At 40.3% G+C, this 67489-nt stretch overlaps 1 protein-coding gene across 1 annotated transcript; it reads left to right on the top strand.

Annotated features, from left to right (window-relative positions):
- Positions 1–34827: 34827 nt before the first annotated feature.
- KIAA0922 (KIAA0922 ortholog) lies at positions 34828–67455 on the top strand (the record flags this gene model as incomplete). Its single annotated transcript, XM_010009920.1, has 22 exons — positions 34828–34886; positions 35809–35932; positions 37001–37117; positions 39174–39284; positions 45802–45879; positions 47778–47931; positions 50782–50840; positions 51181–51289; positions 52215–52317; positions 52951–53104; positions 53757–53927; positions 54228–54297; positions 56316–56433; positions 57172–57307; positions 58250–58359; positions 59824–59896; positions 62002–62144; positions 62776–62918; positions 63264–63450; positions 64355–64540; positions 66154–66303; positions 66839–67455. Coding segments are annotated over exons 1-22 (3172 nt in total), but the record flags the coding sequence as incomplete, so codon positions are not given.
- Positions 67456–67489: the final 34 nt, after the last annotated feature.

The following is a 67489-nucleotide window of genomic DNA, read 5'->3' as shown; positions in this document are numbered from 1 at the left end:
GGCCTCGCCTGCTGTCACGCCACAGCCCCGTCCCCGCGGCTTCCCCCTCCCCGCGCCCTGCCGTTACCGGGCTGCGAATGACGGTGGGTTCTGAGGCTTTATTCTCCCCCCTTCCCCAGTGTTCTTTCTCCTCCTCGCCCCGTTTCCTCTCTCTCCCTCCCTTTTTTAATGAATGCATTACTGCACAGTAAATACTGGATGTGCCTATGATGAATACCATGTATTTTGTATTTCTATCTCGGACCTGCTCAGGTGAAGCCATTTTTTCTCCCCTCAGATGACACATCATTTCTGATGTCGTTCCCCTCTCGTCCTAGCTCATTCTTGTTTTGTTTAGCTGCTGGTGTTGAGCGCTAATGAGGTTTGCTAAATTCTGTGCCGGCAAGAGGAGCCGAGATGGTAAAATGCAGGGGTGGGCTAGTGAGCGAGGAGGGGTGCTGTGCGGGATGGAGGCAGTGGTCTGGAGTTGTTGGCATTTGAGGCAGTCATTTAACTTGCACTGATGGACTCTGCCATATGTTGAGCTGTGCCTTCCTAGACTTCAAGGCACCAGGCTCATAAATGGGAAGAAGCAGTCCTTGGGGACATCATCTTATGTGAGGGAGGGAAAAGAGGGTAATTTATTTCTCTTTAGCCATTATATCATTCTCTGTTTAGTGCTCAGCCGCTGATACCTATTAACAGAGGGAAAAAGAGCAGAAGTGTTTTTTCCTCAGCTAGCTAATGATTGATGCTGCTTACCAGGGCCCAGCATTTTGTATTGTGGCATTATGAAAGTATCACCTATTGTATATGCAAATGGTTATATGCATATATATACATGCGCATATATGTGTTATGCTGTTCAGAATTTGCCTAGTGCAGATACGGTAGTAGCTAAGGGAAGGTGCAGCCTCTGTGCCCAGGGATGCTGAAAGAACTCAGCCTTTTGCGTGTGCATTCTTTACCTTGAAGACATTAAGATGCATTAGATGTAGAACCATGTAATGCAGTCGTTTATAGTCACTTCTCATAGCGAAGCTCCAACTGACTGATGATGACGTGATGTTTACTTCCTGAGGAGATTAGGTTCACTAGGAAAACACTTTGTTCTTGAGCATCCTCATAAAAATGAGCTGTGGTGTGGCTGAAGGAAAACCAGGCACGAATGGCCCATGAACTTGGTGTGATTGAGTGTATAATCCTGCCGAGTCCTTGGAGCCATGAAAGGCAAAGCTGAGGCTGCTGCTCTGCTCCTCTGTCATTTCTGTAGATGCTGTGGTAGGTATGCAGGGAAGAAAGCGGGTCTTCTGGTTTCAGTTGTGACAGAGTGAGAATCGCGATAGGCTCATCGAAATAGAAGGTGGACTTTAAAGGCCAGATGAACCATTTCCTGAGCGCTGGTGGTGCATCAGCTATTTTGCATGCCTTTCGCCTCTGAGCTTGGGGACCAGAGCACCATCTAATGCATCCGCAACTGCTCAAACTGAAACAGAAGGGCCTGGGTTCCTCAAACACAGTTTTAAGACCAAAGCTTGGTTCCAGGCCCAACCCTCATGCCCTAATTTCTGTTCCCTTGTGAGCTTGGGGTCTGTGGTTGAGTTTGAAGATGCCTTTTACAGTTGTTAGGGAGGAGGAAAGGAGACCTCCCTCTGCTTCTGCAGATGTGGCAAGGGACCCTTTAACACCGCTTCCATGGAATGTTTCCATAGCATTGCTCTGTGATGGCTGGTTGTGGCTCTTCTCTGAGTACCCAAGGAGTCGAGGGTTACCCACCGTGCCATGATCCCCTCTGGTGTCTGCAAGGTCCTGAAGGCAGTTCAGCATTCTCACCCTGCTGGGCGACTGTTCTGGGTTGGTGAGGCGCATCGGCAGAGACGATGGAGACTAGGAAGATCACTTCATCTGTTAACATCTGACTGCCCTTTCTTTTTTAGAAGGATGCTTAAACTGGCAAGACGGTTATTGCTTGTCCGTCTCCAGTAAAGAAAAATAGTCTGGCTTACTGCTACAAGGAGGCTGTCCATGTTCTGTTCCTTGCAAAACCAGACTTCGTGGCTTAAATCCTCACAGAGGGTTGTTGCCTGGTGTTCGTGTACCACAGCAGTGGTGATGTGATGGTGAGGGTCTAATAAGAAGAACTTCTTCTTTTTGAGTGGAAAATAAATATTGTTTGATAGGGAATATATGAAGGTTGCTTCATTCATGTATTTAAAGATGGGTCTTGGGGAAGACTTTGGGAACGGGAAGTGCTGTGGTTCCTCGATCTGGTTCTTCCTGTTCCCTTTTGGAGGAGGGCATGAGGGAGTGCGGCATAGCAGAGCAAGGACTTTGCATACAGAAGTGAAAAATCTAGGGAAGGAACTGTGCATTCTCCTCTCCCAAAGCATCTCCCCCTCGCCTGTGTGTTGCAGGCTCCAAGCAGGGATATGCCCTGTCTGCCCAGCTGTTTTGCCCATTTCTGGCGGGTTACCAATGCTGTCTGGTGGATATTTTCCCTTTCTGTAGTGGCTTTGCACTATTATCTTGTTTTCCATGCATCATCAGCTGCCTGTGACAGAGCAGTTTTTAGCATTCCTTGCTGCCTGCAGAATTTGAGGGTGAAAGTTGGACGGGTTGGTAGCCCATTCAGCCGTCAGGTTGCCGTCGTGTGCTTTTGTTCCAAGAGCATCTACTGAATAAAGACATCGTGTTAAGCGAGGGAGGGGAAGCAAAGCATTTTAATATCTGTAGTTGCTTTCGAGGCCTCTCACAGCATCGCTTTGTCTACGTGAACTGCATGAATTTGCATGCTGGAGCGCAGCCGCCCAGGGCCCCCGCGCCTCCTCCCCAGTTGGTCCTTCTACCTTCTGTTTCCTCTTGCTTCCCTTTCATTGTTTGTGCTCCTCGTGTGCCCCCTCCCAGCTTCCCTCTCACATGTGTTTGTGCTTTTTCTTACTCCCTTATGCTTGTGATCCTTTGAGTTTGGCTTCCTCTGAAGCCTTCAGAGCTGTTTGGGGATAGCTCACCTACCACTCTTGCTCCACAGCTGAGCCTGAAGGGTGTGCGTGGGCTTGCGTGCTGGAGCTGAGGAGCAGCTGCCCGTATCTAGCGTGCTGACAGTCTTCCACCGGTCTGCAGCTTCCTCCAGCATTTCAATGTTTCTTCCTGCGTTCCCTTTTTGCTTTGAGACAGGCTGGGTTTCCCAGTCGGATGTGGTATCTGTATTCCTTTGTGCCCAGGTCCTTTCTTGTTGAAGGTGGTGTGAAGTGTGGGGTACCACCTCGCTCTTCATCCCCTTGAACTCATTTTTATAGCAGATGTCACTGTGGTGGGTGACTGGATTTTTGGTTTGTTTTTCTTGCCATCACTTGTCCTCACTGTGGAAGATGTATGGTCTTGCCTGCCCTGGTGGTTGGGAGATGCATGGAAAACCAGTGGGATTTCAACACAGAAAATCTCAAGTGTGAGTGGCTTGATTAGAGCAGTTGTGGTTTTTATTCAGGCTCCTTATAATTTTGTGGTTTTGCTTGTTTGTAACTTATTAATAGTTACTGAAGTAAAGCGCTTGGGAGAAAAGCTCCTTTGTGTAGGACTTGACACCCAAGCCCTTCACCATTAAGGCTGAAAAAGCTCCAAATACAAACAGCCATGTTGGAGCACTTCAGTGCAGAGCTGAAGGGCAGTTAGTTAGTTACATTTTCTTTGCTGGAGAGGAACAAGCTCAATGAAAAGCACAGTCTTACTGTACAGGTACAGGGCCTGCTGCCTCCACTGCCATGAGGACGTGAAAGGAGAAGCACTGTGTGGGTGATTGGTGTGAATATCTGAAGGCAGGGGCAGGCGGGTTGGGTACCTGCAGAGCAGGGCATGCAGTGCTTTCAGCTCCTTCGGTTTTGAGGGAGGAACTACTTTAAAATTAAATGAAGGTTAAATTGTAGGTCTTGATGTCACAATTGAAAATGATAGTAAGTCATCAAAGGCAACATAGACCAAACTCTTTTTTTGTGTCAGTGCCATGCCTGTCTGCTGTGATGGGTTTTCTACCATCCTTGCATGCTGCATGTAGGAGATGAGTGAGATGCTTCATTAGAGGAACGCCTTGTGTATGTTTCAGTTTGCTTGCAGATACTTAGGAGATTACAGTGACAGATTATTTCAGTTTACTGTGATAATGTTTAGGGTGCTTAAATTTTGGAGCAAGAGAAAGATGCCACAATATTTACTGTATTGTTACAGATGCTGGGCGAATGCAGAGCTGCTGCCTGGATTTTCACTTTAAAGATTCTGCTTAGTTCTGAAAGATTATTGTTTTTAGTTTTCCCATGTAGTAGCAACTCATCTTCAGTTCCTGTTCTTCAGTGCAGCTCGGGGGCTAATAAGGTTAATTGTTCTGCTGGTTTTGAAAGCTGATGAAGACCTTAATCTTGCTTATGTATCTGAGATATGCAGCACTGCAGTATGTCATTAACAGAGGCGCATCCCATCAGCTATGCACAAATTAAATGTACGGAGTCACTGACTTCAAAGCAGGGTTTGTCGGAAGGCACACAATTTGTGTGAAAGCCTGAGACAGACTTGGGTGGGAATTGTGTTCCTCTTAGGGCTGTTAAAGGACGACTCTAGCCTCCCAGCTGAGCTTCTGGATAGTGCTGATAGGGCTTGGGGCTGGTTGGCCATGGAGATTATGCTGAGGCTGTCAGCCCAGGCTCTCAAGACTTGTGAGTCATGAGAGGGGCGCTTTCAGGGGTGTTCTAGCACAAAGATAAGCACCTGCCCATAGTCAGGATGAGGTTTGGAGGAAGCGGATTTTTTTTTCCTGTCATGGATAGGCCGCTGGAACCTGCATTTTAGCTTCAGGAGTTGTTCCCTTTCTCCCATCCCCCGTAGTACTTGTCTGGTCCTATGGTAGTTTGAGAAAGCTTGTCATCTTGTTTTTTTAAATCCTCACTGTAAGTATACATATAGCCTGTGGCCTATAGAGGAGAGATGGCAGGAGAAAGCTGGACATGGGGCTCTGTGTGCATGCCCAGCGTCAAGGGTGATTTTTTTTTATTTTTTGATTATTTTTTTCTTACACAATTGAGCTTTTATGCTGTGGCTGCAATATTATTATTGCTTGAGAAAAAGCAAAAAGGAGAAGTGGTAAGATAGCTAGTGATAAGGGTGAGCACCTTGTAATGACAGAGACCCAGGTTTCTGATGCCTGGCAGATGTTAAGCCATTTAAAGGAGTAGTTAAGCCATTTAAAATGAGGATAGCTTGTCAGCTTGTTGTGGCGGAGAAGCTGTTTCTGGAGGGTGTGGATGAGGAGTTCTCGAATTCTGCTTTGTATGTACTGAGGTCCTGAAAGTTCAAAAGGAGCTTTGAGAAGCTGGGTTTGTATTGTGTCCTACTGGTAGAGTCTAACAGTAAGGTTTAGCTGTGTTGTTAGAGGAGATGGTCATGTCATCATGAGGGCCGGGAGCTAGGAGCATTAGGTAAGCAGGTCTGTGCTGAAGAGCCGTGTGATATTGCAGATCCTGGACAATTATCATGGTGTCTCCAAACACTCTTTAAGGGCATGCATACAGAAAGATTGTCAAGTCCTCAGATTAACTCGTACTTCCCTGTCGGTCTAGTTGCAGGTTAGGTTATGCTATGGTGAAGGTTCTGCTGCTGCTGTTGGATGAGCTGCTTGTGGCAAAAAGATTGATGTTTAGATACATCTGGTAGCTTTTGGCAAGAGCTGTCATAATAATAGCCATATTATAATTATTTTAGCTATAGTGTGAATTATTAATAATAATATTAACCACATTTGTTGCCTTAGTATGGTTGCCACTCCCCCCCCACCCCGCGAGGCTCAAGTCTTCAGAAATCCTGCTGTCTGCCCTGTTCAGTAGATGAATAGGGCTGCCTGGTCTGTTTAAGCATCTGAAGCCTGTAGAAAGATGTTCAGTGTTTGTGCAGGTGATTTATTTTTTTTTTTTTTTTTCTTTTTCCAGTATGTAGTGCAAATAGGAGCTAGAGTCAAAGCTCTGGTGACTTGGGGCCTGTTCCGTGATGCACTCACATGGGAAATGTGTAGGAGGGGTGGTGGAAGGCACATTCATTTGATTTTAAAAGTCTTTTTTCCCTGCTGCCCCCCCTACTTTTTCATTGCTAAGGTCGGTAGCTTACACCTTGTGAAACCATCACTTGCAGAAGCAGTAGCTGGGAAAACTTGCCAGCTGTTCCTGGCAGGATAACTGTGACCTCTTCCTGGAAAATGTTAATCTCCCTAAAGTTGTCTCTGGTTTCATCAGTGCCAGTTGGGTGGCTGTAACGTGCTTCATTTTGAATTGTACCTAAATCTTTCCTGGACATCTTGGCTGGTTCAGAGCAGCTACCTGCTTGTTTTAAATGGTTTTCCTGCAGGGAGCTCATTGAACCAACGCTTGAGTTCATTTCTGTAGACAGCTCAAAGTGGTTAGTTGTGAACTGCAAGCTGGCACAGTGTGTTAACTGCATGTCTTGAAAATTGCTTTGGTCCAGCAACTGAGCTAAGCTGTTGTGTTTAAAGCTTCTGCGCTCTCTCATTTCTTTACGTGCTGCTGATCACTGATGAAATCTGGGTTTGGGATCTCGCAGTCCCTGTTGAAACATGGTACCTTGCCATTGCTTTTGGTGTTACCACATGATCTGAGTTTCAGGGCATTCTGCATCCTATTTGCTCAGGTACTCAATAATGAAATTTACTGATGGGGGTAAGTAATCTGAAGGTGGAGGAAATAATATTCCTGTAATTTGAGGACAATTAATGGGTTTAGATTGAAATCGTATATGTGAGCAGAATTTTGTATAGAACCATTTGTATAAGTGGAAAAGTGAGTGCTGGGCAAAAAAATAGTGGAGCAGCCATGTTAAGTCCCCATTTGTCTTGGCAAAATGAGCTGAAACCTCAAATGGGATGGCCAGCATCTACCTTACTTGAATTATCAAGGAATCTCTGTAGGAATCTTAGATTTCTGAGTTTGCTTTGCAAGCAAGTCATGTGAGAGTCCATCTTTGGAGTTAAAAATGGTACATATGTCCTGTGCACCCTGTTGCAGTTCTGAGATTTTTACCTTGTATTTTCTCTGTTTGTCAGGCTGATTTGGAGGAGGATGTGGAAGAGCACCCACAAGAGCAAAGGTAAGCAAAACTCAAATGCAAACACAGAGTAGTGGAATTAGGTTTTTTTTTTTTTTTTTTCTTTAGGAAATACTGAAGTGTAATTGGGCAGACTAATAAAAAATATTTTTTCTGCTGCATATTAAATGGATTTTCATCACTTGTAGCTCACTATTTTCTCAACTAATGTTGATATAAATCTATTGGCAAGACCAGAAAATAGTGTGTAGTGTATGGAAGACTGAAATGTTCTCTTGCATCTCTTTCTCCTTATTCTAAAGTGCATTTGCTTTTACACACAAAAAAAAAACCCAAAACCAAACAACCCAACTGTCTTTATTAATTCTGCTCTATTGTATATTTTGTAATGAATTTCTTTGAACCAGAGGACAATTTTCCATTCCAAAATTTGCAAGCATAAGTAGTCTTGGGAGCGTTAATTTGTACCAAGGCAGGGAGAGGGGTAAAGAAGATTTAAAGCCAAATGCTTATTAGTGTGTTGCTGTGGAACAATTAATATTCTGCCTTATTTCTTGAAATCAGATAAATAATAAAGCTCATAAGAACTATAGCCTCAACTCTGCTGTTCCTGATAATATCAGGCCTCTGCTGTTTTGAAGGGTTGGGTAAATAGCATCACAGATTATTTTTTAAATACGCATTTTGTTTCCTCTGAGCGACCAGATTAAAATGCTTGGACATCTACCAGTGAAACACTTCCTTCCTTTGGTATGTGTTAATGTGGGTACAGCTTTCGGTGCCATGCCAGCCAGAAAGATCACAAGACTTAAAATAAACACATGTAACACCACCGTGCTCTGATGGCTGCAGTTAGCCAGAAATCCTTTCCTCATTTATCTCCCTGCCCTTAGCCTGGCTTTGAGAGCCAGTAGATCTGCAAAAACACAAGCCTTGCTGAGAGCTGGCAGAAGGGTGGTAAGCCTGGGGGTGGGAATTGGATGGTTATGATGGGTTTGGTCTGTCTTGAAGCACTGTAACGCTTCTTCACACAGCTTTTCCTCCCTCTTTCTGCCCCATTGGGAGCCTTCTTGTTTGAACCCAGCATCGCATTAGGGCTCCTGTGCCTCATTGCCATGGGAATGACAAAGATGGTATCAAAACAGGATGGAGAATTACTGATGCCTCTGACAGCTGGTGCTGATGGCTTGTGCTTTTCCTCCTCCCCTTGCAAAAAGAGGGATAAACTGTTCAAAGCTGGCATTTTCCCAGATTTTCAGCTGGGGACTGCAGTAGATTTTGATGTTAAATTTTCACTGTGTGCTCTCTTTATTGGGGTGTAGTGAGAAGACAGCAGTCTCAAATGCTGTGCTGAAAGTGGTTTCTGAGATTTTTCATTAGTAGGCAGAGATGTAGCTTAGGGTAAAAATCTCTACCTGCCCGTTTTTCTCTGTGAGTGGATGGAGTAACAGGCTACTATGGCAATAATAAAAGTATTATTGAAAGATAAATACTTTATGAGACTCAGGAAACAGGAAAAAGTGTTTTGACTTTTTTTGTCATTCAGGTGTGTAAAGATTTTTCTCGTAGTTACTCATTTCCAAAAATGAACTTGTCTTCTGTAAGTAAAGCTTATGAGGTTCAATTACATGGATGGAAACGTCCTTTTATTGTCATACTGAAATGCTTCAGGAAGCTTGCCTAAACAGACACTGGGTTTTGTGCATCTTTTAAACTGTTTTGGTTTGCTGCCGTATATAAACAGCAATCTGTGTGTTGTGTCTGTATACTGAAGGAATTTTATAGTGTATTAGAATAATGGTATAGTTTATGAAGAAGACCTAGCAAAGGTACATTAGAAAGACTAGAATTTATTAGTTTCTTTCCAGATTAACTTTCATTCCCTTGGCTTATATCACTATATGGTGAAATCATGGGGATTTCCTTTTCCTGTAGCAGCAAAAGCTGAGAGCTTGCAGCATCTCTATTTCATTGTCTGCCAGCGTACCCTAGGGAAGTCAGCTAAAGCTACTGAAATCTGATGTGAAGCCCATAGAACCAAAGCACCTTAAAGTAGAGGTATGAAAAGAAGTTAATGGAGATAGAGAAAACAGAATTTTCCCCAGAGCTGAAGAAAGCGTAGTTTGGCATCTTGAGGCATAAAGGAGAATGTCTTCTCCCAAAACATTGTTTTATTCAGTTTTTAACTCTAGGTTAATGGGCTCTCCTGGGAGCTCACTAACCTACTTTAAAACCAAAAAAATAAGTAATGTATTGTTAACAGTCTGTAAACTGACTTCCTGTGCGTGTGCATCACAGGATCTTCCACTTGGGATGGGCTTCTCGGTTTGCTGTTGTTTTTGTGGCAAGTGAACAATGTAGTCTCAATATTTCTGGTTTAGGTTTAGCTTTAACAAATACAGAAGTTTGCATGGAGATAAAAAGACATTGTCAAAATAGCAGGTTTTGTGAAGAGCTGTTTCAGAGGTGAATAAGAAGTGGTTGGTCTGGAGGTCTGTGGTTTGCAGCTGCCTTGGGTTTGAAAAAGGCAATTAGCAACTCCTAATTTCCAGCCTTTTTGCTGGTTGCTTGGATGCTACCACAGATCGCTTTCTGCTCTTTTGTCTCTCTGGATCAGACTCTGAAATAAGAAATGCTGGGCAGTAGATACTTGACTTGTTGGATGCACTGCTTCAGGCCACAGTCTTTGACAGAATTAGAGCCACGTGTATTTGGATTAATCTATTGAAAAAAGCTTACTTTCCTTGAAAAAATGCTTCTTATATTTGAAAATCAGTAGTAAAAAGATGTCTTCCAGAAGAACTGTGGCTCCTGACGTTTTATTAGAAGAAAGTCAATGCCAGGTGTTAACGGAAAGGTTGTTTTGTGGGTTTTTTTTGGTGGGTGTTGGCTTTTTGTGTGGTGGTTGTCTCCCATCCCCCTTCACACTGGTGGCTGTTCACTTGCCACAGCTGGCAGTAGCAAGTTTTGAAGAGTTAGGTGCTTGCTTTTTTATTAAGCATTTGCTAAATCAGCAGAACAAAGCAAATGCAGAAGTCTGGCACAGATAAGGGGACACTACTGTTAGGTGATGTGCACAAATGATGCTATCAACATTTTCAGCTCTCCACTTCAAGGAAGTAGACGCTGGACTACCAAAAGAAATCCTTAGTTTTGAGGTCTTCTGGAGAAAGGACTTTGAGGATCCATTTTCCCAGCTGACATGTTAAAGAGCATTTCCACCAGGACAAACTGCTGTACTAAAGATTAGGAGCATGCATTCTTAATATGTGATGTGCATTAATAGTCCATGAGACAGGAAAGCCTCACAATACTGAGAGTAGGGGGTGTAATTAGTAAGAGGACATTTTCCAGCCCTTACCTGTAACAGTTAGGGCATATTTTGCTTTGAGTAGATAGGTATTAACTGCTAGGAAATTTGTAAGTGTGATGCAGTTAGCTCAGTCAAGCATTTCTGTTGAACTTTTGCCTTTGATCACTGGGAGAGCATTCGACCCTGTGGATATTGGAGCTGCTTGGGGAAGTAGATGGTATCAGCTCCCAATGGGTTCTTGCTAGGGTGATCGTGCAGCCCCGGAGTGGCAGCTGGTGCCTGGCACTTTGACCTCTCCTGGTTACCAAGTGGGATTGATTACTCCTAGTCCTGTGATTTTTGCTGTGTCCCTGAAGCAGTGCTCCAGACATGGAAGAGAAATTGGAAAGGTAGCAAGGGAGTAGCTTACTAGTTGCCTGAGAGACAATAAAGCAGTTAAGGTGCACTGACTGCAAAAATTATTTGGGGGTTTAGCGGATACTTAAAGAGATGTGTTTATAGCATTTGCCTCAGGAAGAATCCAGGGTGCCTGGGGACAATGACCCTGCTTCACATGAGGTCATACCTGGCAATTTCTTACTGGCCAGAACTTTGTCTCATCTCCAGTGGAGACAGATGAGTCTGGTGCTGTGGATGGACTATTAAGACACTTTACAGGGGGACTTATCCTTCAACGAAGCCTGTGGTCTTAGTGCCATAATGAACCCAGGACACATAATTTCTGACAGTCCAGTTCTTTGGTAGTAATGGCACAGGACTGGTGGTACTGGCCTATGTACCAGATAACTAGCTTGGCTAGTGGCTAAGCCAGGAAAAGAAGACTGAAAAAAATAGGTTAGAATCAACTGGATTTTTTTTTCCTTCTGCCTTTTTTTAAGTGAAAATAATAAAAATTGGTTTTGTGCCAGAAAAATTGTCCAAATTATAAGAAAACCAGTGTTTTATGTTGCTTACTTTTTAAACATTCTTGTTAAAGTCAAACTGAGTATCCATTGAAAAAGTGTTCTGAAATTAAGAGCTGAAAAATAGTTTTGAGAGTGTCAGTGAGTGTTTAAACTGTTTGAAAGGAACCATCCTAAACCAGTATTTTCAACCTAAGCTTGTATTCAGTACCACAATCATTTAGATTGTCATTAAATTTACCTCCCCATTACATGAAGACTTCCTAGAATATATGCTTGGTCGTGACTTTAATACTGATATTTGCTTTTATTAAATTGTTAATAGTTTTCATTATTGTTTTCTTCTTTACAAAAGAAGCAGAAATCCTTGTGTGTATTAAAGAAAAAGAGGGGGGGCAAAAAAAAAAAGCTATATTTCATGTGGAAGAAACTTTTTAGGTAACATTAATGCACTTGCATATGGTAACAGATTTCTACAGTATGCATGGAATGGGTGTTTCTACTGGGTTGCACCCAAACCTGCTTCGATATTGGTTAACTTTTGTTTTTAATTGATAAGTCACTGCTGTTGTATCCTACTTACAGTTTCACCAAATCACCAAGGGACTACTAATTTCAAGTTTTTCTGGGTGCCTAAAGAAATGAAATTTATTTTATATAAAGTACTATGGAAGTAAAGGAGTGGAAATGAGGTGTACACACACGTACCTGTTATGCTTGGGTGAAAGTCCCTAAGGAAACACATTTGGGAACACAGAGGGTAATGTGAAGCTAGAATAAAAAAAAAGCTTACAGAAGAAAATTGCTAGAAGGCCAACAAACTTGGGGGGTCTCTTACAGATGAAGAAACAAACTGTTCCGGAAGGAACTGTCAGTGTTACTCTTCCTCCCCTTACTTATGCTTCCACCAGGAACAGCCAGGGTGGCAGGTTGAACTATTGCTGCTTTAATCTATTATCTCTGTTTTATATGTTGTAATTCATTCACTGATGAACTTTGCCTTGCTGAACTTTGTATCAAATGCTGTTAGGGACAGCTATCCCCTTGTGTGCGTTGCTTCTTCCAAAATACTGTTCCTTTTGCAGAATTGCGTTGCGTTGATACAGGTTGTAAAAAACCTGTTTAGTTCTGTTGTTTGTGGTGTTTGGTTTTTGGTCTTTTTTTTTTCCTGGGGCATGGCATGACAGTGCTGTGTGCTAGCAAATGAGTCAAGCTATCCAGTTATTTATTTGTTCCTAAGTTGCTTTCAGCCACTTCTGAAATGAGAGCAGTGGCCTAGGCCGGCTGTACTAAGTTTCACACCAGACTGAGGAGCTAACACCATGGCTTTCTAAGATCTGGAGTTAATGGCAAATCATAGAATGGTTGGAAAGGACCTTAAGATGCCTCACACTGGACCATGTCGCCCAAGGCTCTGTCCAACCTGGCCTTGAACACTGCCAGGGAGTGAGTAGTCCACCACTTTTTTGGGCAACCTGTTCCAGTGCCTCACCACTCTCACTGTGAAGAACTTCTTCCTTATATCTAATCTAAACTTCCCCTGTTTAAACCCATTATCCTGTGTCCTATCACTATAGTTCCTGAATGGGACAGCCCTGCTGTGTTTTGCAAAGAGCTGTCCTACTTCTGTCCTGGGCATAAGTCCTACTGACGTTAACTGAAATATTTTAAAGGTGATGCATGGCCAGATTTAATTACTGATATGCTGTTGCAATCCCACTCGTCAAAATATTGCCTGCTTTCACTGAAGAAGCTCTGATGGTATGTATGCATTTCTCTTGCTGTTGTAAGCCCTCTTGGGCTGGAAGATGCCCATGGTCAGCCCACTGACTGTTTGATCTGTACATTGGCTTGTATGCTGATCTAAACTGGACTTTCTCATTTATGGGTGACAGTTTGACTTTGAGAAATGAAAGTAGTCTTGGTGTGGTAATTGAGAATTGGCACTTGTGCTTTCATATGGCTCACACTGCCTTGAAAAGCCACACAGACTGTCTTTACCCCAGTTTCTATACTGCTACAAATAGCAGCAGTGGCAGTCTCCTCCCAGCTGGGGCTATGAGGTTATTGATTGTGCAAGGACCAGTGTATGCAAAAAAGGTGTATGTGTGGGTATGTGCTACTGGAGTAAACTTTCTCACGTGTAATGACCTGTTTTAAATGAACAAATAAACTGTGCTTTACATTTTGGTGTCCTGTATCTTTCTCTTCTTCTGTTAATTTCTTCACTTTCTTTTCCCACTTTCTGGTTGTGTGGTGGTACTCGTGCCAAGGCTGCCTCCCTGCTCTCTTATCTGCTGCAGTGCAGGAAGAGCTGCAGAGAAGCCCAGCCAAATCTTCTGCTCTACTAACTGTTGGTGAGATAGATGAGCATATTAGTCCCCGAAAGTGTGGGGCTGAGAGGGAGAACATCCTGTTGGGAGTAATGCCTTATCGAATCAATAGCTGTTGGGTAGGAGAAGGGAAAAGCATTTGCATCAGTGTGATGGATAGCCTTGGAGGCTACCGCTGTAGCCTATGCTTTGGGACAAAGTCCACCCAGAATGCATGGCCTTTAGGATTATGACAGTCCTGATCTAAGCAGGTGGGACAAAAGGGCATATGGTGTCTTATTTCCCATTCTGTGTTTCAGTACTGGCTGCAAAGCTACACAGGAGCAGAGACAGATCTCATGGTGACGCAGGCTGTTGGTATCGTCATTCAGCAAACACATGGGGACGATCAGCTCTTACTGCCAAGCAGCCACATGCTGCAAGTGCCCTGCAGGTCCACTGCATAGATGGCATTCTCCTTGTTCATCTTAACCTTCCTTGTTTGAAAAAAGGGGATGTTAGGACATGCTTCGTATGCTTAGAGGAGAGAAAAAGGAAATAAGAAAAGAACGTGGCAAAAGCAGGTGCTGTGGCATGTTTGTCTTTGTCCTAATCCTTGTAAACTTGGTGTCCCCATGCATGCTGCTTCTATAGGTAGTTCAGAATAGGAACTCTCTTCTTATGCTTCTACTTTTACATTTTAATACACTAATAATGAATTTCAGATGCGTGTTAATCTCAGGCTAATCCCTCTGATTTGTGGGCCTGAAAAGATTTAGCTTTATATCTGCAATTTATTATTAATAATTTTTATTTCCTTAATAGCCGCTTCTTAGTCACCCTTAAGAGAGCTTAATTTTCTGTAATTTTAATATTATGCAGTTAAATGATAGACATCTGGAATAATAGACCGATGTCAGCAATCTGAATGGATCTGAATGCCCATAGGCATTTAGCTTCATAGTGTTTCTGTTGCTGCAGATTGGCAAATTATGACAAAATAATAAGCCAAAACCAACCAAACAAACAAAAGCACCCCCCTCAACCCCAAACCAGACCAAACCTGAAAAAACAGCTTGCTCCCTTTCAGGAATTTGCACAGTCCGCTCTGGAATCAAGCCCTGCATGCTGCCTTGATTCTTACAAGCTGGGTGTAAAGTTCCCTGAAATCTGTCTGATACAGTGTGGCAGAGTGTTTTAGGCAATGCTATTACCTGTCTCTTATCTTCCTGGAGACTCAAAGGTAGTGCAAACCTGGCTTATGCTGCTTCGTGTATTTTTATTTGACTAGGAAAGCTGTGCTCAGGGAAAGCCGCGCTCCCACCCTGGCAGTGGCTCTGGGTGCATGACTTGTAGGCAAGTAGGTGAAGGAACCTTTCCAGTAATTTTGGTGTTTGCCATGGTAATGTAAGTAAAAGCATTGACAGGAAAACAAAGCAAATAGCTCATCTGTACCACTTTCATTTCAGTATTGTTATAAATTCAAGCCTAAGTTTTAAAAACCCATGTTAGTTATGTTGTCTTAAAACATTTTTTTATCTGCTTTCTTGAATAGCTGCTTTGGGAAAAGACTTTGTGGTGGTTATTACAGAATGAACAACCTCTTCATCAGGACAGAATAGCCCTGTCTACTTCAGGGAGAGGAAAAGTTTATCAAATATTATACTTGCATCTGACAACAGTTTGTGTTATCTCTGTTGCAGAGTTCTGAGTACTCGCTGCAAATATTTGCTTTATATTTATAGAAGAGTTTGCGTTAATCAAATAGGCTGATTGCTTAGGAGAAGCATGTGGTCAGTATGAATAATTTAGGTGTCTGCTTGTCCTCTCAGGGGTCCACCGTTCTCTGTTATGTCCAGGATGCCACCTGAGATAAGGAAGATAGAGGGTGAAGCTCGCTGTGTTAATAGTCACCTTATCTTCTGCATTTTCTGCCCCCACAGTGGCATGCAAATAAAGCTACTTTATTTTTCTTTTGTGTCTTGGTAACTTACAGAATGTGCAGGTTGAACAAGGACAGCTCGGGGTCCTTTTTGTGTGTGTGTGTACAAAACAGATATAAATGTGAAACAGGGGAATTCCTCAGTCAAAACCAGTCACTGTGAATAAGTTTGGGTTTTTTTCTCAAAAGTATGAGGTAAAGGAGAGAGAAGGGAAAATGTTTTTCAAGAGGAGGTTGAGAAGTAGCCCTGTGGTTTTGTTTTTGGTGAAGCTTTCACCTTCTGATAGCCACTTGTCTGCTTCAAGATGCTGTTGCAGTAGCTAATAAGCTGTAATCAGTGGTTTGCCATTTCACCCACCTGGATACCAGAACTCCACAGATGTCAAAATTAAGAAATTTGAAGTGCAGAATAGTATTTTTTGCCTGATAAAAGCCAAATTCTACCTCAGAACTTCATAAAGATAAACAAAGAAGCTGTAAGGACTTGTAAGTAAAAAGAAGAAAGTAAAGGTAGTGACTCATGTTCAGCTCTGTGGAAAGCAGGGGCTGTGTTGACTGTGGTTCATGGTTCTGTTGTGTTTCAGTTAGAAGTTGGGCTTTCTGAGCTAGGGAAAAAAATGTTTGCTCACAAAAGCAAGGTCCTTAAGGAAATGTGAGACATGCAGAAAACAACTCCTTTTTTTTAAGCCTAGAAACTATTCTTTCAGATGATGGCATGGTGAAGCTGCAGTGTAATGTAGCTGAGCTTGCCTCATAAAAGACCTCAGTTCCCTTGCAGTCCTGAGATTTGAAACTGGTCTGGCCTTTGGAGATGCTTGTATATCAATAGAATGATAATTTGACACATTGAAAATGCTAGCAAGACTTTCAGAAACCTTGAATAATATATGAGATGAAGAAAAAGTGACCTTAGTCAAAAGTGTTCTGACATACCTTCTCACTATATCTTTTGAATTCATAAATCATTATCTATTCCATAATTTCCAGGTTTTTAAACTGCTGTTCATTGTTTTAAAGTTTCTCTCCAGGACCTGGTTATTTTCTGAGAGACTGAAGCATAATTCCATTGTCACATACCTCTGTCTCAAAAATGAAAAAGTTAACTCCAAATTAAATAGGTAATCTCAGTTTTACAAAGTAGAAAAAGGGATAAATGGCCAGATTGTAATCTGCTTATCTTAGTTTCTACTACTGTCTGTCTGCCTTGTTGGTAGCATATACATATTGATTGCCTGAGTGGAAATTTCCCAGCCTTTTTTACTTACGTGTGAATGCATATACATGATCTAGTGGAAAGCTAATAAGATCTCTTGTTTTACTGTTCTTTGTTTTTCTCTGTGCCCTGTGAATGCTGCCATGTTCTTACAGCCCTGTTTCCACTCCTGACTTACTGGAGGGCTTCTCCTGGTCACCTGTGTGGTGGGTATATGCTTGAAAAGAAAGCTTTTGTGAGTCTAAAGAGAGAATGGGATTGTTATACAGACTCTCATATTTCCAGAAGCTCTAGAGACTGGCTTTGAGTTGCTGCAAGTGTTGCCATTAACTCCTGCACAGTTATTAAAGAGCTGACAGTGTTTGGCAAGCAGTGGATCCAAATGTTAGTACTTAATGACTTTTTAAGTGTGTTGGCGCACTGAAGTTTTGACCTTTTCTGTGAAGCTGCTTTGAGTATTTCTGTGATTTCTGGTTATCAAAATGAAGCCAAAAAAACAGAGGCCATCTGGCATCCAGCTTCCTGCTGGTGCTCTTTCCCCTGTGAACACTTCTGAAGAGTTCCTCTGTGGGCAGCACATGGGTTTGGTGGGATCAGGCAACTCTTTGCAGTCCTTTAGCTATAGGTATTTGTTTCTTATCAGTGGGAACAGAAATGGGTTCAGCAGTCATGTATCAAACCGAAATTGGGCTATATGAATACATGTGCATGTGCTTGAGTGCCAACTCCTGGCAATTAAGAAGACCAGTCCATGTTTGGAGCAGGATTTGGGAATACAGTTGGAACAAAGAGGGACTTTGGAGACTTCTTTGGCTGTGAGCCAGCAGTCTCAGTGTGATGTGTTTAGCACTGGAGAGAGAAAAAACAGATGTGTACTTGTTTGTGTGTTATTTACGAGGAGGATCCTTTGTCTGGTTTCCAAGGTCTTGAGGTTCCTGTACATTCTGTTGCCTTTTAACTCCATGGCTGCAGTGTGCTTGGAGGAGAGGAGCAGCTTCCACAGGCCATAGAAAATGCCATGAGGCTCTTGGACTTCCTTGCCACTCTGTGTCAGAGCGCCAGAGCACAGTGCACCAGGTTTTCAAAGCTTTCCTTGGTGGGAATATATAAAAGCCGTTAATTGCTCATCTGTTACAGGCTGGGTGTTTTATAAACAAGTGTGTCCTATGGGTACATTTCACTTTGTCTGAAACCCATCTTCAGCAATGTTGTAGTGTAGCAGTTGTCATTGCACAACAGAGCTCAATCCTTAGAGAGTTTAGGATAAAAGGCAAAACTGGTTGGTTGAATTACACTGAAATATCTGACAGTACAGTAGATTTATTTTCTTTCAGGATAAATTGTAGCGATTCATTAAAAAAAATGGTAGAAAATAAAAGCTGTAATTTTAGAGTTTAATTACTTTTGTGACTGCTGCTACTGAGGCACTGCTTGGGGTATTGAGATGTGCATTGCATGAAATTTCACAGTTGTAGATACTAAATGTTGTCCTGAAAGATTTGGTTGCATTTGCAGGAGATAATGCAGAAATTACAGAGTATAGTTGTTTGCTCTCTGAAATTGAAACATGAAAGATTTTCATTTTAGGACTCATCAAAATTATTAGTAAGTGACTATCATCACCCATAGGACTGGACAGTCATGGTTCAGATGCAGTCTGGGCATTGGGTGCTAGCTCATGGCTGAAGTAATGCTGTAGCAGGTCAGCTCCCACATCATGCACTAATCACAAATCCCAGGCATTTTGGAGTAGTGATGCTTTCAATATTAATGAGTACTGCCCAGTGCCAGGGTTACACCTGTGTCTTGGAATTAAACCTCTGGGTGAAGAGGCTGTGGGGTTTTGCTGTGGGAGGAGGAGGGGTGGTTTTCTTTCCTCCCTTACTAAGTGCCTGCTGTCTGGCAGGATACCCAGTGGTGTTTGTCTTGCAACGAACTACACTGCAAAATTGCACTAAGTGCTGTTTTTTCTCATTTAATCCCCTCTGGGTTTATCACACCCTTGTCCCAGTGCAGCTGTCTCTGGAGAGATGGGAACAAATCACAGGGGATACAGCAGCCCAGAACCATTACCTGATGGGCAGCCAGAGCTTGAGGGGCGAAGCATCTGAGGAGAAGGAGGTGGCAGCAAGATGGTGGCTAAATGGGAAAACCAGTGATGTTGTTGAGGCCATGAGACTATTTTGCAGTGTTGTTGCCCTGTAATTACAACATTGCAGTATCCAACAGTGCCATCATGGCATCTGTGCCTTGCCCATTGGTTGCTTGAAAGCACGTTAGGATAGAGAATATGGCGATGGTCAGATTTGCACCAGTCATGGTAAAAAATGTTTTCCAAAGCAATGGAAGACCTGTAAGGACAGTAGCCAGTCAAAGTTCACCTGCCCTTTGCCCTGAAGCTGGCTGTTGATGACAGGCAGGTTCTATCCCCGCCACCAATATGTGGTCTCATCTGTGGGGGAAGCACTTGGGCAGTAGTGGAGGAGTAAATCTGGGACAGAGCTTTAGATGTTGGAAGGCTGGTCACCTCGAGCTCTGCCTGCAGTGAGAAAGAGGTTTCACCAGAGGATGGTCAAGGGAGTTTAATTTAGCTGCTTTGAATTGCTCTCAGGAGGAGCTTGTTTTTCCAAGTGCTTAGGGAGGGGGAATGACAGGTTTCCTAATTTTGGAGCCCAGAGTGAGAAAGTGCTCACGTCCCCCAGAGCTTTCCTGCCTCCACAGCTTCCCGTTCTTGCTGAGGGCAAGGCAGCAGGTGAAGCTGCAGTAGCTTTTTCAACCCTGCAGCATTTTTGACTTGCTCAATGAGCCTGGCCTGGCTGCTCTGCTCAGGTTTTTGTACTGATTCGGAGGCTTGAGACACCCAGCCTCAGTCTTTGGTGTTCTGGGGCAGTGCCTGTGACTGGCAGCCTGCATGTTGGGTACCACAGCACTTTCTGTTGAAGAAGCAAAGGGCAGCGCAGCAACCCCTAGAACTTTCTTGGGGAGCTGCTGCTTACAGCTGCTATCTACTTTGGTTCACAGGGTGCTCCTGTTCAGCTCCATGGCCTCTTACCAAAGCTCAGAGCAGCTTGCTGGTGAAGGCAAAACCCTACCAGAACAGGATGCCTCCATCCATGCATGGTTGGTGGGGAGAGGCTGGGCAGGCAGCAAATCATGGTGCTGGTGAGACATTTCACCTAAAGCAGTGCCAGAAACCACCGGGATGTGATGCTGAACCTCTCTGGGCTAGAATCTGGCAGTGGGGGAAGGATGGGGTGTCATGGCCAGAGAGACCGGGGAAAGGGGGGGAAGTATGGTAACGAGAGAAAAAATGACTGGAGATTGTGAAGAGGAAGAAAGGAGGGAAAAGAAAAAAAGGTGCCGCTGATAAAAATTCAGAGTGAACAGCGATACTGGTAGGAAGGGAAAAACGAAAGCTTGCTTATTTTAAGTGATAGGCAAAACTGATAAGGGACAACAGCAGATTGCAATCTAACCATGAAAGGAAAGACACACAATAGCAAAAGGGAAGTGAAATGAGAGAAAGGGGGGAGTGACTGATTGCACCTTGTGTAACCACCACCACCTCTTTTATGTAAAATTATTTCAGCGTAAAATCATTTTAAGGGTTTGTGCAAAATGGAATCAAATCTCCCCACTCTGGCTGGCTGAAGTGTGCAACAGTCCTGCTGCACACTCATTTAATGTCAGCTATTGCAGAGGATACAAAGCAGTCAGCAAGTCAGACCTCACTAGTGACCTTGTAGGTCACCTCGTATATTTTGTCTATATACATATTTTTTGTGCTGAATTACATTGTCCTATCGATTGAAGTCGTGGGTTGGCATTTTAAAATTAAGGTCTCTGCCCATCAGTAAGCATGCAAATAGTAAAGACCTGAACACAGAATAAAGAATATGCTAACTATATATAAGCGCATAAGTCATGTAATTGGTGTTGGTTTGGGGTTTCTTTTTAAATGAGACAGAAACAACAAAGAGCACTGTGCTGCCCTTGGGAAGTGAACAGCCCTGGAGTGCTGTAGAGTAAGTTTGTAGTTCCTTTTTGTTTTGTGGATTTAACGTTTCTGTGCCTGCCTGCTAGTCCTGTGTGCCATGTGCATTGCTGGTTTGTGTCTAAATCTTGATTCCTGGCAACAGGAGGAGGGTAGCGAGTTGAAGGGCCTGTGCTTGACCGACTCCTTGACCCGTGCTTTACGTGCTTTGTTGCTATTAACTGCCTTTCTTCAATAGCTATTGTCTGATTTCTGTCTTGGTGTGTCGTGTCTTTTATTCGAGTCCTTTGCTGCAAGCCTGCTGCATACAACCCACGAGGTGCCTGCTGCCTGCTTAGGTATTTTCTGTGGCCTGCTGCTGACCCAGTTTCTGCTGCGTTTAAACTGCCCTTTTGAAAAGGGGGCATTTCTGGCCTTTCTGAGTGTTCCCAGTGTAGCTGGGATAATGTGGCTGATCCCGCAGATGCGAGTAGCTGCTTCAAACAAACACACCCCCAGCCCACGTCCCCATGCTTTCAGTCTTGCTTGGATTTTTTGTTTCACTCCTCCTTGTAAATAAAAACAATTATGAACACTTTCTGGTCACTGAAGTGGTGGGCTGCATTTTGGTGGATGGTTTGTTCTTGGAATAGTTACTGAATGTTTACTGTGAGGGGAGAGCAGTGCCCAGCCATGAAGAGTGTACACTGCCAGATTGTAAGATGGGGACCTCTGCTTATGCTCCCAAACTGAGGAAGCTCGTTTGGGACTTGGAGAACTGCAAGTTGCCCCATCCATGTCTTTTGTGGCTTTGTCATGTGGCTTGGAGGTTAGGTTGTTCTGGGAGCAAGTACTGGACTAGGGACAATGAGACTTGGTTTGAGCACTTGCACCTTGTTATTTTATTTTCTCTCTCTGATGAAATTTTACAAGCTATGGAAAGGTGATGAAAACATGACCTCGTTATAGCTGCAAATCCATGACGTGGTTTGGGGCAGCACCTCGTGCTTGCTTATTCCCTCTGTCTTTTTGCAACGTTTTCTATTTTGAAAGAGCGGTCTGCCTTACAAAGCCTTGTTGCTCTTTTTTTGCTGTGAAATATTTCTGTGGAGTGACATGGAGAAGCCTGTTCAGAGGTTAAATGCACTTGCCAAGCTTGTTCTCATGCACTTCAGTCCCATGTGGGTCTGTACTTCAGAATGCACCCTTAAGGGGCAAAATGGTCCACTCCAGTCCCATTCCCAGGCCCACCTCTGCCCACGAAGCTCCACTGACTTTTTGCAGGTCCCAGCAAGTTCCCACAGGGGACCATGACATTGATTTGCTTATCTTGCAGTGGGGAAGTTGTGGAGAGAGATGCTAAGACCAGTTAAATGTGCCTCTGGGCTGCAGAGAGATCTTTGGCCTGTCCAAAGGATCTTTTCTTGTCACAGGCAGCTTCAGAAATTCCGTGTCAAGCAGGTTAATATCTGGAGTGTGCAGAAGCAAAGTGCATCTTTTCTTGCAGTGAAAGAAGACTTCTGTTTTGAGACTTCTTAATAAACTAAAAATAGCATTACTGGTTCTTTGCCCTTAGTTTCACAGGTGAAAATTCAAAGTTGGTGCTTTGATTAGCTTCTTAGCTTTGAAATAAAGGTGAAATGCAAGAGTCTAGGGGAGGCATTGTCTTAATACAGTACTTGATTGCAAGTACTTTTTCTTAACTGATACAAAATAATCAAAAGCTGACTTACTGCCTTTTTTTTTTTTTTTTTTTTTTAAGTGTTTTTTTCCCCTTTCTTTTCCAATATGTGAGTGAATTCAGAGCAAATGAAAGCCTGCTGAAGGAAACAAATGTTAACTTGTTGGCTGAAGGTGCCCCTTGCTGGAAATCAGAGCTCTAGAGGTTAACTTGGCAGCCGTAACATACCTGAGGTTGTTTTTGGTGGTAGACATTTTGTTAATAAACTGTGAGGCAGAGTGTGTTTCACATGGTTCTGCTTTGTTTAATAGCAGAAGGTTGCAGCGTTTTGTACGTCAGAAGAAATTGGCTCAGAGCATATGCTATGCATTGGCTTCAACAGATCCCAGATGTTTTGTAAGGACCTGGTAATTTCTGCAATAAGCGTTGTAACTATTAATCCTGGTAATGGCAAAGTTTTTGAAATTTTTCCAGTTGGAATTTTCTGGTATATATTTTTTTATATCTGTTTTCTTTAACAACATTATCTAACAAAGTATAAATACACGGTAGTACATAGGAGTAGGTCACAAATACACTGTGAGAGCGCTTCCTTTTATTAATAGCACTAAATTACGGAGCTGTCTTCCCATTTTGCATAGCATGACCCAGGGTGCTGAGTGACACAAGACAGGCGAGTGCAGCAAGCTGCTCTTTTCAGAAGGTGCAGGCAGGGGAATTCAGCGGGCTGTCTGCATGGTGTCCTGCCACCATGTGTGGAAATGATCCGAAGCTGTGGAGGATTCCCCCTTTCTTCTTCTGCCTGCAGGAGGGGATGTATTTGGAAGTATAACTGGGGTTTTGTATGGGGACCTAGAAAATAAAAGCTTTTAGTTTGAGAGTAGGTATATATGACTGTGCAATTTAGGCATATAGGTGACAGTGCAATTAGTTAATAAAAAGTGAATGAACAGTAAAGGTAGTATGCATTTTTTTTATCACTATAGTAATTAAAAAAGGTTCTTCATACGAATAAAGTTCTGTATTTTTCTGGAACAAACACATATGCCATCTAATAAATAATACTGTGCATCACATGTAAAATGGCATTGATCCAATAGATTACTGGGTGCACCAGAACAAAAAGCTTTGCAAGTGACACCAAAATGTTTGGAGGAAGACTGAAAAAGAAATAGTTCATGCATGCCAACTGGGAGTGCTGGAAAACAAGAACAAGGGAGTGATGCCCCTGATTTTGGGCCAAAGCTACTTTTTGGTGTTGCTCTTTGGTTAGTGACTTACCTTTTAACTTTTCCTCTTTAAGATTTGGTAGTGACCCCTGGGGTGTGGGAGAGCAGCTTTGTTCTCCTGCTTTATGCAGGATGACTGCTTCACCCTGCAGCACCATGCTTGAACTACCTTTAAGGAAACTATAGCCTTGCTCCTTCTCATTATGTTTCTTTGCATCCTATTTTGGAGTCATATAATACAGCTTGAGAAAATGCTGTTTAATGAGATGAAAAAATGGGTATTCTTAGAAAGCTAGTAGTTGTAGTTTAAATTCTGGGTAGTTTGCACATGCTAAGGGAAGTGTTGTATGAAGTTTTGTCTGTTAGAGGAGAGAATTAAGTTGTTAATAAGTCTGGCAATCAATGCTAGCAATAGTTTTTTCCCTTATAAAGCTGAAATGTAGTACTGAGAAAGCTGGTGTTGGTGTGGCTCAAGCAAATGCTTGCTAAGAGGATTCTGAAAGAAGTGTGTGTATGTATGTTTTCATGAGGGACTTGCCCAGTGTGTTACCAGCCTAATGCATCTAAGCTATATATTGTAGTGTTTGCTTTTCCACATTTGTAGCATATGAAGCTATGTGGTAAAGTACTATCTAGGTAACTTGCACAGTTTTCCATATTGAACCCATTTTGGTTGTCTGTCTTCATACGCTGGCTTAAACAAGAGATGGTATTGGATGCTCATAGGTAAATTACTATGCTTATAGGTTGATGCTCAAAGGTTATACTTTGTTTTTAAAGATTTGGGCTGAAATTCACGAAGAGAAGAAATGCAAAGTCCAGGCTGATGTTTTCCATTATTGTTTTAAACTTGGATTTTGCAGCTTTGAGACATGAATTTACTGACTTTTCCTTGTCTTCTTTTCAGAGCAGGTGGTATCAAGTGTGTTGTCCAGACTAAGGGGAATAAATTAAAAGCAGAAAATATTATTACTTTTTTTTTTTAAGTCCTAGGTATGAGTTTTCTTGTATTTGCGTAGTTAGCTGTTCAGTTAATGGTCTTCTGTTTTGGGGGGGGAAAAGTAGGAAGGTTTGGTTTTGTTTTTTTTTTAAATACTTAATGAGTTCAGTGTAAAGGTTTCCTATGGGCTGTTAAGATCTTTGCCTTAGCCGTTCTGCAGGCCTATACACTTTCATTATAAAAAATACCCTTAAAAGGCTTGGATTAACATAGAAACAGTAAAAGGCAGCTCTGGTAGGAAGATTATAACTCTTAATTGCTGTAGGAAGATTATCACTCTTTAATTATTAAGCAGGTCAAATTTATCAGCGACCACAGAGCTTTTTCATGCATTTTGCTGAACTGTTATAACTTAAAATGGTTTCTGTCAGGATGGAAATTTTTCACTGTGGCTGTAAGTAGAAAAAGGAAATGGTCGGGTGCAATGATATTTGACAAGAATGTAACTTCCTATTGCCGTGAACTTTGCAGCTTCACTGTGCTTCCTGTCAATGCCTCCCCCCTTCTCTTGAGGCAGGAGCCAGATTCCCCAAATTGGAGAAATACTGCATTACCCCAGCATGTGAAAGTGAAACACTTGAAGGAGGGTTGCTGCTGAATGGACAGAAATTTGCCCTCTGCTCTTCAGCTTGGGGAGCTTTATAAGTAAAATAGTGTGTGCGTGATTAAATGAATTTTTATTTTAATTGGTTAAAACAGAACTGCAGTTGAACTGTTAAAAAGGTGAGGTCTGTTTTCACTTGAAGCTCTTCCTTCTATACTGGTAGTTGTCCTGTAGACACTGCAGGAACAGAAAACTAGTTTATTGTTGTTTTAAAGGGAATTAATTTAGTAGAGGCAGGTGTGATGGAATCAGTGTTTGTTTCTTCTGGAATATCTCTCTCTAACTTTGCTAGATACCTAATTACATTAGTACAGAACTATGCTTAAAACAGCCCTTGCCACTAAAGTCTCCTGCCATTGTTTCACCATTGCAAGGACAGAATTAAATACTACCTAGTAAGTAAAAATAAGCGTGCTAGCCCTAGGTACAAGGTAGGTAGGTATTTGTTCTATCCTCTGCCTTTCTGAAGGTTGTTTTATCCTACTTCTGCTGTGAAATTTGAGTGCTTTCAGTAAAATGTTTTGAAAACTCCGGATAGGGAATGGTCATTTAAATTTCATGGTATTTCAGCACAAGGTTTGCAATTAGTGCTTTGCTGTTAGCTGGAGAAGGCACCATGCTGACACAGTAGAAGACTGTTCTCTGGGTACTTCTTCTCTAGGGTTCATGTTTTCGAAGTGTCTCAAAAAGGCTATGAGCATCACATCTCCAGTTGAAAACATTTCATTTTCAGTTTAGAGACTCTGGGCAGAAGCTTGGGTGAACAGTGTGATCTTTCAGAGGTATGGAGTCTCCTAGCTGCTCTTGAAGTGATTTTGAGTTGTGAGAAATGAGCAGCATTCTTCAGAAAGCAGCCATTTATTTACATATATAAATGAGGCCAGGGTGCATTCAGGTTTGACTGCCTTTTTAAATGCTTGTTAATTAAGTAAGATAGGCAAAAATTAACATCTCGGAAATTATTTGTGATCATAGTGACAGTTTTTGAAGAACAAACCTGGGTTATGCAAGCAGTTTAAAGGGGTTTTGATTTTGTTTGGGTTTTTTGGTTTGGTGTTAGTTGGTTTTTGGGGTTTTTTTTGAGGGTTTGTCAACTACAGGGTAAGCAAATTACTCAAAAAAAAGGGAATTTGGCTTAAAAGCTTTGAGGTTTAAAAAGTAAAAAGATAAAAGTAGCATGAGCTGCTTTGTGTACCTTTGGGATTTGTGTTTTTATTATGTATACTCATGGACTAGAAGCATTCTTTAGAAAGACATGAAATACAGTATTTTCTCATACCCCTGGAAGTCCAGAACCTGGTAATTCAGGATAAAACACTGAGAATGCCAAGGCTTATGATGGAGCCAAAAGTGTGTGTTTGTATTAGCCAAGAGACTCTTAATTTGTTTTGGGAAGAACTTAAAAAAAGAATAGACTTCCCTGTGTCTGTGATTTTAACAGTTTAACAGAAGATTGCTGATTTATTCAAATTGCAGTGTAAAGAAGCTTAAAAAAAGGTAAACTAAAGGTTTTATTTCAGTGCAGTTATTGCTGTCTTAAGTACTTGGAGATTGGCTTCTGAAATATTGCAAAAGAAACGAGCACCTGTTATATTATACGAAACAAAAAGGAAAATGAAGGTGAATGTTCTGCTTGCCAGGATATTTGGAATTTGCTGGCAGTGATAGAACTGCTTCAGAGGAAAGTATGTTTGATGTGCATTTGGAACTGGTGGGTCCTATATACTCATCCAAAACAAATAATTTAGGTATTTCTCAGCCTCACTGAAACGAGATTCCTTTTTTTGTGTGCACAAGTAGTTGCAGGTTCAGCTTAGGCCATGTATGTGCCTGATTTGCATGCCCAATTCACTGATAAATCATTTCTTGTTCCCCAAGGTCTGTGCCTGGGGATTTCTAGGGTACCTTTTCTTCTGCTTAAGCGTAACTGTCTGTCCGAGGTGCCTAAAAAATACAGGGTCCCCCTGGACCATCTCTAGAGAGTGTTGGATGTTGCTTGAAATATGGGCGGCTAAAGGATTTTCGTAGAATCATAGGATGGTTTGAGTTGGAAAGGATCCAGCCCCCCTGCCATGGGCAGGGATGCCTCACACTAGACCATGTTGCCCAAGGCTCTGTCCAGCTTGTCCTTGAACACTGCCAGGGATGGAGCATTTACCACTTCTTTGGATAACCTGTTCCAGCGCCTCACCGCCCTCACAGTAAAGAGCTTCTTCCTTATATCCCACTTGAACTTCCCCTGTTTAAGTTTAAATCTGTAATTCCTTGTCCTACCGCTGCAGTCTCTGACGAAGAGTCTCTCTTCGGCATCCTTGTAGGCCCCCTTCAGATACTGGAAGGCTGCTATTTTGAAAGGTTTTAGAAAGCAACTTCAAATGGACCCAAGTCATTGTGAATTAATTTCTTAATTTAGTACAGATTTCAGTTATTTCAGAAGTTGGGGGCTAATTTATGGGAGGGAGTAATTCCATTCTGCCATTAAGCATGCTTTATTGTGCTGCTGCTGCTGCTGCTGAAATACAAACTGCAGGCACATGTGGAGAAGAAAGCCTTGCCTTCTCACCAGGATGCTTGCTATAGTGCTTTGTGCTGCACTGTTTATCATCTCCGCTAGATTTATTCACGAGTCTTATTCTGGTTCTTATTGTGGTCTGCATTTGACTTCTTCGGGTGTTTTTCAAGGAGACTGTTTGGGTGTGAAGGAAGGGAAAAAAGCCAGGTTTTTCTATGTGTCCTTCCACTTCTATCTCATTGAGAAATGTGACTTTATAAGCACTATACTGTGAGATCCCATGAGTTTGATCATTGCGATTTTGTTGTAGTTTTGTAATAAAGAAAACTGAAGGTACTGCTGGCTTAGGTGACTATTTTGCAGAGGGTTTGTATAAACGTTATTGCAGAGTTTTATAGGAAAAGGGAGCACAGGCAGCGAGAGAAGGGTACCCAGAAAGACAAATAATGTCAGTGGAAACACCAGGGCTAGAGCAGAGGAGTAGAGGGGGCTGCTCAAGTTGCTGGAGGAGAGTGATGATGAGGGGCTGAATGGAAGTAATGGAGAATGGTTTGTGCTTTACACATTGAGCTAGGCTTACCTACCTCTTTATATCAGTACTTTTAAAAGTAAACTAAGTAGCAGCCTTTTGAAACTTTGGTGAGCAGGTCTTGGCTATATGCTGCTTTGCCAGTTTCAGAAGTTTAGAAAAAGAAAATAAAGATTTCTAGACCTCTCTGCCCCTTTAATCATGACTTTGGCCAGAAACCATAGGATTTGTTTTTAAAGAGATTGTCTCATCCATTTCACTGGTTTATTTTGGTTTAGCTCCTCTTTCCTATTTTCCTGTAGCCAAAACATGCAAAGTATCAGGCATGCATGCACATGTTACTTGATGGGTAGCACCATTTTGGCCTTTCCTGCTTTCCAGTCTAGGATTCAGTCCCTGATGTACATAGCATAGCTCAGAGAAAAAGATGACCACCCTTCTTGCAGAAGCAGCACTGTTCTCTGGTAAAGCTGTAAGTGAATTCCTAAGGATGGTTTGCCAATCCCCAAGCATTCAGAAGCAGTGAGTCAGTTCTCTTCCTCTTCCCAAACAGTGCGGTGCTAAAAATAGTGGAGTTTTTTGACTTCTAGGTTTCCAGGGTTTAAAATTCATATTTTTGTTCTTTTACCTGCTGGACATTTTAAAAAATAAAAACATCTACAAAGACTGAGAGGTTCACGTGTTATTGCCTGAGTCTTAGGTTGGTACAGGGCTTCAGGAGAAGTTCCATGAGACTCTGGAGCTGAGGTGGTGAGCATGTCAGGGCTGAGGCTGTGGAGTACTGCACAGGGAGCCACAGCCCTCCAGGGAAACACCACGTATAGCTTGCTTGAGAGCTGTATAGGGGTATTGCAAGGTGAACATATTTTCTGATTTCTGAGGACTCTTTCTGCCTCTAGGAAAAAAGATAAATTTGGTTACAAAAAATCATAGTTTAAAAATACATCTGTTTCTGGTTTTGACAGAGTTGCTGTGATGGTAAACTGAAGTTTTAATTCCGTATTTCCAAACAATTTTATTGTCTCTTCCAAAGCTCCTGTGTGTCTTTTCAGGAGCTGCAGTTTAACCTCCATAATGACTGCTTGGTTCTTTAACTGCCTTTGGTAAATGGGAGGTTGAGAGAAGAGAGGGATGAGGGGATGTGACAAACCAAAGATTTGAATCAGCTCTGCAGAAGACTGGTTCAGCTGCTGTTTCTGTGTCAATTTCCTCTTAATTAACTGTTTTCATGTGTAAAAATTTCTTTCTTTCATTTTTTTTTTTTTTTCCTTGCATGGGCTGTAATCAGAACTATTAAAAGCATTTGGGTTTAGTTGTTCCCATAGTGTGAATCTTATCCTCTTAGTCTGCTTTTTGTTTATGAAGTGTAATCTAGAGGAATGAATCTAAAATTAGTCAGTAAATGAGGGGATTTCAGTTTCATTTCTCTCGTTTCAGTTTACGTATAAAAATTGTATTTTCCTAAACAATACATACATGCTTTCTTATTTCAAAACCTTATCCTGGGGGTTCATTAATATATCTGCACTGAACATAGGAAATGCCAAAATACCAAACATAAGTCAAATTTTACTTTATCAATATACAGAAAAATAAAGCAGTACTGCCTAAGCAGATTCACTCAAAAAAGACCTCTTGTATGTTAGAGAACCCAGACCTTTTTGCCTGCTGTTTCCAAGAAAACCCCACAACCATAAAGAAAAAGACCCAACAATAAAATGCCTTCCCCTGACTTGCTTTTTCTTCATCTGCTGTGAACAAAGGACACAAAAAGGAAGGATGAAGAAAAGGCACCAAGCGGCAAGTATGATTATTCTCAGCTACAGTAGGCTTGCTATCTGAATCATCAGGTAACATGCATTCTAAGCTAATCTAGAGTAATCAATTAAAGTAAAGAAATAAAGACACAAGACAGACTTGAAGGAGCTAATAGAAGAAAAAGGGACGCTGGGATGAACTTCTTTCCAGGAAATGTTCCTTTGCTTCCGGTCATATGCAGCTTATTCTGCAGATTGCGGCGTGGTTTATATGTGGAATTAGATGAATTAACTCCAGTTTTGAAATTTGTATTTTTTTTCAAAAGGGCATAACAAAACAAAAGAAAAAAACAACACAAAATGGGGAAATTCAGAGCAGATTTGGCCTTTTTTTTGGATTTTTAGGAGAAATACTTCTCTTGTGATTTTGGCTGGTGACGTATGACTAAATCTGTTAGGAAGACAGAAAAATATCTTTTGGTCTTAGAGCAAATAAAAGGGTCTTTGTTCATTTGGAACAAATGTTTTTGTGTCCTGTAAATTGCATATAAGTATTAGGTTTTGGAGCTGTGGGGAAAAAAAAATATATCTATATATATATATAAAGAATTCATACTGACCTGGGTGTTTACCTATTTTCACTAGTTACATTGAAGAGTATCAGAACTGAAAGAAGTGAGGGCAAAACAATTTCAACTGTGTATTTAACAGCACTCTCAGCATCCCTATATTAGCATCCCCTTTTAGTCCCACATCAGCAGGACACCAGAATGCTCTTTCCTGGTGCAGGAAATGTTGTAAAAGACTGGAACAACTTATCCATGTTCTCTGATGCCCTTTTTCCTACAGAAAAGCACATCTGGGTCTTCTCAGTGGAGGGAATATGATGGCTTAAGATTTTACAGCTCATGCTCCTTTAAACAACAACAAAACAACCCAAAGCTGCTGCCCTGGAGTGACACATTTCTCTGCTTGCACAGGCGGTCTGGGGGTTCTTGCTCCATCCTGCTCTTCTCTCCTGGTATCATCCGTCTTCCTCACCCCACCGTCCCCTCCAGCCCCTTTTTTTTCTGCTCCACATACACATTTCTCCCTGGAAAGCATCCCTGGTGCTGGGAGCTGTGTGCATGCTCAGGGTTTGCCCCTCTCTGCTGTGTGTTTTCTGTGCATCACCCATCTGGTGAACAGAGCCTTGGGTGACATGGTCTAGTGTGAGGTGTCCTTGCCCATGGCAGGGGGGGTGGAACTAGATCATCTTAAGGTCCTTTCCAACCCTAACTGGTTTGTGATTGTATGAATTGGGTGATGAGCTGGAGCAGGCTGGAGCTGCGGATCTCTTGGGTTCACCGCCTCCTTCCCCTCAGAGCCTGCTTCTGTCTTCCCTTGCCCTGGGTGTTCTGGCTGACCCTGTGGAGCCCTCCCTTGCCTCCCCAATGTTTCAGCTCTTCTTTTTTCCTATAGCTGGATGATCCAGGGTGTCAGCATTTTAGATATATTGTGAGGATAAAGAGGAGGAAGGGCATTAAATTCTTGGGCTGGCAGTGGTAATGAGGCCAGTTAAACTAGCTTTTTGATACAAAAGCAATTACTGCTAAGTGTTCAGAGTACTTGCCAGGAATTTCCTTCCCCTCTCGTATTTCTTTCTCCCTCTCCAGTTCTGTGCTCCACTTGTGCTTGAAAATGTCCCTTGAAATGTTGGAATTGACCTGCTGTATCAGAATTTGTCATTCAGAAGTCGGTGTTCAACTGGTCAGCCTGAAAAAAAAGAAAGATGCCATAAGTGTGGAGTCTGTCTCAGTTAGGTGGCATGCATAATGTGATGTTAGCCTATTTTAAAAACAATGAAATAACAGAGGAAGCCTGGCTTCCAACTATGAAGAGGACTGTTTCTCCACATTTGTTGTTTCAAGACTTCCATTCTCATGCTGATATTTGTGTGCCTTTCCCAGGCTTGTAAAGTTCTCGTGAAATGATCCATGTACTTTTTTGGACATGTTGTCTGCAGCGAAAAGAGGAATTTTTGGCATAATTTGAGGTGAATCTATTAGTGAGACAAGGCTCTTAAAGGAAGGACGAAAAACCCCAACAAACCACCACCAAAAAAAACCCCCAAAACCCGAAAGTAAATGTTTTGTTTAAAAAAGTTACTTAAGTTACTTCAGCTTTTAAATGTCTTCATAAATTGCCTTTGACATTTATTTCCATGTCAGATCCCCTGCAGAGATCTGAATGTGTTGAATAGTGTTTGGAGCTCAGGGATGCAGAGGGGTGTTCTGCCGGCTCCCAGCTGGCTTAGAGACTTCCGGTAACACATTTCTAATATAGATGGGCCTGTCCCTTTTTGATGGGCAGAATGATCCTCTGCCCATTACTGCTATTCCAACCTGTCATCTTCTCCCTTGTGGGGGGGAACCCCGTAACACTGGTGGATTTCCCTTTCCACTAGCCCTTCCATTGAATAAACTCATCAGCTCTCAAGCTGGTTTTTGGCACAGCTTCTGGTCTGCTGATAAGCGGTGCAGACGCCCTGGAGCTGGCCAGGGTTGTGCACACAGTGCCCTAGGAATGCGGCTGTTCTACTTTTGGGGCCAGGCTGGGGCTTGGGGCAATTCGGCAGCCTTTGTGGGGTGCAGAGCAGAAGCTGGATGACTTGTAACCACAGACCTGTTCCTGGGGTTGCTGAGAAGTGGTGCGCAGGGATGCTTTTCTCCATGCTCAGGAGTTAGCTCACAGCCTGGAGAGGCTGAGGCTTAGCTTCTGCCATCCCAGGTCCGGGCTGCCTTCTCCAGAAGGAATAGGACAGTAGCCTTGGGATCCTGCTGCAGCTGCTGCTGCTGCTGTCAGAGGGCTTTTCCCTTTTTCTGGCTAGGAGAGGGTTGGCTGGGATTGTTGTCTGGACAGTAACACAGTGCATTTTTAAGAATCGCTGCTACAGCATGGCCTTGTTCACCGAAACAAATGAAATGCAGTCTCCTTACATCCACAGCTGCATCTGCACCCCGTGCATCGGGGGCCTGTTGCTGAGAGGAAAAGTGCTGATGCTGCTAGGGCTCCCCAGAACGAAGATTAGTAAGTCTTGGAGAGCTACTGCCAGTTACTCTTACTGGCACAGAGGAGCACTTGGCTTCTTGCCCTTCTCAGCAAAGGTTTTTCTGGTGGGAAAAGATTAATTCAGCAGTACCTGCAAGATGCTAGAAACTTAAGCCCTGATGGGGTTCAGGGTGATCCTGTAGTGCATAAACCACAGGCTTAACTTTTATTTTGCCATATATGTGTGTGCATATAAAAAAAACGATCAGAAGACCCTTAAAAAGTGTACCTTGCCTCAAATGTCTGGGGATTTCACTGCAGTAGTAATTTTAATTTGTGTATGTTTACAACAGAAGTATTCAGACTTTCCTTCTGGGTATGTCTCTGAGGCTGACTTGAAAAGGGAAGAAGGTGCTGGTTGCTGCGTTGTTTCTAGGAACAGAGAAAGAGTTGGCTGGAGCAGAGACAAGATGGGTGGAAAGAGACTGTCATTCACCCAGACTTTATAGTTCTGCATCATCTGTTCGTTCGTTACTTTCTAGCAGCTCCCCAGAAATGCTACCTGGATATACTGCATTCTTCCTGCTAACAGCAAGGGAGTTTGCTCCCTCCTATGAGCAATGTTTTCATACAAGTTGTGGGTTTTCATAATAATAAACCTGATTTTTCCTGAGTGGTAATAAATTATGATGTCTATTGGTTTGGAGTGTAACAACAGTATTATGTAGGTACTTTAATATATTAAAGTTGTAATGTTACAGAACTACATTTTTAAATTGGGGGCCAATTAGCTGTACTACCACACATTATGCAAAGCAGCTGGATAACTAATGAGACCACAGTCCATCCTTCCCTTCTCAGACTCATCCTTGCTATGATACTTATCAGCATCATCCAGTAAAGATGAAACTGGTTCTGGCCATGCAGCATGCAGACTGCTTCTGGGGAAGTTTTTAGCAGCTTAGCACTGGGTACAAACATGTAATGAACAAGTGCTGGACTTGCTTTTTGCCACTGTGATTGTTAGGACTTGCAGAGGACAGGTTTTAATTGAGAAACTGGTGAAGATATCCTGGGATTTCTATGTTATAAGGCATTGACTCATGTTGAAATGAGCTAAAAATGTGCTAGAACTGATGGGAATTGTATTGTGAATTTTCCTAGGGCAAAGGAAAGATGATATTGATGTGTGTTTCACCATTATTTCTAACTCTTTTGCATATAAGAAATGAGTTGGCTTTTGCATTAAAGCTCTACAGCATAGCAGGCACTCTCTGGATGTCAGCTTTTGCCCAAGCTGCTATTTACTCCTCTACCTCTGCATCTCTTGGGTGTGCTCATACCAGTGCTTGTGTGAATGTTGAATTGACAAGACTGGGGATCTGCTCCAAGCCGATGTAATTTTCATTCTCCAGGACCCTGAAGTTGTTTTCCCTCTGTAGTTCACTGTGTAGCCCCATAAACAGGTGTATCAGCATGACTGAGGGAGGTTGTCCAAGCCAGCATTTTGTCTTTAAAACAGAATGCTTCTTAAACTCCACTTTTATTGGCATGATATTTCCAGCATGTGCTGTTGTATGGAAACCTTCTTAAAAGGTCAGTCTTATGGCAGCGAGAGGAATGTATGGGGAGATTTGGAAATAGAATATGGTTAGAATATAAAGAGTCAGAGCCTGTCCTTCCCTGCAGTGTTGTAGCATTATACCCACTGAATAATAATTGTGGCCTCTTATCCGTATTTTTCAGCTTCTCAGCAAAGATGCCTCCAAATGGGAAGGCCTTACATTTTCACCCGTCAGTTCTGCATTTTGGAATGCAGTGAGTATCTTACGTAACTGTTATTTTGATTAATAATAAAGTGAGGAGGGACAACTATACTGGGCTACATTTGGGTAAAGAGCATTAGCTGACATCATGCCATCCTCTTGGTGGGGGGGGGGAAGAGAAATAATAAGTAAATGCCACAGAGTTGAAACTGTGTTTCTTGCCTTGCATACTTTGTAAATGAAAATAAACATAGTTTTCAAAAGGAGGAAAAGGGAATAGGGAACCATATGACATTCTGTGTGCATTTCAGGTGATTCTGCATGGATGTCCAATCAGTTCTTCACGCGGGTTGTTCATTTCTTGAAAAATTGTCTTTCTAGTGGAGGGAGTGCTTGGTGCTTCCTTTAACTTCTGAAGATAAAATCCAGAAAGTCCCAGGCAAAACATACTCGTATACTTGAGAATTTTAGGTTTGGTTTAGTTTTTTGTTCTCCTTTAGGAAAACTTTAAGAATTAATCTTAAATGATAATCAGTCTTTAGTCTATCAGTAACCACAGGAAACATGGTCCCCTTTTGAGTTAAAGGAATGTTTCGGAGGATTGACAGAATGAATGTACAGGATGTATTAGCTAAAGCAGAAGCCTTAAGAGAATTGTTGCTTTAGCTGACAAAACAAGGCTTTGGTTATTGAAACATTTTTATTTAAAACTTTGCGCCTTACAAGTTTTCTTAAACTCCACGTAACTCAAATGAGTTTTGGCTAACTCACCTCTTATATCCCAGTGTTGCTTATTTGTCTTTGTATATACCAAAGGATGAAATTTGTTTGGCATGTTTCCAAAGAATAGATACAGCTAGGCAATTTTTGCATATTAGTATGTTTTAGAGTGATTTATGTTTGTTGCTGTTTTGTGCATAGTCTGTGCTTATAAAGTGAATAATTTCTTTCTCTTTTTTCTCCCCTCTCTGTAGATTACTGGGGTTACCCAGAGCTAAAATGCTGCACGCCTACAACCCTAGTAGAGATAGAGAAGTTGTAGTGAATTCAGTGTTTACAGCTACTAGACAGTTTCATGTGTCTCCTCCTCATAGCCGGGTGAGTGTTGATGTACTCTTGGAAACTATGTAATGGCCAAGTGCCAAGCCTTCATGCTTCCTTTGGCCTAAGCTTCTCATTCTGTGTTTTCTCTTCGTGCTTTTTTGTAGGACACCTAAGTTTTTTTCTGTTTTGCTAGCATTTTTTTTTTTTTCTCACTTCTACTTAGACTGGTAAGAGAGAAGACATCCAAAACCTACAGTAGGAAATGTGTTTTACAGTAACAGAGAAGAAGATTTTTTCAGTGTTAAGGAGGCTGTTTAACTCTCATTCTTCTCTAAGCAGCCTTATGCAGTATCTACAGGCATGTGGGTGTTTCACAGCCTTGAATTTTCAGTGTTTTGAATGGTCTTGCATATTACTCAAAAAAACCTGCAGTGAAATGTTTTATGCATTTTGTATTGCTATTATGAGCATAATTGCCTTATGATCTAAGACCATTATTTTCACTCTCGATTTTTTTTTAGCAGTGTATAATAACATAATGCATATTAAGAGTTAATTGCTGTGATCTCAGTTTGATGTAGCCCACATTTTATCTTCTGCTGATGTGCAAAGGGTTTTTATTATGCTTTCATCTGATTTGTGCTTTTACTATGGCTGAATGGGTGTTACTGTGCAGACATGAATGTCATTGTTCTTTCAGTTAGACCTATTTGGTTACTAATTGTGTTAGCTCAGTTCAGCCTTGACTCATTTGACTATGTATCACGGGGGGGGTTGATTCAGTTTGTAATAGGTATCTATATGGGGGAAGATTTTTTTGGGCATGCAGAGGTATAAAAAAGCATGATTAACTTCTCAAACACAAAGGAGTCTTGACCAACGAGGCCTGAGCTAGCTGAGAAACTCCAGCCATAATATGGCAAGTTGCTGCGTGGTCTCAGTTCTTCTCTGTAGTAAGAGTTGAGAGCTGTGGACAGAAGAAACTTCTCAGGGCTGAGATTTGCGTAATGGGATCTACAGATAGGGGTGTACATGTGGAGATGTCTATTGGGCCATGCGACTGAATGGTGAGTGTTGTGATCACCAGCACTGAGCAAGAAAGCTTCTTTGTGGTCTCTGCAGGTGATTCCTGCGATGGGAAAAATCTCTTTCAGAGTACTCTTCCTGCCAACAGAAGAAGGCAGTATTGAAAGCGCATTATTTATAAATACCTCATCTCATGGAGTACTTTCATATCAGGTAACTATTCTTGTTTTTAGCTTGAGTTTTGGATTTACTTATGTTTTGGAAAGTGATTTTCATACATTTAGAACTGAGAGACTTTCAAAGTTCATTGAATTCCTGATACAAATCAGGTGGGGTAATGTTTACAATTGATACTGTATACCAGATCTTGCTAGTCTCGTGATCCCTCATACATCTTTATGACTAAAATTACTACCGTTAGTGTGTGTTAGTGTTACTTGCAGTAGTAAAACGAAGTGTATTTATATGTGTGTACTTAAAAGATCATGATCCTACTAGTTGGCTTCATATAATACTGCAGTCTAGACTGCACTGTGCTGGAATGCATTTGTCATGAAAAACCTATTTAGGAAATACTTTAGGTGGTTTTCAGCTACTCTGTGGGATTTTATGTAAACACATTGGGGATGTAGCACAGGGTGAGAGGTTTAGGCCCTTAAAACAGGAAAGTCGAAGTAATGGTTGTGCATTAAAGCCATCTATTGTCTGATTAATCACTGAATAGAAGCAAGTCTTAAGCTTTTTATTTTTATGAGGGACATTTCATACTCCAAATTCTTTACGTTTATTAATTTGTTAAAAATCTGTCTCTGAATTCAGTGATTTAAAAACAGTGCCAGCTTTGATCAACCACCCAGCTGTTCCATTCCCATATTTAGATACTGTGCTGGAAAACAAAGCTCTTTATTGAAGCATAGGTCATTTCAATTGAAATACCTGTTTTTTAATTCATATGTTGCATTTATCTACTGTTTATTAGAGGAAATGCCACATTTGGCAGGTACTTTTCATCAAGGTTGAGGGACGAGTGGATTATAGAGTGATTGACCTTTTCTTTTTGCTGTCTCTCCTCTCCTTGCACTCACTCCTGACCCTTTGATTTATTGACCTGCCTGGTCAGCTCAGGCAGAGCCTTTTATCAAGTAAGTCATGGGGAAGCAGTTGTCAGTGCTACCAAAAAATCCATTTGTCTCCTGTTGGACTGCTGGTAAAATCAGTAATGGACTGGTTTTCATGGCAGTTTCACCAGCCACTTGAAACATAAGAAACAGGTGCTTATGATTTCAGCTTGCATTAGGTTTAAGAGTTTCAAAATAGGGCATAACTTGAGTGGTTGATGCACAGTTACAGTGCTCTTGACAGGCTCAAAGTCTTGAAATATATGTGATGTTCTTAGTGCACTTGTGCAAGAGCATGTACAGAAGATTAACCCAAATGGAGTAGAAGTACCATTATAGTAAAATGTACTTTGTGAACGCCTCCATAAAAAAAAGGAAGCATGTTCCCTTTGTTCTGATACTTTCTGTGTACTCAGAGATCTTCAGTGAACATAGAGGGTATTCTATTATCCGCTTAAAAACGTGGTTTTTCTGTTATAAGAAGAAGAAAAATCTTTGTATACAAGTGAAAAGCCCCAAGGCAATTTTCTTAACTTCTAATGATTTTATTTCCCCCATTATCTTGCATCTTATTGTCATAAACTAATCTTGGTGGAGCAGAATATGAGTGCAGTAAAAACACTCAACTTGTAAATTTTAATAGTGCTCTGAAAACTGTAAAATTTAAAACCCAAAATGATAAAAAATTATTTTACTTATTTTTTAAGACAAGGCCATTGAATTAAATATGAAATGGGACTAGTAACAAAGTTTTCCCAGAAATAACTACACATCCAATGATGATACTTGTATTGTAATTGCCCAAAGAACAGTAAGAGAGTTTAGATGCCCCCTTCTAACCTTTTTGATGTCATGAATATTTTTTTTTTTTTTTTTTTTTTTTTTTTTTTGAGATAACCTGATGCTCTGCTGGAAAGCTCTTTGTTTTGTATTTGTAATAGTGCCTGAATGAGTGAAGATGCTAAAGTGCCATTTATGTGTACAGTTACTTTCCACATTGGAGCTGATACAAGTTCTCTTTTAAAAGAACTAATGTGAAAACCAGATCTGTTTTTTGGGAAGATTGTGGTTATTAGCAAAGTAGTTTTGTAAGTTACTGTGATAACTGAAATACTAGATGTTAATGTAATAACCTTTTTTTTTAACACCAGGTTTTTGGAATGGGAACTCTGATGTCCTCTCCAGAAGAACCTAGAGTGCAGCTAGCAAACACCTACTTACTGCTTCCACACATTCAAAACATCCGGGCATCACACACACTGGTACAGTATACATTTCAAATGGAGATGAAACATAAACCTTCTTAGGCATGAAAGTTTTTTGTCCTCGGGTTGCTGGGATGCAAGGAACATTAACAAAAAGTCCAAGGATCAGTGATGACTGTAGGAGAAAGGTCGTGAGATAAAGGGCTACTGTGATCAGCTGATATTCTGGATTTCTGAAGAGTCTTTGGCATTTAAACTATTCCTAGTTCTTCTTGTTCATATGTGTGTGTGGTGTGCTGTCCTCTCAGTTGTGCCAACAAAACTATTTGTGAGGCCCTGCTCTGAACTAGACTGGAGGATTGACCTGTCCTTAAAATATAAACTTTGTGTTATAAAGGGGAGGGCTGTTTTGGTTTGTTCTGGTTTTTACTTCAGACCTGTTACCCATGCCAGTTCACAGCAGGGCTGTGCCAACAGTGTGCCACAGTTAAAAAGCATGACATGGTGTGTGGATGAGAATGAGAGGTGGGAGTCAGGCTGCAGTATCTCCTCCTGCTTGAATTGGTGCTGAAGATACCAGCCTTGCTTACCAAGATACCAGCTTGACCAAAGCTCAGAGCTGTGGAGGATAAAGCAAGGTGGATTTACGAGGCATAACTATTTCAATTGAGAGAAGCTTTAACAATTTCTGTCATTTGGTTGCAGTTGCAGGTATTTTGATAGTCTTCAAGGCTATACAGAACCTTTCAAGTAAATAAGGAAAAAACGATCTTTCAATTTTCCTTTTGTATTATACATGAGTTTAGTTTTTTCAACAACATATTTAGAGTATCTTAGCATGTGACAGAATTTATTCTTCTATCTAAAATTAAGCTGTATTGATTGCCTTCATGATGTTGTTTTCTGTTCTACCTGAGAAAAATTCTCAGCTTAGATCATATTTTTCAGTCTGCTACTTCTACATTAGGTCTGTCTTACCTCTGCCTGAGGATAATATTTCCTTATCTTCCTTTCTTTTCCTTTGTACCAGTCTCTTTCCTGTAATCACACAGGTGTGGTTGCTTGTGGCTGTACACAGGCAGACTCTTGTGAAGGAACCAAAAATCTTCAGGTTTTGTGATTTCAGGTGCAAAGGGTAGAGCTGAGAAGGTTTTTTTGGATGCTGTTCATGATGTGTCTCTTCATCTTCATGTCTAGCTCTATGATTTCAGCTACTGTCTGAAGTTTGGATGCAGCCTGCTGCTTCACAGTTCTGTCAGAATTCAGAGTAGAGAAGTTTTGGGGAGCACTTGACATTTTCCTTAATGTATCATGAGGAACATTTCTCTGTGTGTAGTTTCCCTATAATTGGGGAATTACTCTTTGGTTCACAGTTACTGATTTGGACAGAAATGCTGCAGCAGTGAGAGGAGCTCCTTAGCTGTTGAAGATGGTAGATAAGACCTTCGTAGTACTGAAGGGGAGCTTATGGCTCAAGTTTGGGTTCCTTTTAGAAAAGTCATAGAGTGGTTAAAGTTGGAAGGGACCTTAAAGATCATCTAGTTCCAACCCCCCTGCCATGGGCAGGGACACCTTCCACTAGACCAGGACTCAAAGCCCCGTCCAACCTGGCCTTGAACAGTGCCCAGGGATTGGGCAGCCACAGCTTCTCTGAGCAACCTGTTCCAGTGTCTCACCACCCTCACACTGAAGAATTTTTCCTAATGTCTAATCTAAATCTCCCCTCTGTCAGTTTAAAGCCATTCCCCCTTGTCCTATCACTCCATGCCCTTGTAAAAAGTCCCTCTGTAGGTTTCTTGTAGACTCCCTTCAAGTGTTGGAAGGCTGCTGTAAGGTCTCCACAGAGCCTTCTCCTCTCCAGGCTGAACAACCCCAACTCTCTCAGCCTATATTCAGACAGCTGTCCAGAAGTACCTACTTCAGTTCACCCTGCTAATGTTCTGCTCCAGATACCATGAAAATTGGTATGGTTCTGATTTGTCCAGTCTATATTTTAGGCTCAGAAGCTGTGGAAGGAAGAAAATTCTATGAGGTTTGAGTGATTGACTATACATGGGGAAAACTTAAAAGATACAGTACTGTTAAACACACAGTGGAGATTTGTAGTGAAAAAGCATTTGAGGCAAACCAGTCATACTCACGTCACTGTGTATGTTTGCTTTCCCCTGTTTATTTTTATTGAGGTAAAATACTAGTGTAAGTTCAGGATAGCATAAGCCTCATTTACACATCCCTTGTCATCTTGGGATGCATGAGTTGTCACCTTAAGTAGCAATGGCTAGTTTGATACACTGTAGGTATCCTTCCCTCTGAAGTCTACTGATACTGCTTGGGAACCTGTGAGAAAACGCACTCGCTGAGTGCTGCATGGTGTGTCTGGTTTTTGCCCCTGTGTCTCCTGTTTTAAAGGTGGTTGTGTTTAAGCTGTTTGGTAATACTGACATCCTTGATCATAAGGGCCTTGATTGGAAAGGTAGTGTCATTTAATCCCATCATGTGCTCAGTAAAGCGGCTTCTCAGAACTGTTGGAGGCATTGTCACCATAATCCCAAATACTTGTTCTTACTCCTTTGATGGTTGGAAACCCAAACCTGACTTCCAATGTAAACTGTTTTGTGGATGGTTTATATTTGTTTGTTAAGATATGCATTTTGTTCATATAACTTCTGCTGTCATGGTTTAAGCCTAAGAGCATTTGTAGGTGGCATTGCATCTTTTGCCTTGACAAGCTGAACAGTCTGTGCTCTGTAGTATCTTCAGTGATGGGCTGTCCATTTCTTAAGGAGATTGACAACTCTTTTCTGCAGCTTCTCCAATTTGTAAAAATTTCTTTTCAAGGTGAATGGCCAGAACAGTACATAGGGATATGGATGAAATTTTGTCTCTACAGAGTATTTATGTTTGAAATATGATGTATTTCATTGAAAATGAAAGTTTACACCTAAAGTAGTATTCCCATTGGAAGTAGAATATGTGACAAGTCTATGTTTGCATTTTTTTTGGTGGAAAATGAACTTCCATTGATTTTTGTGGCTTGTTTTTATCCTTTAATAGGCAAAGGTACACAGGCTTTTCTTTTTTCTTCCTCTTTCCTCCAGGGTTTTTTAGCAGAAGCTCTTGTGATTAATAAGGAAAGAAAAAGAAAGACAAATTTGCCTTCTCTGCTGTTGAATTCCACTCTCTTTCCGTTACTCTTTTCAAAGTTTCAGCTTCTGAATGGTTCAGGATCAGCGTGCTCTGGCTGTGGTCCTGGATCCCTGGATTTCTGGGCTCTGGCTCACTCAGTTGGGAGGAAAGCAGACCTGTGTCCAACACTGTGAATTCACAGTATGTCCACGTGGCCATTCAGCAGTGGCTAGTTACCAATAAGCAGTAACAGATGGTGGAGCACATATAGGTCATCTTTGTTCATCCAACTTCTGGATGTAGTCTTTGCTCCAGTTGTCTGGGTTTTGGCATTGTTTAATATCTGGATGGCACTGACAGGGCAGCTACATCACTTGTTGTGTTCAAAATGCTGTACAAACACACTGGAAATGTCAATGGAGGAGTGACGTGCAAGGTGGAACATCTTATCATAGGAGACACAAGCATCACTTTGCCGACTTCCCAGAGGAGTTCAGACTTTTATGAACCAACGTAATGTTGCAAATACTGGCAGGAACCCAAGACTCCTTAAGCTATGTTTTGTGCCAGTAGACAGAAGATCAGAGAAGCAAATATGTGCAAGTGTGGTGCTTGGGTGTGGAGAAGGAAGGTAGTTGGACAGTAGAGTTTTCTTGGTGTGCCAACCAGATAACTGCCTGCAAAAAACTGATGAAACCCTGCTGAATCATTATTACGGGGACAGTTAATTAACACCATTCAGAGTGGAAAAAGCTCTTTAGGGCCAGGGACTGTCAAGGACAGAAACTTTGAAGTACCAGCCTGCAGGAAGAAGGGGAGGCTTGTTCAATGCTTGTTCTTTTTCAATTATACTGTAGCCAAACTCCGGGAAGTGGTTTGAACTCTACAGTCCTGATCGTGATGCAAGAACATCTCTGAAAATCTTGTTTAGAGCCATGTCAGATTGACAGGGCACTTTAAGGCAGAATAAGGAATTCTTCCCCTAAAAGTGACCCTTGGTCTGTAGTTGCTTGGTGGCTTTTTAGCTGGCCCATGCCAGCTGTCCTGTTGATGCTGTGTCTGTCTTTTGGTAGATAAATTATTTCCTAAGTAATTGCCTACTGTAGTGTACCCCAGTAATAATCCTAGACCTTTGTTTGCCAGGAGACTGGGGCTCCTTCCACATCAGATGGTTCAGGTTTTCAGGGTTGGTTTTTTTTTTTTTTTTGAAAGAAGCCTCTGTTTCTTTAAAATTTAAATGTAAGAACTTGCCAAAACTGGCAAGAATTTAGTTTGTTTGGCTTCTATCAGAATTCTCTATTCAGTTCATATAGGATTTGTGTGTGCTCAGCGTGTATGTGCAAGTATGTATGCCTGCATACCTAATACAAAATAGAAGCACCAGGGAATGAAGTGACAGTGGTTGTACTGCTTTGCAGTGCTCTTTCTAACTTTTCCCTTGTGCTGTGCCTCTCTGTTGCAATTCTCCGGTGCAAACATATGCTGTATAATTCAGCTCTCTGCTCTGATTCATAGGCAGTGATATTTACAATGTAAACGGAGTGCTTGTGCTGCTGGGAGATGTGGACATGGTCCTGGGTTTGTCTTGGAAAACTCTGCCTCTGACAGTGTTTTCTTCACAGATGCTTTATGGTTAACACAGCTATCCTACCAGTGCTGTAAGATAGTGGGCATGACAGTTATGCATCTGTTGTCAGCTTTAGATAAATGAAAACCCTTTTCCTTTTCTGAAGATAGCTTCTCAAAGGCAGGGGGGAAGGAGAGTGTGTGTGTGTAAGTCATAAAGAAAACAAATCAACATCTAATACACCGCAGTTGCATTTTTTTCACCTCTGTGTGTTACACTAGAAGCTTCAATTTTAAGATGACATCAGTTTTCATGCTAGATATATGCCATGGCAAAAGTTAAAAAAGGAAAAAAAAAAAGATGGAAAAATATGATTTAGCTTTTTTAATGGGGGTGTGTGGTCTTAAACTACTTTAAACTACAGTGGCATTGAATAAGGGCTAACAGCTCCTTATTTAGGACCGTGAAAGCAGTATTGTTTTCTTAACCTCTGAGAAAGAAAGTAAGCATTGAGGTTTATCTGACCAGAAAAGTGACTCCCAGGGTTGCTCTCTATGTAGTCTTACTGCCTCGTAAGAACTCCACTAGCAGTCATGGCTGTGAGAGGTTGGTAAGCGGTGCATGTTTTGGAATCAGATGAGGGGTTTTTTTCTGTTCTTAAAATTTGATGAGGACAAAAGCGATTGTAAAAAAGAAAAGGTGTCAGGGGTTCATGTTCCCCTAAGAGCTGCGATAGGGACAGGGTTTGGCATGTGGCTAACCACCTTTGCAGAGGTTACATCGCCCTCTTGTGTGAAGCCCCAGTCATTTTGGTATGAAATTTGAATTGGAATGCAGAATGTATGTATGCTTGCTTCCTTTTGGCTTGTGCTTGTATAAAACTGGACCCCATGAAATGCTATGCTTGTGGTAAAACTACTTTCTGCTCAGATGCACCCTGCCCTCTTCTGCCTGTCCCAGGGAGATGCAAAATAGGGTGCTGGGTACTTAAAAACCCTGATTCATAGTTTAGCTTTTCAGCATGAAATTATTGACATTCTTTAAAGTCAGTTGCATTGACACCTTCAGAAAGCTGAACCTGCAGATACCCCACTTAGTTATTTAGTTCAGTATTGCAAAAGAAATGGGGGAGTTCCACATCAGTCTCAAGAATCACCAGGTAGTTTTGCTGTAATTAAGGCTTTGGTAGAGTGATAGGTCTGTCATTCTAATTTATTTTTGGTTTTAATTTAGTATCAAGATGTCTGGCTGAGCAGTTTGTGCAGGTGTTTTGACAGTCCAGATTTCCAAAGAGCTTTCATGAACTATGCTGGGCTTTGTCGGCGCTGTTGCCGTGTTAGATTTATGAGTGCTTTACAAGCTGGCACAATCAATGTTGTCTTCTCTTTTCCCTTTTTAAATCAATAAAAAGGCAAAACAAGTATTTTCTGTCTGTCCATTTTGGTATGAAGCCTATGTATCAGACCAGGTCCAAGAAGCCCTATGTTCTTGGGGTAGGAATTCTATTGTAGTATCCAGTCAGCCACAAAAGTACACAGAAAACAAGGAAAGAAGCTTTTATATTACACAGAAAAGGCTCTTTTGAATACAGTTTATTGAAACATGAAAATTTATAAGCATTGCTCATGTTGATGCTGTATAACTATTTAATATTTGTGTATAATAATAGTTTGATAAGTAGGTGTTGACGGAGTTCCTGAGAATTGGAGATTGATTGATTATTTGCCTACTGTATAGAGCAATTGTATTTATTTTTATAAATTTTCTTATTTTTCTTGTCGTGCATATATAGAAACAGTCCTATTATCGTTATAAATTGTGGTGTGTGAATCAGATTTGAAGCAATGTGTTTGATGTTTTCTTTTCTTTCGTTTCTTATAGGCAGAAACTACGAATGCCAGTCTTTTACGTGTTCACCTTGAATGCAGTTTACCTAATGATGCATATCAGCAAGTTAAGGTGTGTTTTATTATAATTTCATATCTACTTAAGTCTTTTTTCAGTCCAGGTTTAGAGGAGCACTTTCCATAGCTCTAGAAGTTTTAGCAACGATGCGATTTCCAATGTCTTAGTTTAAAGGAGAATTGTGCTTTTAGCTATGCCTTTATAAAACCATACCCTGTGGTATAGATGAAATGTCACATACATCACACCATAACCTTTAGGAGAGGGGGAGATGGAAAAAGACACCCAATGCCCCTATAGCACCCCCCCTCCCTCAAGGCCCCCCAAACCAAACCAGCAGGCTAAGTGTTTTAATGTGTAGATGTTTTACTACTTCCATGAAGTACAAAAGTGACTATATGCCTATAATTCCCTTTCTCCAGAAGCATTTCACAAGTTTTGGGTTCACACTGACCAGGAAATCAATGAGCTGGAAGGCTGAAGTCTGGGCTCTGTGCTCAGGCGGCTTTGAAGGTGGCTTTGGCATTGGGCAGTGCTGAGGAGGGGTGAGCTTGTTAGCAGAAAATCCCCCTCCAAAAAGCTCTGAGCATTCAGGATAGTGGGTCTCTTCATCCTCCTGGGCAGTGCTATCCAATTCTCCTCTTCCCTTCTCTCCTTAAATGTCCTTACGCAGTAAATGGGTGTTGCTTCACAGTGCTAATGGTATTCGATGGGGGATTTGGTTGGGTCAGATACATAGGCCTGTGCTGTGGTCTACAGCATCTTCCATCAAGTGTGACAAGGCCAAGACTCTATAGCTGTATTCCTGTACATTACATGTCACAGTGACCCTGTGCTATTTTACTCCCATGTTTGATTCTTTCATTACATTAGTGAATAAGGTTAAGCTTGAGATGCACCTGAACGTTTGAGATTGCATCTAGTGCAGCTGCCTGCTGTTTGGTGCAAGCTTTCTAGGGGCACAGCATCTCTCTGCTTCGGTCTCCACAGTGGCCTCCTCTCCTGTTCCTGATAGCCATTTCATGTGCTGATGGTTTCTTTGATGCTGTTTGAGCAGTGAACTAGCATCCCATTCCCATGGACTCTTCCCTACTCCCACTGTACCTCCTTGCGACACTTTAGATTAGCTGAAGGTGTACTGCTGCTGCTTCATGAGAGCACTTCATTTGTTGGGGTGGTTTTCTTCTCCTCCTCCTCCTGAGCAAATTAGTCCTCTTGCTAGGGCATTGAAGCCTAATGACCTTCATGGTGTGATTCAGGACCAGTTTATGTTATTCACTGTTGATTGTCTTAGTTTTGTTTTGTGTTGTTGGTGTGAATTTTTTTGCAAAATGGTGTCTGTGTCTTTGTAGTTGCTAAGACTCAGCTGTCTTAACAGCAGCCACTACATAGAGAAGGAAATAAGACCCTATTTGTATTTATCTGAAGCATTCTAGTCAGACAACAGTGTTTTCTATTAAGAATTGTACATGTATGTTTGTTTTTTTAAAATTACTTCAGTGAGAAATGGAGACAAAAAACACAGGATTTGGAAAAATTAACTATAAACAGACCAGTGAACATGAACTGTCTTCCTACCATTAAGACACATGCATCAGTCTGTTTATGGCACATTTTATTGAAGGCAGAGGATTTAACAAAGGAAACTGTTTTGCAGTCCCTGAGGTGAGACTGACTAAGGCAGTTTATAAATTTGCATTCTTTCAAGGTTCAGTGTCCTTTTCAGTCATTTTTCATCTATGTTTCTGCTGTGCTGCTTGTACCTGCACTATCTTTGGTTTCTGATGAGATTTTAGCAGAGGTCCTAATTACTCCTGTTTTGCGAGCACTTTGGTGCTGGAAACCTTGTCTGTTAGCTAATACCTTTGATTAACTTCTCAAGATACCTTGCTGTAATGAATTTTTTCCTCTCCCACCACACACACACACCATATCCCCTTGTCTCGCTCCAGAGTTGCTGTTTTACGTCTGATGCACCAATGCTGCTAGAAATGAGCTTAACGGTAAGAATGGAAAATGCCCAACAAGATTTTGTGGAGCACAGACAATACTTACTGGAGAATCTTTTTGTAGTTTATGTAGCAATGGAAAATACGAAGACCTTGGGTAAGTCCTAAATATGACTGTTCATTGTAATAGAACTTCGTTTTATACATAAGTTGCAATTTGATGTGGTAAATCTAGTCAAATTCAGTGGCAGTTAAATTTTGCAAGTAAGGGAAAACAGTTAAGAGTTAACAGTTTAGTTAAACACAGCTTGTCAGCCAGTTTGTTTAAGGCAGAGTTACTGTGAGCACAGTGCTCTTTATAAAGGTAATGATTGTAAAGTTGTAAACTACTTCTGTTTCATTCTTTAGTCTCTCATAATATGGAAAGATGTCACGGTCCTTTGATTTCTACAGCTGCATTTCTGGTTTCACATTAATTAAATTGACCATAATAGAACTGTGAAGGCAGAATGGTTTGTACAGTACTGGGAATAGTAGCTGTTGTGGAAAGTAGGGTAATGAGGTAATACAGATGTGCACATCATTTGTTCCTCTAAGCTAGAATTCCGCAGGCAAAGCAATCAACTCCTTGCAGTTTTTTTTATGCTACATCTATTGGGTGAACAAATCCTCTAAATCCAGGGGATTTTATATTACTTATAGAGCTTTGCAGTCTGTCTGAATAGCTTTTTTTAGACAATTCTGCTGGTTTTACTTTCTGATTAAAGAAGAAGGAACTGCTTAGGAATCCAGATTAAAATAATATTTTTTTAACATACTGATGAAAAAAAGAACATGATCTTTATGTCTTTTGAGAAGTTCTGTTTATGATCTAGTCACAAAACAATGTATGTTTTTCTCCGGTGTCTGTTCTGGGATGTGATATTTACATAGAGGTGAAACTGAAATGCCCTCTGTAAACCTAGTTTCTCTGCCCCTGAGATGCCAGTGTTTTGTTTTGCTGAGTTGCGGACATAAGTTCATTCTGATGCTGGTAGAGGATTGTTCACATCTGTTGTGTTAAGGGTGTCACTGTTAACACTTTTGATGGTTAAATAATAGAAGTATGCTTGTAAGGCTGTTTTCTATTAAATATAATGCAATTGTAAGTCCTCATTATGTTAAGAGGTTGGTCTAGCCCTTGGACTTGCTGTCAGCGGGAAGTTCCAGGTCTTGCTTCATTTGATATGGTGTTTTACCATATCAAACAGCAGTGCTTGCTTGCCTCTGATTTGTATAATTAAATGAGATGCGGTCTCAAGAGAAATATCTAGCAAAAGGGAATATCATAGAATCATAGAATGGTTTGCATTGGAAGAGACCTTAAAGATCATCTAGTTCCAACTGCCCTCCATGTAGTTCTTGCACCAGCTGAAACAATGGATGGTTGAAGTTAAATGGGAACAAAAGCAAACTGTACTTTTATAGCTATCTAAAATAGCTATGTATTAATCACATCGGCTAAATATTCAAGGTGGAAAATGGCTCACTGCAGTTAAAATTACCCACTGTCTATTTGCAACCCTTGTATCACACTAGGTCATAAAACATGTTGATAGTGTATTGCCCTAGGAGCGTCATATGAAAGAAAATAATAAAATGGTTAAAGAAATTTCCCAAGGAGGAATAAGTTCATTCTTTAATGAGTTAAGAGTAGACTCTTTCTTATAAATTTTCTGGCAGTCATGAGAATTTCAGAGCTCCCTCCCCTTCTAATCAAGCCACAGGGTGATGACTTCTGGGTTAGTGAAGATAAATAAAGACCTGTAAAGATCAGTAATACCTGTTAGTGAGACAAATAGTTTCATAAAGGGACCTGCTGCTCACAAACATTGTAAATAGTACAGAATTCAGATTTTCTTAATCTGTAGTCATTTATGAGAATATTTTTACAGTTTTGGGGTTTCATTTTTAGTAGTTAATCATATGGTGCTGTGTTAGTCCACGTGTACAGCATATGTGTTAGCACTTGAGTGGGGACAGCAGGTAGACAAGGTCTGCCCAGGGGAACTAGCCAGCTGGAAAGCTTGAAGAGTATGTGCTTTAACCAGCTTCTCTTTTGGAAGCTGGCATCTGTAGTTTTGCTTTCAAGCAGCTGAGCAAAACACACTCATTATTAGAAATTGTGCCTGATGAATTGGGAGAGTGTCATTTTACGTCAGCCTACATCTACTGATGTAATTAAAGTATAAGCAAAGGCAAGAGCTCAGGTAGTCTTCCTTCATGGAAGTGTGATGATGACCATCCTGGTATAATAGTCACCTCTTGTTCTGTCCTGCTGCTCTTCTTTTGATCCTCTGCATGTTTGTAGTGTCCCGTGGTAACTTCCAGTGATGAAAGGTGGTTATCCAATACAGTTGTACCATCTCATTGGCAGGTGAAAGCTGAGTTATACCCATCTCCTTTTGTTCTAGTCAACAGGTTACTACCCTACCAGCTGATAGGAAAATTCCTATTTTAAGCCCAAAAGATGTTAAGGATTGCATCCAGCTTCTCATTGTCTCCTGATAATACTTGCTGTTCGAAGCAGCATGCCAGGATCTTGCGTAGCTGTATATGCATACAGAACAGTTTTTACCAGATGCTTCCATGCTGTTGATAGGTTGGCCGTTAGACTTAAAAAGTTATGGTGACATCAGCCATCTTTCTTTCCTTCAGCTCTACCTCCTGTTTCCCTGCCCATAGGAAAGGGGTTGTAATGTTCCATCTTGGATTTAGGAGATAATGAAGGAAGATTCTCTGTTGATGCTTGCCTTCGTGTTTATGGCCAAAATGCTTGAGTGAATTTTTCACTCCTTTATGAAATGGTTGCCAGCTCGAGATGTGAATACATCTCCTTTTTACAAGGGTAGTTGTCACACAAAGATTTTTAGACTTAAATTGGGATTGCTTCTTGTATGAGTACCTGACAAAGCAAGAATGCCTCTATCCTTGGTGAACTTAAATCAGCGTTTGTTCTTTTGAACAGGTGATTCCTCAGTGGATGTGTACGTCATGCATTCTGGGAACAGCCTTGTACATATACAGGTAATCATGGGCATAAGGATGTCAAATTTTAGGGTGCTTGAATTTGATTGGGGAACTAATTAGCCCACTGGCTTAGTCTCTAATAGCAGATTGATTTTCCTCATAGCAAATGTCATGCTTCTGTATTTTTAAAGGTGCTCAGACATCTAATAGATCTTTTCAATGATGTGTAGTTCAGTGATGGATTATTTTTTTTGAAAACACATGAGAGTTGTGAACTTGAATAAAAATCCATGGGTTCATTTAAAAGATGTGAGAAAATGGCAGATACAAGAATACAGGAGCTACAGGAATAACGTTAGTACTGCTACAAGGATTATTGTGTCTCCTCTTATTTCAGGAAATACGGCAGTTGTCACAAAAAGAAACATCACCTGTGGAGTTTGAGCCAGTACTGCTGTCTTCATCATCTACTAACTTTACAAGAGTTGCTTGGATTTCTTGTAAAGGTACAGTATACTTATAATATGATTAAACGGGATTTAATTATAAAAGGGTAGCTTTTTTTCAGCAGATAAGAGACCTTGAAAGATCTCAAAATCAACTTGTTTGGACTTTTGTGCGAAGGAGGATTAACTCTTTCTTCTAATTGTTTCCACTATTTTGGTGTATATGTGCTTCCTCTTACGCTGATCGAAGGCTCTAAGCTATACATATTGCAAAAAAGGGAAGAAAACATTTGCTAAAATGTTAGCTGATTTTCGGTAAGCATAATTACTGGATATGCTTTTTCAACATCCTTTTATGATTTGTGGTTATTTTTCTGTTTCCAATGTATTTTCTAAAAGGCTGTTGTGCTTGGGTGGTCATTTTCTATGACATTTCTTGGCAGGATCATTGAACAGGCTTGCCTGAGACCAGGCGTGTTTGTGGAACAGCAAAGATTAACGTTTAGGCATTCCTGACTCCAGCCTGTTTCCTATTTTGACCACTAGACTGCAGTGCATAGACTTGGAATATTTATGAACCAGGCTGCTTTCATAATACTACTAGGACTTCTTTTTGGTATCAAAAGAGGGCAAATAAGAAGAAAGGACTGCATTTTAAGTGATCGTGGTTTTTTTTTAGAACAGTATTTCATTTATTAAAAGGAGGCAGTGTGCACTGATAAGAATGCTGAGCCAGTGACAATGGCTAAAATTGGTTGGGTTGCTCTTCACAGCATTTTAGCGCGTGTGTTTTTTGAAGGTGTGTAGCATTCATAAATTCTTCTTAAAGCAAAGTTTGAAACCTCTGAAAATTAGGACATAAGCAATTAGATGCTTCACTCACCTGTGTGAGAATTGGACTAGCAAATGTTCCCTGTTGTGTTCTGCTACATCCTCATGAGAAAATTGTTCTGGCTGATACTGTGTTTTCCTGTTCTTTGCCCAGCTGCATCCTGTGACAGTGAAAGTCCTTATGCTGACAAGAAGAGTAATCAATTGGAAGGCACTACAACACTAAAAGCCTGTCTTTCCTGTCCTGTGATGGAATGGTAGGTTGACAGTGGATTTTTGTTTGTTTGTTAACATTCACTGATATTGTAAGAAGAATATTGTGCCGTACTTCAAGAGATGAGGTTAGCTTGTTTTGTCACTGAACAAGTACCAGAAAAGTGAAGAGGCTTCTTTCTATTGTTGCTGTGTCATTCGCCAAAACAGACCTGTGGCATTTCAAGTAGTAATACTGTATTTTATCCAAGAAGAATTTCAGGAGCCAATAAAGTGATATACCTTAGCAGCTCATATCATATAAATGTTGCTTAGAGTCTGTGATAAAATTTCCACCATCCTTGTTATGCAGAACCAGGATAGTTGTAGAAAAAATGTGGAATCTTTTCTTTTGCCAATTTCATCCAAGCTACCATATCCCAAAGCAGTAGGTAGTGATGTACTATATAGCACAGGAAGAGTATAGGCCTGCTTACCTCTTTTACATTGTTCCTGTCAATTTTTACTTTGATACTATATGTAAGTATTACAAAGGAAATAATTCTGTTCTTTCTTCTTAAAACCTTAAAAGAGCATCATTATGCAAGAATAGTACAGTTATCTTCTTGTGTGGACCTCTTATGTGTGCTCAAGGACAATTGCGGATGTATTTATTTTTCTTCTGCATTTACTTACAGGTATTTTGACATAGATCCTTCTGCAGCATTGTTTCATATAGAACCACATCATAATACTTCAGGATTTTGGTCCATATGGTTTACAAACAATTTTGACTTCAGCATTGAACTGACTGAAGTCTTCATAGCCAGAGAAACGAAAAATGTTTTAAAGGTAAGCTTTTCTTCTGCTTCATATATTGTTTGGACTTTGATTTAGGGATACAGTCCTTCAACATACAAAATAGATCCCTTGAAGAACTCTGTTCTCAGAGCTGGTTGAAGTCAGTTCAAAATAAAGGTATTTTTATGCCCATAACTGTTAGGTTCTGAAGAGCTTACTCTCTCAACAGGCATTATACACTGTCCAGCTTGTTTTTGTGTTGTTTCATTAGCAACTGTTCTTTCGAGTTGCAGCTACAGATGCATCAAATTATATACCATTGCTCTGTTCTCAGAATTGTTGCATGTGTGTTTGTGCTCCACAGGATTCAGCATTTCTTCATAGTCTGTAATGGAAGTCTTTAGTACAAAGATGAGCTTTGAAGTTTAGAAGGCAAAGCCAATAATTTACTCGTGCAATTGCTTGATTCAAACCAGGCAAATCTGGTTTATGAATAAGCACATGATGTAGGCATCTAATTGCCTCTTCGTATATTTAGATAGGAGATTTATGTATGTGCACTGTACGGATCAGTTATGGGCACATATGTGTGTGTAATAACAGCAAAAACACGAAGGAAGAGAAAGTTTACATTCTTCAAGGTACCACTTACACCAGAAATACTGTAGCAATTTTAATTCACTTGTCATTTGATTCTTTCTAGATTCTGAACTTCGACGAACCTTTGACTCTACCTCCAGGCTGCTGGAATGTATTTTCTTTGAAGCTCAGTGTGAAAGACACTGAAACAAATGTGCTCTCTAGTATTTGTTTGGCCACAAATGTGGGAGTAATGTTTGAAATACCTCTGCAGATATATTCGACTGTGTCCAAGGTACCATATTCAACTGTGTTGTATGATTATTATGCACTGCAAACCAAAATGCAGCAGCCTCTTTCTTAGGCCAGAGGTCTGTCCCTTAGTTCCTGAAAGTAAAAACTCAGTACCAGACCACTCTGTGAAACCATTCTGTAGCTTTAGAAGTTAAGCCCCCAGAATTGAACAGTGATGGAATTACAGTCCTCTAGACAACCTTAATTCTCTTCTTTGACTTGTCTAAATTATGCACTGAGAAACTAGAATTTGTCTTGTTTTGTCATGTGGTCAGTTATAGGTTTTATTTTGTTTTTCCAGGAGGGAGATCTTCATTTTGAAGCAATTGCACACTGTGATATTCAGTGTTACTTGGGAAAGTCTGATTCAGGTAGGCTCGTTTTGGGGATTTTTTGCATCTGCCAGTAGTTTCATTGTAGAAAATTTGTTATATGTAGCAGGACTTGTAATGAGAATATTGAAATTGTTCATATGAGTAACTAGTTTTATGTCTTTTAAAAACATCCACTTTTCTGGGAGCATATAAATGGGTTTGAGTTAACCTGTTCTGAGTACGCTGTGCTGTCAGTGTTCAGACCTTTAATTGCATAGCACATGCTAAGCTATTGTTCTGTCTTGAAACATTATTTTGGACTGAATGTTCAACACTCTTCTGTAAGTTCTCATTGGTGGTGTACTGCTCTTTGCTTTCTTCATATGCACGTTCCCTAGAGATGTTGAGGTAGAATGATAAAGCTGCCAACTAGCTCGAAGAGATTAGACAACGTGTATAATCTGGGTCCAGACCCTGGGAAGTCTTTGAAACAGAAAACAAGTGTTGACCAATATCCTGCCTTTAGCCAGAGTTAAATTTAAAGGCCGTCTCTGTACCGCTTTGTCACAGAAATAATGTCCTCAGTTTCTACTAAAGAACATTTATCAGGCTCATTAAAATAGCATCCTTAATGCTGTGTCATATGAAACAGAAAGAGTCTCATTCTTTCTGGAACTGAAGAGTCTATCTCCAGATATTGTAATGCTGTGAGCCATTTTAAGTACCTGGCTGGCATTTACCAAAATAGTATTGGGTAGTACGTGGACATAATACTGCCTGGAGAATGTTGAATCTGATAAAAGCTGATTCTGAATAGTGGGGTTTTTTAATCTTTGCTCGGTAAAGAATTTCAGTAGGCAGCTGGGTACCATAGGTACCCATTAAAAGTAAATGGCACCATTTAAAGAAATGTTCAAGTGAGTACTCTCCCAAACATATTTTCAAGATGATGCTTTCCAAAACTGTATTTTGTGTGAGGATATAAAGAAGGCAATAGTAGTTAGTGAAATGTAAAAAGAAGAACTGAGGTGACAAATGGAAACATGTGGCTTGAAGAATTAGTGATACATATGCACGCTTAGGTGCAGATCTTAGAAGCGTTTGGTTTTTTGTTTGGTTTTTGTTTTGTTTTAGGTATTTTTTTAATCTTTAGAAAGAAATCTTGCTGATAAAAGTGAGTCCTCATTGTTTACTTTCCATTCTAATAATACACATAATCAGATCTATATGTACAGGTATTCTGCCTCCTAATACAGGATACTAGCATAGTATTCATTAAATAGAAAAGTCTAATGCAAAAGCCTGAAAATACTGACCTGAAGAACTTGTAGCTGGATTATTCCAGTCATCATCTATCTCAATTGGTTACTTCAGACCCTAAGGACTGTAAAATAAAGTACATGTACTTTCAAAATAAGCCATTTTTGTTTTCTTTCGAAAGAAATTTGCTTTTCTAACTCTTTTCTGCTATGTGAAAATGCTTGAACAAATACGAGCCTGGCTTTCTAAAAGGCAGTAATCTTTAGAGTGATGTAAAGCCTTGCAATTTTATCTTCAGAAGAATTTGAGAAAATTATCAGTACCTTGAAAAGAGAAACTAAACCGAAAACACCGTTTCTGCCAAACTGGGGGATTTGTTTTGCTGCCTGCTGTGCTGTGATGTTATAATTTTGTACCACTGTGTACAAAATAGTGTATGATCTTGATGCTTTGTTGGCATCAACAGAGTTCTGTTTAAAGACTACTGGTAACATAATGACTTTTCAATGGCATCCATTAGAAATAGCAGCAGTAAAAAGGACTCACTAGAGCGTACAAAGCCGGTGCAATACCCGTACTTCTGTCTGCATGTAGAATTACTGTGGTTTTGCAAATGTATTTCTTTAAGCAAAGCAGATATGTACAGTAATATATATACCCTCACATAGGCTTGCTTTGAAGGGAAAAAGTGGGTTGCTTCCTTTATTTATGTGTCAGGACCCTTTGCAGATACCAATTACTCATGTTCAGAAGTAGATTGATGGAAGGAGCAAACGTTATCTCTGTGAAATATGAAAAATCTGTTATCGTTTTAGCAAATCTGCTTTGGCAGAAGAGTCTCTCTCTGGACCGTTCTGCCTGGGATGTGGATTCTGAGCTTGCAAGTGAACTTTATGAAAGATGGCAAAAAATAAGACGTGGGGAAGCCTGCAGGTCTGTACAGAATCTGTTGAAGTTCTTAATTCAAGACAGTACAGTTTTGTAAGAAAGAATATTTCTGTTCTGAAGTATTCTTAGTTAGAACAAACATTTCTGGCCTTCCTGCACTTGTTAGTTAACTTGAAGCACTGGGAGTTTCAGAGCACGCCCAGCTTCCATTTCAAGGCACTGCAAGCCATAAGTAAATGTTTCAGATGCCCGGCTTTAGAATGTAAATAATGTTTTGACTATAACAACCATAGCTACCTGGTGTGAAAGCAGTCAAAGCATGTTTTACCAGATCGTTTATGGAGTTGCATGCGTATTTCATCAACAGGTCTCATAGCAGTCTTTGCAGGATCAGGGTCTTTGAATAGGTTTTTAAGGTTTTTTTAGTCCCTGGCTTAATGGATACTGCATATTGGGGAAGTTGGGAAGGAAGCAGTCACTGTGACCGAGCAATTCTCGTGGAGATAGTGCACCAGCCCCTTTCCAGAATGAAGAGATAGAGCTGTGAAAACCACAGTTGTGTTGCAGGTGTAGAAGTGGAGACTTAAGGGATGTACATAAGTTACACTGACTCTCTACTACTAGATTACAGCTTTATGCACTTTATTTTGTGAAGAATATTTTCAAGGAAAGATTAGTCGATGTAATGATAAGTTCTGGCAAATCATAATTTCTTTTGTTCTTTGTTTGAAAGAAAAGAAAAAATAAGATTAACAAAGCTATCTATTTTTGCCAATAAAGCAGGAGAAGTATTTTAGGATCGTCTCGCTTTGTTCATCAGAAGCCTGACGAGGAGTCCTTTGCCTTTTTCTTGCCACGGATGACTACAGAGCCTGGCATTACGCTCAACTTCAGTGCCACAGCAGTTAAAAGTAGTATGGTGAGGATGGTGGTTGTTACACTTCTTCTGAGTTGATGTATGTTTAGCTTGTTTAAATAGCAAAGTCTACAGTTAACATTGGGTGATACTTGTCTAATTTAAGACACCAGACTCATATACCTATGGCTCTTTGAGAAGTTCTCTAACTACAAAGTTGTAATACAAGGAGAGGAGTAAAGCAGTGTAGTTCTTAACAAACAATTGTTCATGGTTGTGAAAACTTTCCTTGCGTCATTGTATAAGTTACATGCATGTGGTAAAATAATTGAACAAGGAACTAGGGATAGAGTGTATTGTCATTGAGGATGCATGTGGTTAGAGCATAGTCTTCCTCATGCCACTGCCTTATGTAACAGAAATGTGTAAAACATTTGAGAGATCCATAATGTGTCTTAGAACCACACTGACGGTTGCCTCTTTCTTGTTTGTCAGATTTAGGTCACTACTAACCTAGCCTGGGCCAGAACCAGTCATACGGAGATAGTTTCATATGCGCATATTGTGAATTACCTTAATACTCCATTTGTGCCATTTAATAATCAGTCATTATAGTAATATATATAACCTGCTTGCACTCAGACTTCTGTAAGAAAGGGTAACATGTCACTAACTTCACCTTATTCCGTGGAAGAGCTTTCTTCACATCTGCTTGCATAAATCAAAATCCAAATGAAAGGGTTGTTTAGGGGTTGGGGAAGGTCTGTATTTTTACACATGTGGTTCTTTATGCACTCTTAGCTGTTTTGGCAAATGGTGACATTGTAGTGACATGTCCTGCTATTCCATGCAGTTTTGTGCACATATGATCATATTGCATTAACACAGAAGCCAGGCTGAAGTCCTTTGAAAATAAAAATCATGTTACCAGTGCTGAATGATTTTACCTTCCAGTTCTCAAGTATGTAGTTTTTAACTGTTTCTTTTCCCCTCCAAACTATTTAGGTAAAATATTTTGTACTAAGAAACCCTTCATCCTTCCCAGTTACGTTGCAGCTTCTGCCTCTTTCTTACTACCCTGATCCCCAAGCTTCACTGAGTCTACTGAACAAATGGTAATGAGTATAACTATCTCAGGATATTGTTTTCCTTTTTAAAATATCTATTTGCCATGCCTTCTGATTGTTGCTTGTGGTTTGTTTTAATTTTTCTGTGTAGCTTGGGTGGGGACAATGTTCTGACCCGTTTTGGAAGATACAACGATGTTCAGAGCATCTTACAGAGCAGCGTGACTTTGTAATGTACCTGGTCATTGATAAACCCAAACTGAGCATGTTTTCAGCACATTTTTGTCTGGCAGCTGTAGATTATAATCGGTCATCTTTTAAGATATGGGGCTTAGAGCAAGCCTGTGCAAACTGCCCAGGTGAGGGGAGCAACTTGCAGAACTGCAGATATGCATCTCCCAGCAAGGCTAGCTGGCAAGTATACAGAGCCTGTAGAATGATCAGTGAGGAGGAAGGTACTGAACCTTCCTACCAGAAAAAGTTTTCCTCTTCACTTTTTCTTAAGTAAAAACTCTGGTTGAAGAAGAGGAAATGAGAGCCAGGAGGAAAAATTCAGATCCAGAGTCAGGACCCCATCATAAATGTTTAGGGCCAAATAAGCAACTGTTTCTATATTGTTTTGAACTTTCTGTTTTAGAACTGAGAAGACCTATTGAGAAAGCCATATAAGAGTTAGATGAACAGTATATAAAGGGGCATGGTAAGGTGGGCTGAAGTTAACCAAAATAAGCCCTGGCTGTCACACTTAACTTTGAAAAACCATGTAGCTGGAAGGACTATTTCTTTGGTTGGAGCTAGTGGGACTACCCATGTGCTTAAGTGTAACATACTGATTTGGGTTCCAAATCCTTGTATAATTGCTTTCTTAACCTCATTTCTTTACATACGTGTTTGTATGTGCATATATGTGTGTGTGTGTATATATGCACATTAATAACTACATCTGTTTGCATACTAAATATAATTTCCACATAGACTCTTTAGTGATTTTAAATTACATTTTTCTCTGTATTTGCACACTTTTGTTTCTGCAGATGTTCTAGGTTTGCCAGAAATCATGTCCACTAACTGGTTCATTTTAAGCTAATGTCACAGAAAGTATGTGAAAGAAAATAAGGTTTTGTCCCAAACAAATTACGAGCAGAAAGAAGGATATTTGAGTAAATTAATGAGATTTGATAATGCTTATTTCTTAACAGTTATGCAGAGAGAAAAAGCTTTGGGGCATTTGTGTTTGTGTGGCTTAGACATTGTATTTCTTGGTGGTGATCTTCTGCTGAGAGATCTAAAACGCCCAGCCATTTGTCTGTTTTCCAAATGTGTGGAATCCACATAAAACTGATTTGTAGTGTATTCTGTTAAAATGTAGACCCACATTTATTTCACATCTGCCAAAGTGCAATTGTAAAAGTATTCTTTATTTCAGAATAAATGCCAGTACCTAAAAATAAGTCAATGTAGTTCTGACAGACTAGGTTTGAAGTGCTTAATTTTTTGTTTTGGTTTATTTAGGTTCAGCATAAATGTGCAAGCTATTAATTTCACAACCACTGAATTCAGGCTCATGGATGAATGTTCTCACAGGGTAAGATGGCTAATTTTGATAGAAGTGTTAAGATACGCTAGAAAAAGCTCTTTTTGTCTACACTACATCTAAGTTGTTCTCAAGTCCTACTTAAAGCAATTTAACAGTGTTTTCTTGATTCTCTGTCAGGTTTGTATGTTTGCATTTACATTTATTTTCCAGAGTTCGAGTCTGAGTGTGTGCATGTGTGTGCGTACATGTTGAAGAAGCCACAGTTTGCATTCTGTGTTGGGACTTACATTTAGCCACTGGTTGTCCATGAAGTGTCAGGCTTTTGAGTTGGTCATGTCAGAAGCTAGCTGATAATATTTTTAATAGAGGGAAGTACTGTCCAATAGTTCAAGGGAAGAAAAAGCTGGATTTCTACTTCAGCTCAGCCACATTGCAACTCCCAGATTCAGGTTGGGATGTCATGGCTCTCTCTGTTTCCCATTGCCTTATTTTTACCATGAGTGTGATAACACTTCACTGTATCACACCAGTGCTGAGCTGTGTTGTGTCATAGATGACGGAAATAGAGAGTATGCTGTATCAGGGATATTGGCATATTCTGGCAACCAGAGTACTGTCCAGGGTCCCAGAGAATTTATTCTTAAACTTCCAGTTTGTGCAAAAGCCTGGAATTGATATCTTTTCCTTGCAGTTTGGGCATGCTGCAGCCACCTCTTTAATGTCCTATATAGGTACATATTTCTGCATATGTGCTTTAAGACCTTAATGAAACATTAGTACCTTATAAAAAGAAAAGACTGTGTTTGCTATACTAATCAAAGCTGACCTTTCCTTTCTGGCAACAGTTGTAAGAGTTGTTGTAAAAGAGAGGAGACAGCAGTTCATAAATCCCAGCCTGTAGCCACACACTGAAAAAGAGAAGCTAGTTCCACTAGTACTTGTTTAGGACTGAGTTTCCACAGTCCCATACACCATGTGCTTGACCAAATGGAAAAATAGCAGTAGATCTTTACATCAATGTGTGTAATACCTGTTTTTCATTAGAGATTTGAAGAGCTAGGAGGAACATGTATAGTTAGGTATGAAGCATGTATGAGATGGATCTGACTTGTTTAACAAATCACTAGCTGTTAATATTTACATTTTTGAATTTGTCATTATTTTCCTAGTCATTTTATATACATGTGTAATGAATTGATAGGCTTACATTTTGAGTGCATGTGTATCTTTGTTTGTAGGGGGTGACAGGGTGAAGTTTGCAAATGCCATATGTGGTTTGCTTTTATTAAATATTGACTGTTAAATGCAGGTTCTGAAACTTTTTTGTATGTTCATTTTTCATAAAATGGACTAAGAATAAAAATATTTTGGACTGGAAAAGATCAGAAGAGCCATTAGTACAACAGCCACGAATTGAAAAACCACCAAGCAAGATCCCATTTTGTAACATTTGTAACATTTATGGTTGACTACTATAGCTGTCTGATCACCCTTTTCTAAGATGAGACCCCACCTTCTGGAATAGAAAGTTTTAGAGATTTTTTTTTTTTTTTTTTTTTTTTTTTTTTTTTCATGAGAAAAAGAATAAACAGCAGTATTGTGGGAAAAAAAAATTGCATTATTTCCAGGCTCAGTGTACTTCTGGTAGTTCTGGTCTTCAATTAATATGGTAGGGAGTTCATTTTGGCTTGTTTCCAGTGACTTAGATGATCAACATACTTGCCAGCAGTCCCTTTCTCACTTAAATCAAGTTGCAAGTCTTATGCTGAGTGTATAATGGTTGCCACATTTCCCTGTGAAATCAGTATATAGTCAGTTCTCATTGTGTTGTGAAGTGTTTTAGGATTCCTTGAATATGAAAGACGCTATATAATTTCTTTTCCATCTGAGCAAATAAAAGCTGTTTTAAAAAATGAAGTAATACATTCCTCATAATAATAAATGCAGTAATATGAACTTTAGCTCAAATAAACAACCTTATCTGATGTTTTACATTGTCAAGTTGAAAGGCTTTTATATGACAAGTTAGTTAGCAGTTACTGCACTTTGCCAAAAATATCTTATGTGGTGCTAAGTAAAGTTGTAGTGCTTTCTTTATAGAGATCTTTAAACACACATTTTCTGTGAATAAGAAGTGCATTTTTGTTTAACAGAATGCATATCAGGAGGATCTCATCGACCAGAAATGCAGTTCTGAGCTGCTTTGGTTAAGTTTACAGCCACTGGAAACTAGAAAAGTTGGTGTAATTTTTACACCAGTTGACTACAGAAGAGTAGCTTCCCTTATTTTAATCAGGTAAGCCAAGTTTCAGCTGTGAGAATCAACTCAATGTGGAAATGAATTTGCCAAATCTTGAAGAAAAGACAAATGGTCAAAACTTGAAAGTCAGAATACATCCAGTTTAATAAAAATTGCTTAAAGGGTCTTTGTGCCTTATGCCTCAGTCATTAAAAAAGCACCTTTTTTTCCTTGGTGTATGACCAGTGGGCTGTCAAATGCATATGATTGTACTGAGGTAATTCTGAGTTGAGAGCAACACGTTGGGTGGCTTTACTATTTTCAATTTAACTTCATAATGATAGTATTTAAGTATCCAGTGGGTCTAATGTGCAGCCACTCAATGGTTATCTCTGGGGGAAAAGACAGCTTATGGAAAAAGCAATCATTTTCACAAGGTTGAACTGTTGTTACTGTTGTTATCTCATGGCAGCGGTTACAAAGCCTGTTCCTTAACTGTGTGAAATTCATTGGTGACTGGTTCCAGGGCAATATGGTCGGTATTTAGGGGAAACCTATCCTGGTGTGGCCAGTAACTCTGTTACCGAAACACTGTTTTCTTGGATTGGCACCTAGATAGAAAAGAAGTGATTTTGAAAACTTCAGTTGTGTTTTAGCGGCTGATTGCTTATTTTTTGTATTATGGCAGAAACAACTTGACTGTTCTGGATGTGGTCAATGTAGAAGGCTTTGGAGCCAAAGAATTGCTTAAAGTAGGAGGAAGACTACCTGGTGCAGGAGGATCTCTTCGATTCAAGGTGCCAGAAGCTACACTAATGGACTGCAGACGACGTGAGTAAGAAGAAACATGTCTCTTGATTTTGTAGTTGGCTGCATTATTCCATAGTTGTACAAATACCACTTTCTGTTTATGTTATTGTAAAGTAAACAGAATGTTGAAATAGAAAAAGCAGAAGAGGCTGGTCATGAGAGGTGTAGATTCTGTTTTCTCAATACACTGACTGAAGATAGTTACAGATTCTAGAAATACACTGCTGCAAATCAGTCTGTATCAGAGTGTTGATCACTTCTGAATTTTTTATTAGATTGAAAGTAAAAATAGCAATTCATTTATAAACGTAAGAAAAATAATTTTTACACACTGTAAAATAATTATTCTTTTTTTTCTCTTTTAAGAACTGAAAGACAGCAAGCAAATCCTATCTATTACGAAGAACTTCAAAGTAGAGAATATTGGGCCTCTTCCTATAACAATTTCATCAATGAAAATCAATGGTTACAGTTGCCAAGGATATGGATTTGAAGTGTTAGACTGTCAGGAATTTTTCCTGGCTCAGAACTCATCACGAGAGATCAGCATTGTGTAAGCACTGACAAATTTGCTGGCAAATTAACTTAACTGGAAATTTGAAGTAATTAATTTCAGTAACAGACACTCCAATAGCAGACCCTCACATAAAATTTGGTGAACTTCAAATATAAATTTCATAAGCATTTCCCCTTTTCAGTAAGGGTAATTCTAACAAATTGATAATAATGTTTCTTTATGAGACTCAGTTATTTTTTAAAAGCAGTATTACATGATTTTATCAGTGCATTATGAAGTAATGAACTAAAGCAAAACAGTTGTCACAATAAAAGAGTAAGAAATGCTTTGCCACTGGCTTTTTCTTATTATTTGATTGTTATTCTCTGGCTTTTTCCAAGTAGCCTGACCACAATCTAGTTATGTTTTCCTAACATTGCAGTCTAAAACTGATTACTTTTAAAATCCTGTTGAGTGAGAATCATGACTTAAACACAAGTAGAACTAGCATTACTGTGTTGCAGTGTCTGCGGTTTTATATACAAGTATCACCTCTACTGATTGGAAAGGCAAGTCATACCTCCTAGCAGTACCTGTGGCAGTCAAATACAATAATGGTATGGGTCAGGAAAGTAAGTGGAAGAAGAGACAAATCTGATGTTTTCTTCTGCTTTACTTGTCTTTCCAGCCTTGTTCTAGACTTACGCTAGCACTTGGCCTGTTCTGAAGTAATGCTGCCTGTGCACTTGACAACTCGACAGTCTTACCTCTGTTGTGTGCTGATGCCATCTGCATAGTCTAAGCAGACAGTGGTCACTTATTTCATTGTCTTTTTTTTTTTTTTTTTAATATTATTAAATCCGAAGTTATTTTGTATTTCTTGGTATCAATGTGACTCAGAAAGTGAAATTCAACCCAAAAGTGGAAAAATAACACCAGCTCTGTCTGCTTTTCCTGACAGATTTACTCCTGACTTTACATCTTCATGGGTAATCCGGGAGCTTACACTGGTGACTGCTGCTGATTTGGAGTTCCACTTCACGCTCAACGTGACTCTTCCTCACCATCTGTTACCACTGTGTGCAGATGTGGTGCCAGGACCCAGCTGGGAAGAGTCTTTCTGGAGGCTCACTGTCCTCTTCGTAAGGTAATGCTTTCAGGGCCCCTGCACCAGTTTGAAAGAGACATGCCAGTGAAAGATCAGCAAATACTTTTGGCTTGTGTTAGATTTTTAGTTGTGATAGGGCCTAAATCTGTACTGTATCTGCGTCCCAAGAGTTCTGACAACTGGCTCTGACAGCTTAGGTGTGATGCAGTAGCTGGTGATAGTTGTTGAGCATTTCTTGCTGCTCCTCCTGATAAACTTACATGTTAAGGCTGCAAAGAAAAAAGGCTAGGATTCCCCCACAGGAATTCCCCTTGCTAAGAAAACTTAATCTATCCACAGTACAAATGCACATGTAACATATTAGTATTTGAATGTCGTAAGTATAATCAAGTGGATTGGTAGATTATCTTTAAATATTTCTGAAAAATTAGCATGAATTTTATTTATAAAGTTTCAGACAACCAAGTGGAGACCTGCTTTTTCTTCTGCCTTCTTCCTTCTCTCAATTGTTAAAAAATACTTGTGTTTATTGTTAGCTTTTGCTAGGCACACTGCTAAACAGGCTAGCCAGAAAGATTAATTGGCTTGTGTTAGCTGACTCATTGCATGCACATGGTAAACTGCTTTTAAGAGGACAGTACATTTGTACAACAATTAAGGGCTCTTCTCCTACACATATCCTATTTTTGTTTTCCTTTACTAACCTTTCACACTGTGTAGGGTGAACTGCATGTTGTATTTGTCACAAATGATGCCCAGTACTTTTATCACACCAATCTGAATTCCTACAATCGGTACTAACAAGCAGTGAATGTGAATGTCATGGTGATACATACATGTGCTGATGCATACCCAACTGAGATCCTGATATATGCTATGGTTCTGCTTCCACTGTTGTTTTGACACTGAAAATACTCAGAGCACAAATGAAGCAATACTGATGACCACATTAATAGTTCTAGATGCAGCAGGAGACTTACAGGGATCTAAATGATCAGGAGTTTCTCATTCTGTTTTCCTGCTGCCAAAATTCATACTGCATGATTGAGAAGGTGGGCTTGATGAATCATGAAAAGTTTTATTCTGATCGATATATATTTGATGCATTTAAGACACCAAAGAGAAAGAAAGGGTATTTTGCAGTTTCAAGCTTAGTTCAAAAGTGTGGCCGGCATTTGTAGCCCGTTTTATGCAGCATTTTCTCTAGGAAAAGAAAGAGACAGTATTAAATAAATATCAAAATAATGACATAACTGTCATGAATGAATAGAAGGTACTTGGAAAGCTGACAGGTATCATACTGTAAGATATTGCCATTGTGTTGTAATGAGACTTCTAACTGATCGTCAAATCAAGTATTAGCTTTTTTTAGAATGGATTTTTTCCGTTGTTAGCTTTTTTCTTTGTAAAGCCCTTGGCTGAGTTATTTTATTGAAAGAATAACTGGCAAGGGCTATAAAGAAAAAAGGAGAAGAAAAGACCATTAGAATTGCTATTTACTTTGAACTGTATTTTGAGTTTTCTTGTCCACCTCCTTATTTAGAATTGACTAACAAAACGTTTGGAAAGTGCATTTTGTTAAAGCTTTTTAACTCTGTCCCTGAATACTCCTGAAAATTGTAGACACCAGTATCTGTTGTTTTCTTTGGCAGTTTGTCTCTGCTTGGAGTGATTCTAATAGCCTTCCAGCAAGCCCAGTATATTCTAGCAGAGTTCATGAAATCAAGACAGAGGCCAAATCCTAGTTCTTCACCACAGCAGAACAGCAACTCTGTTGACGTAATCAGCTCTGATTCCTACAAGTAAAAATACTTTTTTCTTCTTTTGAATTACCTTCTTTTGTACCCTATGTGTTGTGGAGAAATGCTTTCTGTCTGTTTGTATTTTGATATTGATGTGGGCTGGTTTAGAGGAGATGGTGTTCCAAGCAGCTTTTAGTGTTGGGTATCACCTCTGCAGAAGAGAAATGGAAGAACTTTATGAATCTTGTGTATTGTCAGCAGTGCATAAGGTAAAAATCGCATGATGGAAGTAAAAGATACAGCATGTGTGGCAGCCATGGAAAGAGTTGAAAATACATCAATGGTCCTCAAATCTGACCCTTTTGGGTGGTCAGTTAGACACTTACACATCGAAACATGTAAGAGTGTTTGAAGTCTGAGTCTCTGCTCCCGCTGAAATCAGAATGTTTTTAGCTGATATGGTAAATTGAAGACCTAATGCGGTTTCACAGGTTGTGAATGTGCCCCTTCTTTCTTTTACAAAAATGTCCCATAAAACACTTCACCATAGCTTCATAGGTAAAAACAAATCTCAAAGAATTTATTTTTTCTCCAGGGGAAGCTGCAAGACATTTATGGATTCCTATAGTTCCTCAGATAAAGGTAAAGGAAAGGGCTTCCTGTCTGTAGGCACTTCATCCAGCCGAAGTCAGAATGCAGCGAAGAGAAGTCCTGCAACCTACAGTCACTCTCAGAAAAAACACAAATGTTCCGTTTATTACAGTAAGCAGAAACCAAACACAGTGGCTGGCAGTGCCATTGCAGCTACCGATGAGAAACAAAACCAGATTGCAGAGAACCAAATCTCAGCACCAAAAGAGGACATTTGCACTGATGTTGTCAGTGAGAACTGGGTAACTCTAAAATATGCAAATGGCATAAATGTTAACAAGAATTTAACTCTTCCAGAAGACTTTCTGGGTAAAGAAGAAAGTGCACTGAAAAATACAGTTCTCATTAAAAATACTTCTTCAGAGTGTGATCTGAAGGAAGATCTTCAAACATGTATGTTTCCTAAGGAAACTAACCTTAAAACTTCAGAAAATCTAGTTGAGCTCAAAGAACAGGAGTTCTGTCCTGTGAAGATGTCCAAGAAGCTACCTGAAAGTCACTTGTCCAGAAATTCACCTCAGCAACAGCCAGAACTGCAAGAAATTTCTGGGAAAAATAGTGGTAAATATTTTATTTTATTTTATTTTATTTTATT

Source organism: Nestor notabilis, unplaced genomic scaffold (assembly GCF_000696875.1).
Source record: "Nestor notabilis isolate BGI_N333 unplaced genomic scaffold, ASM69687v1 scaffold14212, whole genome shotgun sequence".
NCBI lineage: Eukaryota > Metazoa > Chordata > Aves > Psittaciformes > Psittacidae > Nestor > Nestor notabilis.
The sequence above is the reverse complement of the archived record's forward strand: the minus strand, read 5'-3'. Positions and strand labels throughout refer to the sequence as shown.